This window comes from Panicum virgatum, chromosome 4N, assembly GCF_016808335.1.
Source record: "Panicum virgatum strain AP13 chromosome 4N, P.virgatum_v5, whole genome shotgun sequence".
In the NCBI taxonomy this organism is placed as follows: Eukaryota; Viridiplantae; Streptophyta; class Magnoliopsida; order Poales; family Poaceae; genus Panicum; species Panicum virgatum.
In genome coordinates this window covers 41,149,911-41,212,311 of record NC_053148.1, presented here as the reverse complement: position 1 = coordinate 41,212,311, position 62,401 = coordinate 41,149,911, and the positions used below count along the sequence as shown (strand labels likewise).

General features: G+C 47.6%; 2 protein-coding genes and 2 pseudogenes across 2 annotated transcripts; 2 read left to right on the top strand and 2 right to left on the bottom strand.

Annotated features, from left to right (window-relative positions):
- The first annotated feature begins 11,113 nt into the window (after positions 1-11,113).
- LOC120670373 (receptor-like protein 52) lies at positions 11,114-12,587 on the top strand. Its single transcript, XM_039950457.1, has one exon. It carries the CDS (start codon positions 11,124-11,126, stop codon positions 12,438-12,440), a length of 1,317 nt encoding a protein of 438 aa, XP_039806391.1. The 5' UTR covers positions 11,114-11,123; the 3' UTR covers positions 12,441-12,587.
- Positions 12,588-12,962: 375 nt separating this feature from the next.
- On the bottom strand, positions 12,963-15,293 carry LOC120671476 (annotated as a pseudogene).
- Positions 15,294-16,083: 790 nt separating this feature from the next.
- LOC120671114 lies at positions 16,084-19,566 on the bottom strand (annotated as a pseudogene).
- Positions 19,567-31,641: 12,075 nt separating this feature from the next.
- On the top strand, positions 31,642-38,254 carry LOC120671113 (transcription factor bHLH48-like). The gene is made up of 7 exons (XM_039951357.1): positions 31,642-32,229; positions 32,316-32,453; positions 32,749-32,814; positions 34,274-34,342; positions 34,464-34,538; positions 35,546-35,783; positions 37,755-38,254. The coding sequence occupies exons 1-7, from the start codon at positions 31,825-31,827 to the stop codon at positions 37,796-37,798; spliced, it is 1,035 nt and encodes a 344-aa protein (XP_039807291.1). The 5' UTR covers positions 31,642-31,824; the 3' UTR covers positions 37,799-38,254.
- The last annotated feature ends 24,147 nt before the right edge of the window (positions 38,255-62,401 follow it).

The following is a 62,401-nucleotide window of genomic DNA, read 5'->3' as shown; positions in this document are numbered from 1 at the left end:
AGTTTTTTATATTTTTCCCCAAACTTATTCTTATTGTTTGGCAACTCTTTAAATAGTCATGAGAAAACAAAAAGAAAATTCATCTCCAATAATTCCCTATTTTTACGCTAAAAAGTTCACACGAGAAAAATTCTATCGCCGCCGCCGCGCGGTTTCTCTTCTGCCGCCGCCTGCAGGCAATGACAATGGCAGGACGCTAGGCGCATGAGATGCATGGCATGGCGCAGGGTGCTAGGCCCTAGGTGCAGGGCGCAGGGTGCCAGCCCGGTGCAGGGCCCTAGGTGCAGGGCGTCAGGCCATAAAACATGGCTGCATAATTTTTTCTTTCCAAACTTCACTATTCACCTATCACATCAAATCTTTTAACTCATACACGGAGCATTAAATATAAGTAAATAAAAAACTAATTGTATAATTTTGATGTACACGACGAGACGAATCTTTTGAGCCTAGTTAGATCATGATAGGAGAACAATTACCACAAACAAACGAAAATTGCTACAGTGCCCGATGTGACCATTTTTACCATTATTTTACGGATCTAAACACAGCCACTGTGCTAGGGAGTACTAGAAAACTAATTACAGTGTCAAACAAAACCAGTTTACAAAAACAACTTCAGAACCACTGTGCTAGAAACTCTGAAGAATCTAATGAGTACTTTAACCGCGTGATTAGTGAAAGGAAGGTCTAGCGCATGGCGGCGGGATCAAGGCTCAGCATGGCTGCAGATCCGGTGCAGAGAGGGCGGCCAGGCGCATGCCACCAACAGCGGCACATGATGCGGCAGGGTGCAGTCGCGAACAAAGCGACGACGCGCGCGAAAGAGGGCGGCACAGAACAAAATTCGCCCGTGGGGGCCGATCGGGAGTCACGGAGGAGTGCGTATTTTTATGCACGAAGATGGGCAATATACCAATTGAGCATCTCCAAGAGTTCTCTAAATCAGGTTGGCATCTTCATTTTTTGGCAAATGAACAAAAAAATAGTCTCCAACAATTTGGCAATCAACTTGCATTTTTGGTAACTTGGCAAAATCCTCCCCTTCTGCTGTGACAACCTGCCTTATTATGAGCATGGATTAACCCTAAGAAACTAGGGTTAAAAAGGAGAAAAGGATATGTGAAAAGGAAAAGAAAGAAAATAGAGTAAAGAAAAGTCAAACTGAGTTAAATTTGGTCAAACTTCGACCATATTTGAAAAGTTTGAATGTAAATTCTCTGAAGAGTATCAAACAGCAGATTTGAATGGAGGACACTCACAACTTGAAGGGTGGAATTTGAATTTTATCAAAAAGAGGTTGAATTTGAGGAGTTTCATGATCTGATAATAATGGCTACTTAGCCATGTTCAATAGCTGATATTTTGAAAACTTGATAAGCAAGTCAATCCTTAGTCAGTATGAGAATATAGTACAATGTGTATACTTTGCAATATGACCAAGTTTCAAGTGATTTGAGGATGATAATAATTTATTTGAAGGGCTCAAAGTTGGAAAGAAATGTTGAAACAATCCAACACTAAGAATGTTTTCCAAGTCTGGAATTACAGTGAAAATGGTCAAATTTGGAGCCAAATAAAGTGACATCTCATGTGGTATCTTTGGATGAAAAGTACCAAAATGGAAACTAGGATATCCATTCTTCATAGTGGTACCATTTGTACACATGAAAAATGGTGAGAAGCTATTTAAATTTGAATGCAAAAACTGCCAAATGAAATGACTTTGCTGAAAATTCTGAAACTTGTTTGAAACAGCCATATTCAGAGCGATTTTTGACTATCATAGAGGCAATATTAGAGGAAGTGCCTGAAAGGAAAAATGTAACCTAATGTTAGGGCTACAACTTTTGTTTTGGAGGATTTCAAAGTTTCTTAATGGAATTTGGAGACAAAATAGTTGTAATGTTTAGGTTCAGAAATACTCAGTTTCAATTCAGTGCAAACAGCCAACTTCAGAGCACTTTTTGACCATGCTAGAGGCTGAACCAAGGAAAGTGCATATTGAGAAAAATGTTAAGGAATGTCCACTCTACAAGTTTTATATTGGACGATTTCAAAGTTTATTAGTGAAATTTAGAGAAAAGCGGACTGCAATTATCAGATTCCGAGGTGTGCCCAGCTCGATTCAGTAAATGCAGAGATTGATCATCCTTATCCTGTCGTCGGTGCATCGCCTTCGCTTCGGCGGCAAAATTCAAAGGCTCCACGCGTCGTGCGGGCAATGCCAGCAGCAAACAAACAGGCATGAGGTTGAGGATTCGGAGGCGGTAAGAATTTGAATAAGAACTGCAGCATCTCCTCTAGCGCCCCTCGCTGTTCTTGCCAAAATCCGTCGTCCTCGCTCGCTCCTAGTTCGATTCCTCACATACGCAGCATCATCAGCTTCCCCTTGATCGATTTTGACAGTTCCTAGCCCTTGCCGTCGACCATAGCCGCTGCAGCGCCGCCGCCATCCCCGTTCTGTTCGCCGTCAAGCAGAGGAGCTAGGTCGCCGGTGAGCCCTAGGTTTCCGAGGTTTTGGGTCGTCCTTGAGTTGTCTAAGGGGTGTTGTAGAGGTCATAGAAGGTCTAGAAATCGTGTGTTGGCCGGTTCCTGGCGTATTCTCGCCGGAACGCGCGCGCGCCGCCGTGGGCGGGCGCGGCCGCCGGGGGTCGCCGCGGAGCCCCATGCTCCGGCGCCTCCAGGGCCCAATAGTTGGCTGGGGTAGCTTCTTGGATTCGAGGCGGAGATCCTTGAGCCCTCTCCCGGCGCGGGGGAGCGCCGTCCAGGCCGGCCGGCGATGGCCAGGGCGGGCCGCCGCCGCCGGAGGCGTTCATCGCCGGGGGCGCTGGAAGGAGGGGGGGATGTTGGGGGCCTCAGGAGCGCAGGGGATAGGGGAGCGTGTCGGGCGCCTAGGGCCGGCCGCGCCCTGCCTGTGTGCCGCGCGTGCACAGGCCAGAAGCAGGGGACGACCTGATTGCAAGGGGGGGAAAACAGAAGGAAGGGGGGGTTTTTGCAAGAACTTGATTTGATTTTGTTTTTAATGCTAAAAATTGTAGTCTTATCCAAAAATTATGAAATAATTTTGTTCGATTTCTTAAATTATTCTCTATTTAATAAAAATGTAAAAATCATAGGTTTTAAATAAGGTTTTTATTTATTTATTTAGTCCCTTTATTCTTAAGAGATTTAAATAAATAACTAAATCCTTATTTATTTTTAAAATAAAATTTTGGATAATTATTTAATAATTAATAGGAATAATGAGGAATAATAAATAGGAAATTTAGGTTTGTTTTCTTAAGTAAAATAAATCAAGTAATCTTAATTAAAATTTAAAGACTTGTTAGAGTTAATTAAATTAAAATTAAATTGTGGTAAGAGTTTTTAAGTGTGTGTTAGGTGTTGGATTACAACTTTATAGGGGTGTAAAGTTGTAATTCAATTCTTCTAAATGCTTTGCATTCATGCACTGACACTGCATATCATCACGATCAGAATTCGATCGAAGCCGTCCGAGCCGAGTTCGTCAAGTCGTTGCCCGAAGCTTCAGAAGAGGAGAAAGGAAGTTAATCGGGATAAAGCTCGTGCAAGAACTTCAAGTTGAAGCTTCACCTTCCAAATCCGAGCAAGGCAAGCACCGGAGCATCTGCACCTACTAATTTCCTAACTATTATTATTATTATTATTATTTTATGCTATTGCATGTGAATGCTTAAGTCTAGGAGTTTCTTGAAACCTATTTCACTCATGTTCAACCTCCTTGACTTAAGGACATCTTTGCCACCTTCTTAACTAGATTAGATCAAATCAATGTCTAAAAGAAATCTACACTAAAAGTAACAAAAGGTCTAGATATTACTCGAAGGTTCACTTAATGCAACCATACAATGGCTGATGAGCATGGTGGTCGTTGAGTACAGAGCAGAAGAGGAGTTCTGGTTCTGTCCTCACTTCTAAAGAAAGAAATAAGGATCTATGACATGTTTAACTTTAATCAAGTATTGAATGTACTGATTTGGATGCCGGTTGAATGGGACCTGTAAGCCGATGTAACTTGGTTGACAGCCGCCGCCGCCGGTTCTTCCTCGCGCCAAAACGTGAGTGTGCGGCCAAAAGGCACTGTGTTCGCAGTAAAAAAATGAGGAGTGCGGGTCCTCATGTTGGGCCGAGGGCCCGAGGCCCAGCGTCGCGAATGTGCCCTGTGTTCCATCGTGGGAGGCTGGGAGCCAGCAGCAGAACGAGCCAGCCGCAAGGAACGGGAGCCGCGAGAAATAGGCACCCGGCAGGAGAGCTGCGTGAGCGATCCAGCACGGGAGGCACCGTAGGATCTGAGGTTGACGGCAGATATCAGATGACTGCACAGTGACGTCCCTGCCCCAAAAGTCAGACGATCTGATTCCCACAGGAGGAGCCACACAGGAGGGAAGCACCAAGACCACCGGAAGTGTATGTTGAGTCCACGTACCTCCAGATGTTTTATAAACTCTTATGAAATAAGACATGCATGTTAACCAACCCTACGATTGTGGGACCAACATGTTTGAAACTCTGTAGAACTAGTTTGCACTAAGATTTGTACTTATTGTGTAATAAATCTCATTTTATTTTCTAATATACATTTAATGTCTGTGTGTAATATCTGATGTTCCCAAGTAAAATGATCATGTACATATCTCTGAGACATGGTTGTTGGTGATTGAATCGGATGAAACCCGACGGACTATCGGATTTGTTCCGTTTCAAGAGCGTTGGCTGAATTATCTTTGTAAAAGAGTGATTGGACGTTCTTAAACCGGGATAAATTGGTCGGTTCCGCCACATCCAAGCGCATATATGCACGCGCGGAGCAACTTGCCATCGCATCTTTCTTGCGTCGCCGCGATTCACGGCTCGCTCTCCCGTGCGCGCGAGGAAACACCTGCTGCTCCACTTTGATTGGCCGGCAGATGGGACAGGGAACACCCTGCTGCTCGTTCCCTGCTGCTCGCCGAGCTGATCAGACAGCGACAGCTATCATTGCCTGCCGCATGTACTTTCAGCAATGATTACTTCAATCAAAAAAATTAGGGAAATTGGTGTTTTTACCCTTGCCGAGGAAGCCAATTGTGTTTTTACCCTCCTTTTTGTAACTTTGTGATTTTACCCTCACGTTTCAAAAACGAAGCTTCTATTTGCCCCTACTTTGAGTGTTTTTTAAGTGTACCTCTGTTAAATGAATTTAAAAGGTAATAAATTTTTAAAAAAATCATAAAAATATGTAAGTACCTCTTATTCAACCATCCCAACCCTAGGTAACTATCTAAAACTCTCCTGCTCCTTTGCACCACCTCCACCTCCCTTCTAACCCTAGCAGCTTCTGCGGCCAATGGCAGCAAACTAGCATTCGCAGCGGCCGGTGAGCGCACATAGGGCGGTCTAGTATGCTTATGTAGACAGATTTGCTGAATGTGGTTGGACATAAAGTTTTTCTTTTGCAGTTAAATTGATGCCATTAGCTTTTTCTAATAAAATAGGGGTAAACTAAATCTTCAGTTTAAAAAAGCAGGGGCAAAATCACCAAGTCAAAAAAAATAGGGGCAAAATCACCATTATCACTTAAAATAGGGGTATAAACGCAAAAGCCCCAAAAAATTAACAGATGCACTTGAGGCCTGTTTGGTTTCCTATCATACCTATCGCACACTATTCCCGAGAAAAGAATCTCACATGCATGGAGTACTAAACGAAGTTTATTTGCAAAACTTTTTCACGGATGGATGTAACTTTTCACAACGAATCTAATGATAGTAATTAATCGATGATTGACTACAGTGATGCTACAATAACCATCCTCTAATCGTGCGGTCAAAGGCCTCGTTAGGTTCGTCTCGCGAAGTAACGCAGAGTTGTAGAGTTAGTTTTGTAAATTGCCTTTATTTAGTACCCCTAATTATTGGTCAAAATTTTTGTGTTACTTGTGCTAATCCAAACCAAACAAGGCCTGATTATATATAACAATGCACGAAGTTGCTAATATAAATCTGGCGACGCCGCGGAGATCTAGCGGAGGTGTCACGGAGAGAGGGGTCACAGCCTTTTCTTGGACGCGCGAAGAGAAATGGCGGCAGTTGGGAAAAACGCACAGAAATGGCGGCAGCTGGGAAAAACGCACGGGACCAACAGCCAACTGATTTTTGTGTTTGCGAAGTCAAAATTGCCAAGCTATTGGAGATGGGCATTTTTTTCCCACTTGGCAGAACTTTTAGAGAGTTGGCAAAATGCTATTTTTACCAAGTGAATTATACCAAACACTTGGAGATGCTCAGAAGATAGGAACTTAGGATAGAGTATCATTAGAGAGGGATTTTTTCTTTTTTCCAAAGAAACAAAAATGAGGAAGAAGGATATAGAACTCTTGGAGATGCTCGGGGATACAATGCAAGTGGAGTTATCCGGAAATCTCGAGCTGCAGCTCGCCGGCGTCTAGCCGGTGACATCCAAATAAGTTTTCCTCTCCAGCTAAGAAACGGGCGTCGGTGAAAATATCGGACACCTCCCTGCCTCCGGAAGGGCGCATGACACCTTTTACTCCACATCCTAAAAGACACCCGCCAAGCAATTATATTGATTGATCGTCTCGATGTTGTTGCCGCGAACATTATTTCTACATGTTAACATTTTCTGAGTTACCATTTTTTAAGTAGATGTTGCACAAGACATAATGTACATGTTGTGAGAATTTTGTATCTCGAAATCAGATATCTTAGTCAATTTTCGTATGATTTTGTATGTTGCAAACGGTGACCTTAGTGAGTTCTCAATGTTGGGCGGTAGCAGCGCCGATTGAAATTTGAATGATACCATCCTGAATATGCGTTCGTGTCACAGAAATGTAAAGACAAACTGTGCTCAAAGTAGCATGGTAATTCAAGGTTGCACTCCTTCACCGTCACCGCCGCCACAAGCACCACGAACTCCCACACTTCACGCCACGGCGCCACAATTATTCCAGGATGCGCCCGGCCACCACTGCTCCTACAGCGCTAGACCGTGGTCGCCCAAGAAGGCAGAGATTATCAGGCTATTTACCACCGATCAGCTGGCAGCCTGCTGGCAGTTTCCCACCGATCTGTAGAAAATTGTAGCTGCTCTGGCCGTGTTTGGTTTGGGTTGAAAAAAATTTCGCTAAAACTTTGTCTCTTTATCACTGATTTAGAATATTAAATAAAATCTAATTGCAAAACCACCTCCAGAACTCCTGGTAAATTCGCGAGACCAATCTAATGGGGCCTTTGACCGCACGATTAGAGGATGGTAATGTAGCATTACTGTAGCAAATTATAGATTAATTACCGTCATTAGATTCGTCTCGAAAAGTTACACTCATCCGTGAAAATGTTTCGCAAATAAATTTCGTTTACTACTTCATGCATGCATTTGTCTTTTTATGAAAAAATTTTCGTGCCTCAACCAAACACGGCCCACTCCTGTCAGCTGGCAGCCTAGCACTTCACCGATCTGGAAAAACTTTGCAGTTTTCTCAAAACAAGTATTATAGCAGACTGTAAGCAAACTAAATGCTAGCGTGGAGGAGAGAGAGAGGAGAAGCGGGCTGTAAGGTTACAGCCGACTTCGACACAGTATTCAATAAATCTTGAGAGATAAATATGTGAGCCATATATTAATGATGAAGAACTAAATCACTATACGAGTAGGCTGAAAAGTAAACTACGAAAATCTTTACCGTCAGCAGCTGCCTAAATTATTAACCTTACTCTCATGCCCAAGAAATACAAAACACGTACGATGGCGACCGGAGCATCGGGGCATGGCACGGGATGCCAACGACGCGACACGAGCATGAGAAAGTGATCATGGCCCGTTCTACATTATGACCTCAAATCGACGATCCAAATGTTCACAGAAAATTCTCCAAAAATGGATGAAGACGAAGGATGTAGGTCCGTATAACTCCACGAAATTTCAAACCCAAATGAATTCTGTAGAGGAAGTACTGAAAAAAGAGAAATGTCCGTGGAGACGGACGATATTTGAAATACCATCCACCCGCGCTCTACATTGTAATTAAAATCGATGATCCAAATCTTCACCAAAAATTCCGAAAAAATGTACAGAGGTGGTGAATGTAGGTCCGCATTTCTCCACCAAATTTTGGCCCAAATAAATTTTGTAGAGGAAGGACAAAAACAAGAGAAATTTCCAGAGGGTGGAGGGGCTTCAAAATACCTTCCACCCCTGGTGGTGCCTGCATTCCGGCACCGGCGGGCGCAAACCACACCTGTCACGTGAGCATCTCTGTGAAAAGATGGGGGAAATTGTGCGTGAGGTGGTGGCCGGCGCCGCCACGCCGGAGAAGCTGCTGGTTGGGCAGGGACGCCGCGGCACCGTGACCGAGAGAGCTAGTGCCCCGACGGTGAGGGCGGCTGGCTCTGGCTGCCACCGCAGGCCGCGGCAGGCGTGATGGCGCGAGGCGTTCTGGCGGAGAGGCTGGCATGTTTCGGGAACAGGAAGGCGACGCGCGCCGGCGTACCCGTGGCTGTGGCTCGGTGGTCGGCGGGACACGGTGCCGGATGGGGGTCGCGCAGGCCGTGATGGCGAGGCGAGGCGGGAACCCGGGCGGCAGAAGTCGTCGGACACTCGGACTTGCCTCTTGATTGAATCTTCCGTCTCCTTTCTGAATCTGCGAATGACTGGAGCACTTGGGGCGATCACAGGTCAAGATGAGACTGGGCCGGGTCGACCCATTGGTTCACTGGCCCGATCAATAATAGCAAGATTAATGGGCCATCGGGTTGATCTTAAATGAGAAACAGTCTATTTAGAGTCGAAACATGTTGACCCGATGGGTGTATAGGGTCGATCCTTATTAGAACACCTCCCCCCGCGACCACATCCGTGCGCAGCTAGGCTCCTCCGCTTCGGCACGGAGGCGAGTGAGCAGGCGGCGGCGGGTGCGCCGTCCTCCCCACGGCAGCGGCAACTCGACAGCTCATCATCCCCTCCGACGGATCTTCCCTTCAGTAAGCTTCTCATCTCTCCTTTCTTTCCACTCTCCCCGTGTAGCCATCTCCGGCGTCATAATACGAGATGCTGGCCGGCACGAGGCCCATCCACTTGGCCCACGTCTCAAGTACTGCCTCAGCATGCCAGCTACAGTGATGCTACATTAATCATCCTCTAATCATACGGTCAAAGGTCTCATTAGATTTGTCTCGCGAAGTAGCGCAGAGTTGTGAAGTTAGTTTCGTAAACCATCTTTTTTTAGAGGGTGTTTGGGAGCACTCCACTCCATGTTTTTTAGCTCCACTCCAGAAAAGAATACCCAAACACCTCTACCGGCTCCACTCCACTCTACCAAAAATTGACTCCACTCCACCTTTTTTGTGGAGCTGGTGGAGTTGGGTGAAATTACCCACCATTGCCACTGATTACACAAAAAAATGTTTCAGCCAGGTCTATTTCGGTCAACATCCGTAGTCTTCTCCCATCGCACCCCACTGAGCCACTCCCGCCACCGGCCGGAGCTCCTTGCGCAGCCCGCCAGAGTTCAAAGCCGCGCCGCCGCCGCCCACGGGGCCCCTCCCGCCGCCCTCCAGAGCTCAGGGTCGCACTGCCACCGCCCACAGGGTCCCTCCCGCCGCAGACGAAGCTAGGGGTCGCGCTGCCGCCGCCCACCGGGGCACCTCCCGCCACCCTGCCATCGCCCGAGCTCGCGTCCCCGGCGCAGCCGGCCGTGGAGGTTGCCAGGGATGGCGCCGTGCGGATCCGGGTACGCCTTCCCAAGGCCGATGTCCACCCGCCGCCGCCCGAGCTTGGGGCCGCCTGCTGCAGCCCCTCCGGTCGCCGAGCCCGGGCGCGCAGCCTCCTCCCGCCGGGCTGTGCCGCTAGCGCCTCCTCCGCCGGCCGGGACACGCCGCCTTCGCCCGGATGGTCCCCACCATTCCAAATGGGTTTTGACCCGCAACTACCGATGAGGCCATGAGCAACTAGTACGGTAGTGTTTTAAGAAAGAGATCAGATTTTATTAAAATATAACCTCTTTTACAATTGAGACCTCGGCATAAAGTAACATTACATTGAACCACACTACTAGATCCTTATTCTTCATCTTTTTTGCTGCTTCAGAAAACTCCATTGCTATGGAACTTCATTAGATCCGACCACGAGAATTACAATTTCCACCAACAAAAGACTTCACAATTGTGGAGACCGCAAAAGAGACGCAGAATGCTCAATCACTTTAGAGAGCGAAGGCGCCGAAAGTTAATCAGTACGCGTAGACTCACGATGGAACAGAGACTTCGACTCCTTTGATAAAACGTAACCGTCCCCACCTGCGCTGCCTAACTTCGTGCGGCTATAATCATCTCGCTGTCGCTGCTCGCCCTCACGCCTCAAATTATAGGTGGCCAACCGGGCCGCACGGCACGGGCACGGCCCGAGCACGGCCGGCACGGGCACGCCCGGGCACGGCGGCTCCGCCGTGCCGTGCCGCGCAGTGCCGCCGTGCCGCCATCCCGGCCCAGGCACGACCCGGCGAGGGCGCCGGCGTGCCGTGCCGTGCCGTTAGGCACGCTAGCACGCCAGGCCGGGGGCGGCGGCGGTCTGCGTGGGAGCTGCGGCGGTGGCCGCTGGCCGGGGAGGTGAGGACAGGGGGCGACGGAGGCGGCCGGGTGCGGCGCGAGAGGGAGGCACGGCAGCGGGCCGGCGGCGCGGTGCGAGAGGGAGGCGCGGCGGCTGGCCGGCGGCGCGGTGCTAGAGGGCGAGAGAGAGGGGCGCGGAGAGGAGGATAGAGGCGTCGGGAGGTTGAGGGAGGGAGGCGGCGGCTGAAGGATGACGATGGAGCTGTGGCATGTGGGAATGAAAAATGATTTGATTTTATACCTAGGTTTGCAAATTGGGTCATCTCTGTTAGTGTTATCGGGCCGGCTTCGTGCCGGCCTATTAGTCGTGCCGTGCCCGTGCTAGTGCCGCGGGCTGGACCTGCGGCCCAGGCACTATATAGACCGTGCCTCGTGCCGGCACTGGCACTATGGTGTCGTGCCCGTGCCGTGCTAGTATCGTGCTTTTTCGAATCGTGCCCGTGCTGGCCCATCGGGTCTGGTCCATTTGGCCAACTATACCTCAAATTAAGAATAATGGCGCGACCCAACACCTGCTACCTCCCCGTCATCATCGTCTTATTCCTCCTGCTCGGTTGCAAGTGCAGATCCGATCACTCAGCCGCCGGCGACGGCGAGAAGCTGCTCGCCGCCAAGCACGACTGGGGCAACCCCCGGCAGCTCGTGTCGTGGGACCCCGTTGCCGCCGCCGACCACTGTAGCTGGAAAGGCGTCGTGTGCGCCGGCGGCGTCGGTGTTGTCACCGAGCTTTCTCTACAGGGTCTGAGCCTCACCGGGTCGGTGCCGGCGTCCGTGTGCGAGCTCAAGAACCTCCACCGCCTCGACCTCTCCTACAACAACCTCACCGGCGCCTTCCCTGCCGCCACGCTCTACGCCTGCGCCCAGCTCCGCTTCCTGGACATCTCCTTCAACTCCTTCACCGGGGTGCTCCCGGACCACGTCGACGCCTTGTCTCCGGTGATGGAGCATCTCAACCTCTCGAGCAACAGCTTCGGCGGCGTCGTGCCGGCCGCGGTGGCGCGGCTCCCGGCGCTCAAGTCCCTGTTGCTCGACAACAACCGCTTCACAGGCGCATACCCCGCGGCAGAGATAAGCGAGCTATCCGATCTTGAGGTGCTCACGCTGGCCTTCAACGCGTTTTCGCCTGCGCCCGCGCCGCCGGAGTTTGCCAAGCTGACGAAGCTGACCTATCTCTGGATGGAGAAAATCAACCTCATCGGGGAGATTCCGGAGGCGTACGCCAGCCTCACGGAGCTCACGGTGCTCGCCATGTCGTCGAACAATCTCACCGGTTCAATCCCAGCGTGGGTGTGGCATCTCCGGAAGCTTGAGTTCCTCTACCTGTACGCAAACGCCCTCTCCGGCGAGCTAACGCGCGACGTCACGGCGGTGAACTTGGTTGAGCTCGACGTGTCGACGAATCAGCTCACTGGAGAGATTCCTGAAGCCTTCGGCAAGCTCAGGAACCTGGAGGTGATGTTTCTCTACGAAAATCACTTCACCGGCGCAATTCCGGCGGGCATCGGGCTGCTGCCGCGGCTCGCAGACATCCGAATATTCATCAACTGGTTCTCCGGCGAACTACCAGCAGAGCTCGGAAAGCACTCCCCGCTGCGCGAACTCCAGGTGGCCAACAACAACCTCTCCGGCCCATTGCGGGAGACCCTCTGCGCTAACAGGAAGCTCACTGTTATCGCCGCCTTCAACAACAGCTTCTCTGGCAGCCTTCCGGCAAACCTAGGTAACTGCATCCTGCTGGACTACCTAGCGCTCGATGACAACCAGCTCAGCGGCACATTGCCGGCCGACATAAAGCAAGCTTTCCCGTCTTAAACACTTGTCACTGCGCGGCAACAGGATAACTGGTCCAATACCGTGGTAGATCATCATCATACTGCGGCTTCAATCAACTCATTCGGCTCGACCTTTGGCACAACTCATTCAGTCAACAAGGATCCAGATGTTTCAGCACACTGTCGATTATTATTTTTATATTTTATAAAGAAGAATATAAGCTCATCGGACTCTATCTTGAAATATAAGACATTCTAATATTTTTGTAGAGTCAAAGTTTTTCAAGTTTCATCAAATTTTTAGAAAGAATCATAAAAATTTATGGCACCAAACAGATATATTATAAAAATATATTTAATAAAAAAATATAATGGTACATATTTGATATCATAAGCTTTATTATAAATTTGATCAAACTTGAAAAAATTTTGACTCTCCAAAAAAGTTGAAATGCCTTATATTTCGAAACGAAGGGAGTACATTCCAATAAAAAACCAAAGGGTCAACCAACAAAAACAGAGCTGTAACTTTTTGTAAAAAAAATAAGTTGTACAACGGAGCTGATAATGGCAGTGCTGACTGCTGCCAGCAGGTAGCAAGAAAATTTTACTGTAGCTGTTGCTTGCTGCAGTCACAGGCTGAACTAGGGCTGGCAAAAGAAGCAACAGTTTTTGGGCTGTGGGAGCCATTTTCATTTTCGTGGCCTTAGTTGACCAATGTAGCCCAACATAGGCCCATGGCAACAACCCCACCAGACCACAAAAGCTTGGTACAGACGGAGCTACAACTATATTCCAATGCCAGCTCGACGAACGAACACGACTGCCGCCGTCACTCCTCACCGGCAGCCACCGCCGGCGCGCCCTCATCGGCGGCGAGAGCCGGCATGGGGTCGAACCTGGCCTTGACGGTGCAGAAGAGCGGGTGCTTCCTCGGCAGCGTGAGCCCGGGGCCCTCCTCCATGTCCACGGGCGCGCCACCCACGGGCGCCCACTCGAAGCACTGCACCATGGCGGCAAGCGCCGCCTGCACCACCAGCATGGCCAGCGACGCGCCGGGGCAGATCCGCCGCCCGGACCCGAACGGCAGCAGGTGGAAGTGCTGCCCGCGCACGTCCATCCCGGCGTTCTCCCCCTCCAGGAACCGCTCCGGCCGGAACGCCAGCGGGTCGGGGCCCCAGCTCGCCGGGTCGCGCCCGATCGCCCACACGTTGACGAACACCGTCGCGCCGCCGGGGACGTCGTAGCCGGACACCTTGCAGGGCTCCAGGGAGCGGCGCACCACCAGCGGGCCCGTCGGGTGGAGCCGGAGCGTCTCCTTGGCGACGGCCTGCAGGTAGGGGAGGTTGGGGACACTCGTCGGCGAGCCGGGACGCGCCCACGACGGCGTCCAGCTCCGCCTGCGCGCGCCGGAGGACGGACGGGTTGTTGATCAGCTCCGACAGCGCCCACTCCAGCGTGATCGTCGTCGTGTCCGTGCCGGCAGCGAAGATGTCCTGCAGAAAAAAATGGTGCAGGTAATACATGGTTAAAACTTAAAAGTGTCATCAAATGATGATCTACCTGCTTTCCACTTGGAAATGAACTTGATAGCCAAACTTTTTTACATGGAGTGAAACGATGTTCAAATTTGATAAAATTTACCAAAATTGTAGCCAGATATATAGTAACCTCTATTTTTTAAAAAAAAAAGATACAAAAAGAACCTTTTTTCTACTTCTAGAAATAGCTAGTTCTCTGATGTTAGCGTAGAGTCGTTGGATACTTGGATACATTGTTCCCATCAATCACATGGAAGGAACTATTTTTCTTGGTTTTTCACTTGACCCGATGCTTGATTGGATCTACGCAGCAGTCTGACATTTACGAAATATATACTCCTATATCGTTGCACTAAATAATAATAATAATACTATCACTATCAGTAGAACAATACAAGAAGAAGGAATTAAAAATAATCGCCATGGCCGTACCAGCATGAACGCCTTGATGTTATCCCTGGTGAGCCGCATCTCGGCGGCTTCGTCCTCGTGCATGTCGAAGAGCATGTCCAGCACGTCCCTGGCGCCCTCTCTCTCGCCGCCGCCGCCGCCTCTCGGCGTCCCTCGCCGTCAGGACTCAGGATCCGCTCCATCATGGCGTCGAACTTGCGGTGCACGGCGTCGACGCGCTTCCCGAGGCCCTGCACGTCCCAATGCTTGAACACGACGATGTAGTCCTGCAGGTTGAACGTGCCGGTGAGCTCGGCGGTCTCGGCGACCACGGCGCGCATCTCCTCCGTGTCGACGTCGTCCCCGGTCCACCGCCGGCTCATCACCATCCGGGAGACGACGTCGCCCGTGAGGCCCATGAGCGCGGCGTCCACGTCGACGGCGGCGCCGGCGCCGGCCGCCGCGCTCCGCGCCAGCGCCGCCACGAGGCGGGCCACCTCCTCGCTGCGGACGTGGCGGAGGCGGTCCAGGGTGCGCCCGGCCAGGAGCTCGTGCACGCACGCGCGCTTCATGAAGCGCCAGTAGGGCCCGTACGCCGAGAAGGAGAAGTCCTGCCCGCCGTACGTCAGGCGGTGCACCGCCGCCGGCTTGGGGCGGTCCAGGAACGCGGCCTCGTGGGTCTTGAGCACCTCGCGGGCGGCGTCCGGGGAGCAGGCGGCGACGGCGGGCACGGAGCCCAGCCGGAGGTAGAGGAGCGGGCCGTGGCGCGCCGCCAGGCGGTGCAGCGCCTGGTGCGGGAGCGGGGCGAGGAGGTGGAGGTGGCCCAGGAAGGGCAGCGCCAGCGGGCTCGGCGGGAGGCGGAGGCCGCTGCCGCGGCGGAGCAGCGCGTAGAGGACGGCGGTGAGGCCGGCGAGGAGGAGGAGGGCGGGGGCGAGGAGGTCTCGTGCGGCGGCCACTTCCATGGTGGCTGGCTGGCTGGCTGCTCTGCTTCGGAGTTGACCGGTGATCAGCTCTGCGCTCTGCGCTTGTGCGGCGTCGCTGCTCTGCTCGCATGGGTTTTTATATATACGCATATATGCTAGTGAGATATTGGTTGGGTAGGGTAGCATTTTGGAGACAGGCCGGTGATTACATTACACTAGAAATGGCCGCGGCGTTGCCGCGTGGGGCCAGTGGACGGGTCGGTGTTGCACATTTGTTGTTTCGCTGGCATAAATATATCTATCGCATAGTGTAGTTGGGGGTTTGGAGTCTATTGCTGTTTATATACTTGTCTTTCAGGTGGACTAAAACTTTTTTTCTAAAAATTAAAGAACAGACGCTATGGTTATGGATCACCAACAAATCCAAGTAAACATTTTAGTTTCTTCCTATATTTAGTTTTCGAGTAAGATTAGTGTATTAGTGCTCATTAGTTTCATACAGGTCGTAGGCCAAGCCAAAATCTTGTGCTATGTACAGTATTTGGGTATTAGCATTAGTATTTTTTTAAAAAAAATTGCATCAGTATCACTAGTTAGGGACAAGTGTGCCACTGTGCCTCCTCCTTAATATTGGGCCGTCCTTTTATGTCTGTAAACCACACATGGTGGTCACAAAAAATTACGAAATGAAAATGACACGACTTAGGTTTGTACTTAAACACACAGCCAGTGACTACTTCGAAAACGCTGCAAAGCATAGATATTAAACAAATTCGCGTGCTCTACATAAACATCGTCAATCCAAATATGAACAGAAACTACCAGTGGATAACGCAAAGGGCAGGACGAAATTAAGTTAGCTTAACCAGGCTGAGATTGTATTCAGCACACATGGTCATCCACTCATTCCTGCACCAATCTACACCGCCTCTCTGAGTTTACAGGCTACGATGAGCACCCTCCATAATTCTGGGATATCAGTCATCCAGCAAGTCCAAACTTGCAAAGGTTACAGTGCGCAGCTGCATTACAGGAAATCAACAACACGCTATGTTTGTTTAACCATCTCAAAAGACCGGAGTGGCTCAATGATTAAGCAGCATATGTAATTTCCCCGCCTATTTCACTGCCTGAACCACCATCTCTGGATCGCAGAAATGGGTGTCTGGAGGAATGGGCAATAGCGGTGGATGTATGGATTTACAATCCTCCCTATTTTCGCCCAGGCGCTCTGGTGATAACTGGATGTCACTGGAGCATGGTACATCAGCTTCAACACCTGCACATTATACAACCATGTGGAAGACACCAGTAAGTGATGCAATAAAAAATGCAGCGGGTGCTGACTGTTGATATAAGTAGCTTAGAAAGGAGCAGCAATGCACCTGAAAGCTGATAGCTAAATAATAACCTACTTGCTATTGCCAACCAGATGGTAACCAGTTGTTGATGGACAAAAAGCAGGGCAGAAGATATATATATTGAATTTCTTGGATTAGAATGATACAGAAAACAATGTAAATCACTACATATGGCCTAAGGTACACAGAGGTTAGGAATTATTACATGCAGTGAAACAGCACAGGTGACATCGTACTAATCCCTCAGCTATCCAGTGCATGGAAATAAGAGATGAAATGCAAAAAGGGAAGGCTGAATGTTTGGAGGATAACTCACCTGCCAGTACATGAACGTCTGAATTATGCTACGGTGCCACCTGCAACATTAAAAAAAAGTACAAGTCAAAATCTGCAATTATTCAGACAAAATTAAAATTTCAGAATTATCTGGATAACTGAATAAACGTACGAGAACAATGATATGATCAGGAGAAAGCCCAAGGCGATTTCAGCATTTGAACTAAGGAGGCTCAGTGTAGTATTGTTTGTCTCTACCCAAAGACAAGGTTCTTCCAAGTATCTCCTGAAAAAGAAATCAATACAGCATTGAGAAATGGACACTGGGTACCGGTTGCGACTTGTGAGGATACAGAAACAAACTTCACAGCTAGTGGAGCATGCAGTTACCTGTAGAAAGAGGATCGAGCGAAATTACGCCTTAGGAATCTGGCTACATGATCAAGTGCCCAGCAGAGCACAGGTAGTGCAGCAACTGTTACAAATATAAAATTATAAGCAGAAGCATAAAGAAACAAAAAGGAGATATCAGGGTCACGAACTTGCAAGAGAAAAAGTGCATCTTACTCTTTAAGTGCAATTGAGATGTGAAGAGCATAGAAGAGAACATTAAATGGATAAAATCCTTAACCAAGCCTGAATTGCTGGCATGTTCCATGCTCTTGGTTTCTTTACACAAAAAGGAACATCTGATCAAAGTCCCTCCAGGTAAAAAAAATATTCATTCTTCAGATAGGCAGGCACTTACCCCATAAGTACTGTATAGAGAATATCCCGAGGATAATATTGTTCCCAATAATGAAAGTTTGCAAGTTCTGTCAGCAAGGTGTTTTGGAAGAATTGGAAGCATTCCAAGACCAGCAACTACAAGTACCTGAAAATAAAAATTTGATCACGCCCAAGTATATGGCACGTGCAAGGTTAATGTCCAAAAAAGAGTAGCAGGACCAAGATACCAAAAATAAATAAAAACGTGACAGGTTGATGGCTCAGAGATTGATGCCATGTCCACAAGGATTACTGAAATAGGCGAAATTATAGAATCAAACAGAACAATGGAACATCTTCTACGGTTCTACCAGCAGGTCTTTTAGGCATACATAAAAATCCGTTACCAAAAAGGAAAGGTGGCTTATTGCTTACCCAGGCATTGATGGAGAAATGTATAGTCCGTGCATCAAACCGTAAAGGGTTGACAGCACTATCCGTTTGTGTTGGCGGTGGCCGCGGTGGTGCTGACCTCGAAGTAGATCCTGCACTTGAAATGGACTCAGCTAACAGATAGATGTGAATGATGGATCCTATGGTCAGTAAAAAGCTCAAAAAGTACATGCTTTACCTGAGTTACGAGCCCTGAGATTCTCATTGGATGGCGATGATGAAGACCTTACATCTGGCCTGTTCTGTTGAGTGGAACCGGTGAATGACATTGGCTCAACCACCAGATCACGGTCCTGTGAAAATAAAAGAAGAAATAAAATGCATGAACCACTGTATTGATTCATTCTTTAGTGTCACACAAGTGGTAATATTAACTAAAATGATAAGCAAACACAATGGCAAGAATTTGTTTTCTCATTTTGTTAGCTTTATGTACAAACAAGCTTCTTCTATGGCTCTGCCTGCATGGTTGTATAAGAATATCCTGATTGAACTCATAGATGGCTTGTATATACAGCATAAACTAAGAAAGTAAGAATGGACATGTTGCACATCCGTCATCAGGAATAAAAAAACTTGAAGGAGATGAAGTTCAAGTTTCAAAATGCTTGCTAGACTGTCTGTAACAGGACGAACAAATTACTGGAAACCTAGTTGTGGCACCAAGTTCATTGCACATCATAGCTTACTATCAAGTGGAAATAACATCCAGGGTTCGAAGCAAGGAATGCATCGAAACGAACATGTGGCCTTCAAGGAAGGACATCCTACATTAAGCAATCAGGTCGCAACGGGCATCCCATCTGCAATACTGCCGTCGCCAGTGAAGCAAGCAGCGTGCCGCGGCAGATCCTAGTTCCTAGTACCGAACAAGCTCCATTCAACAAGCTTAAACAACCTCAGCATATGTACCCAGAACGACCGCGCTTCCGTACGGAAAGCGCGTCAGATCCTACTAGTACCCAACGCGGACGGACGGACGGCTAGAGGAACAGCGGCAGCAGGGGAAGGAATTGAGGAATCGAAGCTAGGAGAGGAGAGCCGTGGGCAAGGGCGATGGCAGCAGGCAGCAGGCAGCAGCTATCGAGTGGGTCGGTGGGTACTCACGATGTATCGATGGTAGAACTTGCACTTGTAGTGATCGATGACGTCGGGGCGGGAGGCGAGGTTCGGCGGCACGAGGATGTTGGACCAGTAGCCGGACCAGCGCGCGTCACCCTCGTAGTCGTACGCCGCCGCCGCCGCCCGCTTCTGCGCCTGCTCCGCGTCCGCCCCGGACCCCGCCATCGCCGGGGCTGGAGCGCCTGGGGTTGGGGTTTTCGCCCACAATCCTGCCTGCGCTGGGGTCGTCGTGGCCGCTGGCGCGCTCCCACAAGTGCCGGGCTGCCGGGACGGCCGTGAACACCGCGCTCGCGGCGCCCGCACCCCAGGCCGCCGCACCCCTGCCCGCGCCCGGAGGACAAGGGGGAGGCGGCGGAGAGGCCGGAGTCGCCCACGAGCGGGTTCGGGACTATCTGGTTGATAGCTTAACGGGTGAGTGGCCCGCTATGACCCGATCGGACGGCACATATTGTGTCTTGGCTGGATTCGACGGCTCGAAGGTTAGCGGGTGACGTGGCCCGATCCACTGCCCGTCTTTTGGTGCGTGAATCGTATTGTAAGATGCCGACAGCAGAATCAGATGCCTTGACCTCTTCTTCACCCGGAGGCCGGAGCCCAACAAACACACGGCAGACACAAGGGATGAGGACCCTGTTGCAGTTGGCATGTGGGATCGATCAATTCCTGTAAGAAACTTGCGCCGTGTTTAGTTTCGTTGTAAAAAAAATTTCAAAGAAATCTTACTAATTTGAAGTACTAAATGAAATCTATTTATAATTTTTTTTACATAGATGGATTGTAAATCGCGAGACGAATCTAATGATGCTAATTAATCCATGATTAATCAATAATTAGTGGATGGTTACTGTAGCATTACTGTTGCAAATCATGAATTAAGTAGGCTCATTAGATTCGTTTCGCGATTTACAGCACATCTATGCAAAAAATTTTGTAAATAGACTTCATTTAATACTCTATACATGTGTCGAAACATTCGATGTGACTTTTTTTTGCATTTACCGGGGTCCGATCGCCTCGGTATTGCTTTCACACGCCCTCCTAGATTCCATGCAGCTCGAATATGTGGAGCTCCACGCTTACAGGTAGGATAAACTATAGCCGGGGTTTCTGAACCAGAAGTAGGTTGCTTCTTCTTACGTGGGACGGTCGTAATGAAAATCAGCTTATTCCGGTGCGCTGTTTTTGGAGCAATATATAGTTGATGTTTGCAAATCTTGTATGAAGAGCACCGATGGAGATGGCTGCTAGTACGCAGGATAAGGGAATCGAATGTGGCGGTCGCATGACTTGCGGGAAATCGGTCCATTTCTAAATATCTTGCGCTATGTTCTATCTCGATTTGTCTCCTTACATCATCATAGATAAATTTCTACTCCCTCATTTCAAAATTTAAGTCGTTTTGATTTTCCTAGATTCATAAATTTTACTATATATACATCACGAAAGAAGTATTCCCTAAGCACTGGCGGAGCGTGACCAAATAATCAGAGGGGGCCCGTCTGTGTTAATTGAGTTCCTAAGCTAATGAATAGTGTCAAATTACTGTTTAATTAGTGTAGATTTTGCATAGCAGGGGGGGCATGGCCCTCTATGGCCATAACGACGCTCCGCCACTGTCCCTAAGGAGTAAATATGTGAAAGGCCGGGCGGCCGGTTGGCTAGCCCGGTCCGGTAGCGTCGTGCTCTCAGCAGGTTTTGAGTTCGAATCTCATCAGAAGCGAATTTCAGGCTGCTAAGAGAAAAAAAACCCTCGTTGTGCTCGTCGGAAGGTTTGGCCCTCACGGGCATGGGTCAGGGTTCGGGGAGTTTCTCTATCCAGTTAAACCGGTTAGGCTTCCTCTTAATGAAAAACGGTGGGGCCGTTTCACACCCGGGTAGAGTTTTTTTTTAAGGAGTAGGGGGGGGTTGAGTATAGTAGTATTACTATGACTCAAGGACTGGAACTTGCACCGGGGACTCGGTTTTTGTCAGTAGTTCATATGCTAATATCTTGACCGGGTGATTTCAACCATCGCGTCGTAATCTCTACGGAGTATCTTGTTTCTCCGAGTGAGAGGCCGGCCGGCACGGCAGGCGGGAGGTGTAAAATAACATGCATCCGAAAGGTACTTACCTGGACTACATGCTTGTTTTCTTTCCATCGTTCCATGGGAAAACCTCATGTGTGTTGGAGGAAGGCACACCATGGATGGATGAGATCCACTTGCGTCGCCGCGCCCTCGCAGGTGGAGCGGCCGAGGGCTCCGATCCATCGCTAGCTTCTCGCCTGCTTCAGCCTTCAAGGGCTATCGATTGATTCCCATGCCGCATTTTTTAAAAAACAAAGAAATTTTATTGATTTCAAGAAGGATGCATCAAGCTAATACATTATCTTCAAAATTTTTGAGCCCCTGCCCAAAGTTGACACACCCTACACAAGTTTGACAAAAATCCTGATACACTAATGATTGTCGATACTAAGACTAGACCACCATCCATGTGCTCGGGCAAAAAAAATTCATTGGCCATCTATGCAAAAAAAAAGAGAGATGCCGCTGCAGGAATATCCTGTGAAGTATGCCGCTGAAAGATAGCCCATGTACAGAGCCAGTATGTAGTCGAGAAAATAACTTGCAAAAAAGAAGATTGCTTGTTATAAAAAATCACTGTGTTTCTGCAAAGCCAAACAGATCAACACAAAGTTGTCACACCCACAAAGACTAGTGGTTTTAAATTTTTTGGTAATCCATTTAGCCAACTCCCAAATAGTTTGGTTATGCCTCAAGCGGCATAGATTGAAGCCCATACCATTCGTGTGAATCGGCAGTCAAAAAACAGATACTGTATCGTTTCATTTTCACAATAAAAACAACATTTTCATTTTTCACAATAAAAACAACATTTTCATGACAGAAGCAGCACCGTTGATTTTTTGCCAGTTTTATTTAGCTAGATTATCTTTTGTAAGAATGGCACCTCATCTAAGATACCACACAAAAAAATTATCTTGAGTTTGAGTGGGGTTTCGAGTTCCTATGCCGCATGGATGCTTGCATTCGACTGGATCGATGGCGTGGCGTGCATCGCGTGGGAATCCTTATGACTTATGAGCAATGGATGGATCATAAATAACTATAAACGGGATTAAAGAATGGATCTTTCCGTTTGAGTTGGAGATCTGCATCGTCCTTGCTAGATCCTATCCCATTTTCAAACGGGGCTGGCTTGAAAAGGGGGACAATGTGTGGAGATGGATTTGTGATAGATGTGAGTATGTGACCACGCATTAGATAGATCATCATGTGGCTAGTCTTGTCACACATTTGAGTTTTACACTTGGACTTTGTTTAGTTGCGCCCGTAAATTTTTTGAAATGGAATCTTTGCATATTTAAAATATTAAATATAGACTAATTATAAAACTAATTACAGAACTCGTCTGTAAACTACGAGACGAATCTAATAAGTCTAATTAATATATCACTAGAGCATGTGCACTGTAGCAATTACTATGGCAATTTAGTGTTTAATCATAGTCTAATTAGACTCATTAGATTCGTCTCGCAATTTATAAGCAAACTATGCAATTTGTTTTTTATTTCATCTAGATTTAATACTTTATGCATGTAATATTCTCTTTCGATGTGATAGATTTGGAATTTGGAATTTTGCAATTAAACAAGAGCTTGTTTTGGCCAATTCCTGGCTAGTCTTGTCAGTATGGATCGTTTTTTTTGTTGGTCTAAAATACCAGAGTTCAATCATCATGTGGCTATGGATTGCTGAGAGTATATTTAGGCCATGTTTAGTTCGAACGCAAAAAAATTTTGCGATGAAATCTTACTAATTTAAAGTACTAAATGAAGTCTATTTATAAAACTTTTTGCACAGATGGCTTGTAAATCGTGAGACGAATCTAATGATGATAATTAATTCATGATTAATCAATAATTTGCGGATGGTTACTGCAGCATCATTGTTGTAAAATATGGATTAAGTAGGCTCATTAGATTCGTCTCGCGATTTACAGTCCATCCATGCAAAAAATTTTGTAAATAGACTTCATTTGGTACTCCATGTATGTGTCGAAATATTTGATGTGATGTTTTTTTTGTGTTTACAGGTTTATAGGGTGGAAACTAAATATGGCCTTATTTCGGGGGCTCCTATTCATCTACCGGAAGATGTGGATGTACCTATCACACAGCCCACCACGGCCCATAATTGCTCAGCAGTCAACATCATCGCTCAGCCAACAACGCAAGGTCTGTATTGGCATGCATCATACATACACAGGTCCACAACAGTCAACAAAACACAACGTGCCATAGTCAGCTTATGTCGATGGTCAGATATACTTTTTATCTTTTCTTTTAATCTATATTAGTATTTTGTTTGTTCCTAAAATAGTATAGCCAACATTTATTTAAACTCAGTTCAACAATTTCAATAAACTGATTCAACATTTTATGTGAAAATGTTGAAATAGTAAATAGAAAATGTTGAATTAGTGCGTTCAAAATGTTGATTGTTAAAAAAGATAAAATATATTGATATTGGATCTTATTTTGTTGCATAAAATCTAAGTAACATCATGGTTCAAACGTAATCTAAAACGCATTTATGATTTGAAAGAAATATAAGATCAAAGTCTCACGGCGAAAAAAAATCAATCGAGTACCCCTCCCACATCAGCCATCCCCGACTCTGACATCTGTCCCCAAGCCAGCCATGCGCTGAGCGGCTGTCCACGAGCTCTCATCTTATCCCTTCTTTTTTCTCTGCACGAATCTCAAACACTGGAAGATGACTAACAAATAATCTTCTAGAAGATATATAGGAACCGGCTCTTATTTCTCCCATCCACATGCAATGCAACCATGGAGTTTGGGCCTGCAGCCGGCGGCCGGCGGATGCAACAGCTCTCGACTGTCGTAGCCCAGGAAGCTGTTCAGGAGCGCGTACGCCACCTGCGGATTCGGCCCAGCAGACAACTCGAGGCCGCGCGAGCTCCGAAGATCCTGGCGACTGACCACACGAGCAGGTCCACGTGGACGTGGCCGCCGCATCACCCACTAGGCCACTAGCCCACTACCCCTCCGAGCGTGCACGCCTGCAAGGGGATCGATCGGGGGCGCCCGCGCCGCGCCGCCTCGCCGTACTTTTTTCAATTTAGCTTTTTTTCGAAATATTTTCACATTTAGGTTTTTTTCAAACGATTTACATTTCTGGACCCTAGAACGTGGCGCCTAGGTAACACAGCTCAGCGCCACAGGTCGTGGCGCCGAGGTGCCGGCACCGCTCCAGCGTGGAACCTAGCGTGGCGCCCACGTGGCGGGGGCTCAGCGCCACATATTTTGGCACCGACCTACAATATACACCCCTAGCCCGCTTTCTGGCCCCCTCGTCCGCTCGTTGCGCCGCAATCCCGCCCTCTGCGCCGCCGCCGTCGGCTGCCGTCGCCGCCATCTCGGCCGTCCGCCGTCGCCGTCACCGTCCGCGCCGCCGTCCCCGCCCCGTCCGTAACCCCCCCCCTGTCCGCCCGCTGCGGCGCCGCCGCCGCCGCCGACCCCGTCACCTGGTCGCGGAGCGGGACCGAGGCGCTCGGCCCTGCGGCCGCCTCGTGGGGCGGGCGCGACGCTAGGGGCAGGTTGGGGGCGATCCGGCGGCGTCCGCGGTGCCCTGCCCGGCCAGGCCCTGTCGTCCACCCTCCCGGCGACCCTCAACGGAAATTTTGTTTACTTAATTTCGATTATTTATGATTTTGTAGACAATGTTAGTTAGGAAATTAAAGTTAGCAATATAGAAAATTTAGTACGTACAATATTGAAACTTTAGTTAGTGCAATATAGTTAGGAATATAGAAATTTTAGTTAGTACATTATAGGTAGCATTTTAGAATATTTAATTAGCACTATAATTAGGAAGTTAGCAATTTAGCTATGAAGTTATAGAATGTAGTTAGAACTATATTTTTTGGATTACGTACCGGTAATATTTTTTGTGTTGTGTGTATACAATCTAGATGGAGAATGTAGTCACCTTGTACCATGGAGGAAGTGTGAAGTTAGATCGGTTTAGCAATGTCGATTTTATTGGAATGGAAATGGTCCCTTTGATATTTGATTCGCGGCCGACATTTAGTGAGCTGACTGCAAGAGTTCGAGATGAGCTTGAATGGAATTCACATGAGGAAGCAGTCCCAATTGGAGGGGTTTTTCAGTATGGTAAAATGGGTCAAGTTTACTATAGGCAGCTGCTAAAAATTGCGTCAGAGGTTCAATGGGAGAAGTTTGTCAAGGCGGTTAAAAATAATGAAATTCCAGGATTGGATGTGGTTGTCCGGAAGATGAAAACCGATCCACGTCCTCTTGTATGCTCTCCCCCTCGCAATTGGAGTTCACCGTGTCGTGAGATTTTCCCAGCACAAGACATTCCTGCACCTTATGACCCTCCACCAATCGTAGACCATGGAACACATATGCTAGGTGGTTGCAAGAGTATGCTGTGAAACGTAAGAGGCCGTTCAAGGTTACTCACTCATATGTTGAGCGGCAGTACACAGTTGTTTGTGAGAAGAATGATTGCAATTGGAGGGTATGTGCTCGGAAGCAAAAAGGCCACCGGAAAGTTCAAGATCACCAAAGTTGTAGGGGAACACACATGTTTAGAGAAAGAATTGCATACGAGGCATCGACAGTTGACCTCTACCCTTATAGCTAGCAGGCTGATAGCAATACTGACATTGACCTACAGCGACTAGCACGTAGGCTACGTCGTGCTGCCGCTCGTTGTGGCTGTAGGTCTATGACTGGGACAGACGCCATCGACACGGCGATACGACACCAGTGCTGGCCACGGTTCTTCTTCGCGCCAAGGTGCACAGTCGGGTGCACACATCGTCGCTGTCTACACGGTCTACTTTCTCGGTGAGCGGTAGCGACGATGCAGAGGACCAGGCCGAGGAGATTGGACTGTCCCAGATGCCGGACACTCCTTCCATGTAGACATCACAGCCTCGAGCACGTAGGCGATGCCGTGCTCCTGATCAGTACACTCCAGGCATCCTAGTTGCATAATACACGTTACAACAATTACAACCTAAACCCTAAGTTCCTAAATTTCAAAAATACTCGTACAATACACCAAATGAAAACGCACAAATTTAGGAGGTGAGAGAGAATACCTTGCTCTTGACGATCTACAGATGAAATCAAAGTTTTCACAGTCAAATACGACGAATCCGAGGGTTGGGCGAGTTCAGGGGGAGAGAAAACCCGAGAAGGAAGGAAGAACAATGCAGGCACACTCGGGAAAGAGAAGAGGGCGCGGGGTAAAAGAAGCACAATCGGTGCCAAGATCCATGGCGCCATGACCTGTGGCGCTGAGCTCGGCGCCAAGATCTGTGACGCCGAGGTCCATGCCACGTCACGCCAGCGTGGATGCTTAGGGGGATCGGTGCCGACACCTCGGCGCCACGGGCTGTGGCGCCGAGATGTGTTACCTCGGTGCCACGATCCCTGGCGCCCAGTTCGAGAGTCCAGAAACATAAATCGTTTCAAAAAGACCTAAATGTGAAAATATTTCGAAAAAGAGGTAGATTGCAAAAGGTACAGCCGCCTCGCCCCGGCCGTGGATGGCCACGCGGCGCTCGATCCCTCACGGGCATGTCCGCAGCTCCGACACGCCCGTTCCTCTCGCTCGCCCCCTTCCACCACGTGCTGTCGTCTCCAGGTGACGCGCCACCCACCGTCCCGGGACGCCGGAGCTCTCGGCGCTGCGGGCTCGTGACGGGCGGCGGCGGCGGACGAGGACGGACGTTTGCCGGCTCACCTCCGCAGCAGCAGCGGATCGCGTCGAGACTCCCGAAGAAGAGCTTGTTTGGCAAAGCTGTATCTCATTTAAAAATAACGCTTCGGTTTCTCTAGCGGAATGACTTTTCTGGTGGAGTTAAAGTTGTTTAAAAAATATTTCGCAAAATAATTCCATCGTATTTCAATAAATGGATTGAAGATGACGAACCGATTATAGCTACGTTTTGTCCACCACCACCGTGAAAGCTGTTTTGAGCTTCACCACCAGCTTCTTACATGAAGCCACTTCAAAACCACCTTTTTAGCAGGACTTTGGCTGGAGCGGCTTTGAAGCTGCTTTTTTTTACTTGTGATCGTAACATTGACGGTTCGGTTCCGTTACATAAGTTTTCTACTCGACTTTCGATCATCATCGAACTTGGAGGTGACAATGAGCTCTACATTTTTCGTTCAAAAATAACAAGTGATCCTATGATTTAGAATTTGTCCAAAAAAAAAACAAGTGGTTTTACCTTTTTACCCTATTTGATAGGTGCATGTACCATGAACAACTAATTAGTGTTAGATATGACTAATAAACAGAGTAAATGTTAGGAGTCGCTCTGCTCTAAAAAAGAAATATTATGTGTCACACGTGTAACTGGTAATCAAATCATCATATAAGGTGGAATGATTTTTTTTGTTGCGGAATCTTTTTTTGTGTTCTGGAACAATTGAAAAATTGTTCCAAACAAAAAATATTATTCCAACAATAAATTTGATTGGATCACATGTAAATCGGTTTTATTGGGCTGCTTTTAAGCCCAAAATACGAAATCTAGACCGTAACTTGAGTTATCTCGAACACGACCCATAGATAGAGGCTAAGAGCATCTCCAGCAGTCCCTCTATTAGACCCCCTACTCTAAATTTAGAGGTTGGAGTCTAAAAAACTGACTCCAACAGGCCTTCTACTCAAGCCCCTAAAATGAAAAGGCCTCCAAATCTCTCCCTTCACCCCTTAGACCTGAGCGGTCTCTAAAGAGGCCTCCATCCGTGGGTCCCATCCAAATGCCTCTCTCTCTCTCCTAGGTGTGTGCTCCGGCCGCCCCTCCTGCCGGCGATGTGCGGGGTCGAGCTCCGACTAGCCCTGCTTCCAAATTCTGCTAGAGGCCGAGCTCTGGCTGCCCTTCGCGCACCAAGCTCCAGCTCCGTCCACCCCTCCCACCAGCGCTGCGCGAGCTTGAGATCTGGCCGCCCTCCCGTCACCGTCTTGCGCCTCGCGAGCTTGAGATCCGGCCGCCCTCCCGCCGGCGCTGCGCGCCTCACGAGCCGGCCGCCCCTCCCACAGGCTCCGCGCGAACCGGCCACTCCTCCCGCAGCGCCGCGCAAGCCCAAGCTTCGGCAACCCCTTCCTGCCCCGTCCTCCGTGCGCCAAGCCCGAGCTCCGGCCGAACTCTGGCTGCCCTCCATGCGTCGATGTGCCAGGCTCGAGCTCCGATCAGGGTTTACAAACCCGGTGGGAACCGGTCCGGTTTGGGCCGGTACCAAACCGGCCCAAATTCAAAATTCAAATTTGAATTAAAAAAAATCCCCAAAATATTCCTAAAAATACTTCAAGGTGCGACGAATCTAATGGTGCCAAATTTTCTAAAAAATTCGTTCGTTTAACATACTTTTCGGGCATTTAAAGTTAAATAAAAAAAGAAAAGGAAAAAAATGAGACGGCCCATTAAGACCCACTTGGTAAACCGGTCAAACCGGCCGGTATACCGTTCCAAACCGGTTACACATGCGATTTTAAATTTGGATTTGAATTCAAACCGGTCAAACCGGCCGGTAAACCGGTCTAACCGGCCAGTATACTGGTACGAACCGGTTGAACTGAGTTTTTTGAATTCAAATTTGAATTTGACCGGTTTCTACCGGTTTCCGGCCAAACCGGTCCGATATACCGGTACCGGACCCTGTTTGACCGGACCGGTCGGTTAATTAAACCATGGCTCCGACTGCCCCTCTCGTGCGATGCTTAGGCAATCGTGGTGCCCAGCTCCAGTGGGGAAGAGGAAGAAAAAAAAGGAGACATGACAATGACAAGTGGGCTCCACATGTTAGGAGGAAGTAGGGGCTGATATATACAGGCTCTTGCTGGAGTTAGAGGAAAAATTCAAGTCCTCAAAATATAGGAAGAGCCCCTACTTAACAAGTAGATAGTCTAGTTTGGAGAGTAGTGACTGAGATGCTCTTAACAAGATCATTTTACCTTACTACTAATCTATCATAAATTTTCTAGAATAATTTATTTTTTTAACAGATGAAGCAAGCGGTAAACTTACCATAGACCACTCCCATCTCGTTCAGTCCACCTTGCAGCAGGACACTCCAAGGTACAACGATAAAGGCTGTGTTTAGTTCCCAGTTTTGGAGTGCCAAAATACGCTGTAGCACACTGTAGCACTTTCATTTGTATTTGGTAATTATTGTCTAACCATTGATTAATTAGGCTCAAAACATTCGTCTCGCAAATTAGAATTAAACTGTACAATTAGTTTTTTGATTTTATCTATATTTAGTACTCCATACATACATGTACCACAAGTTTGATGTAATGGAATTTTTTTTTAATTTTGGACTTCGAAGGCAACTAAACACAGCCAAAGTTAAGCGTGCCCAAAAATATATTACCGACTATTTGTTTTGCTTGCGCAACTCGTACTACAAAAAGAATCTTCCATGTATGGAGTACTAAAAAAATTTATTTGCAAAACTTTTTCACAGATGGGTGCAACTTTTCGCGATGAATTTAATGACGTTAATTATTCATGATTGGCTAATTGTGCGGTCAAAATCCTCATTAGAAGTAGCACAGGGGTTGTGGAGTTAGATTTGTATACTACTTTTATTTAATATCTTTAATTAATGATTAAAATAAATTATATTATTCAGTGCTAGAAAAACCAAACGGGATCCAAATTCTTTCTCTGGTAGCCAGCGGAGGAAAAAAATCAGACCTTCCCTTAAAAAAAATCAGACCTAAAAGACCTGTCGAGGTCAGCCCCACACGGACGGTCACACCTCTGCCGTCATAAACCGGGCTTCTGACCGGCCCGGCCCGGCCCGCTTGATGAGCCTGGAGGAGGAGCTTGCAGCTTTACCACGCGGTCCGGTCCGGTCCACCACCACGCCCAGTGGCCCACTGCCGAAAATGGTAAAAGTCAACACCAGCAAAGTTTCACCGTCACGAGAACCGAGCTGACCTCGGGGGGCTAGCGGTGGCAGTGGCCACGCTGCCGGCGCGGGTTCGATTCCAGGAATCGCACCCGCGTCTCTCACGGGGGTGTGTCTTCTAGGGTTGGGCGTTCGGTTCTAACCGAACCGGTTCGGTTTCAAAAAAAAAATAGGAATTGATCGGTTTTTTTCAGATAAAGGAATTGATAAATTTCGATTTCGGTTCTTTCGGTTCGGTTCCGGTTCTAACCGAAAGAACCGAATGTTCACAGAATAAAAAAAATTGGATGGAGCCGCCGGCCGCCGCGGACTCGCGGCGCTGGCGAGCCTGCGCACGCGCTGGCCGCGCGCCTGGTGGGGCCTGGGGTGGCCTCCGCAGCCACGCACACGCGGATCCGCGCGCTCCGGGAAGAGGAGGTCGACGGAGGAGGTGCGCCGTCCTCTGCCTCCTCCACCGCGAGCACTGCTGCCGTGAGCTCCTCCGCGGGCGGCGCGCCGGCGTCGACAGCGGCCGGTGGGGTGGATGGAGCGGGCGCGGAGCGGCGGCGGCTAGTGCTGGCCGAGGCGTGCGCGCCCACGGCTGCGCGCTGCCCTGCGCCCCTGCCGCCGCCTGGAGGAAGGGAGGGAGACGGCCAGACGGCGGGGCAGGGCGCCGCCGGCTGCCGCACCGGGAGGGAGACGGGGCCGGGGCGGGGGCGCCGCCACGCCAGGAGGGAGGGAGGGAGACGGGGGCGGCGACCTGGCGAGTGGGAGTGGCCAGGCTAGCTAGGGTTGATGACTTGATGGGTTGAATGTATAATAGGCCGGTTCCTCGGTTAACCGGCTTGAGAACCGAACCGAACCGAACCGAGTATTTCGGTTCCAGAGAACTTGGAACCGATTAGGAACCGAACTTCTCGGTTTCGGTTGGTTCGGCTCCGGTTCTCGATTAGGAACCGAACTTCTCGGTTTCGGTTGGTTCGGCTCCGGTTCTCGATTTTCTCGGTTTGGTTCTCGATTTTTGGTGCCCAGGGCGAGTGTCTTCAATAAATTTTAATGCCTCTCACGTATGGAGTCATAAAAAGAGTACGATGCGCCCATCGTCTACTGAGTCTTAGAGGTTTCCGGTGATTCCTAAAAGGACGCGATTTAGACCTATGTGTAGTTGTAGATTTGTTTGTACACGGGTGGTGTGTGTGGTGTGCGTGTGTAGAGTAGGTGTGCGTGTGTATGAGGAGATACTTCACCCAAATGAGAGGCTATAAAAAAAAGTTTCACCGTCAGTGTCCTCCCCCACTCCCCACGCGACGACTCTTCCCACTAGCCTATGAGCGTAGCAGCCGGACGAGCCAGAGCCACTGACTTGTAGGCCCCAGTGCAGTGAGGGTAGCAGCCTACGGGCGGGGCGGGCCCACGCGGTAAAAAGGAGGCCGCAGTAACAAAAACCAACCAGCCCCCCTCCGTCCTCTCCCAGTCATCCCCACCCCTCTCTGTCTGCGGCTCTGCCCGGCTGCACCCCCTCCGCCTTCCTTCCTGACCCGAGAGGGAAGCCGGGCAGCAGCAGCAGCTCACCGCCGGCACACCCCCATATATATATACACACCGCCACCGCCACCGCTTCCCCCCCCTCCCCGCCTCCGCCTCCCTCGTCCCGAACGCCTCCGCCACGCCAATGCGCCGCCCCTCGCCGCCGCCGCCGGAGCTCCCCGCCGCCGGGGCCGAGATCCAGGCGGCGCTGATCCCCGCCGTCGCGGGGCAAGCCTCCTCCTCCCCGTCCGCCGCCGCCGGTGCAGGAAGAGGAGGAGGAGGAGGCGGGGGCTCCTTCACGGCGCTGCTGGGCCTCCCCACCTCCCAGGCCATGGAGCTGCTCCTCCCCCGAGCCGCGGCGCCCTATCCCGCCCCCGCCCCGGCGCCCACCTTCCCCTCCGACCCGCACCTCGTGGACCGCGCCGCGCGCTCCTCCGCGTTCGCGTCCCCGCCCCCGTCCTCCCCTTCCCCGACCCCGCCCCCGGCGCCTCCCGCCGCCGCCACTAACGCCGGCAAGCGCAAGGCCGACCCCGCCGACCGCGCCTCCAAGGTAGGATACTGGCACACCACGCGGCTGCATTTCGACATGCTCCTCGCCGGAGCTTACTTCCGGTTGCTCTGGTGGCTGCCGCGCAGGGGAAGGCCGCGAGGAAGGGGAAGACGGCGGAGGAGAAGCCCGCGGCCGGCGGCGACGGCGAGGACGAGAAGCCGGCGTACGTGCACGTGCGGGCCAGGCGGGGCCAGGCCACCGACAGCCACAGCCTCGCCGAGCGGGTGAGTCCTCCCCTTCGCCGCCGCCGCCGCTAATCGCGCGCCCCCTCGCCGCGCCTGGCCTAACTAAGCCAACCTCGAGGGATTAGATTCGTGGCTCGTGGGGGTTTATGCCAATGATTGGGTGATTAGGACGCGGTGACGTCGCCGCTCGCCCCTTTCGGGGGGGGGGGGGGGGGGGGGGGTTCGCTTTCGCCGCTAATCACTTGATTATTCGTTCACCCCGGTTATTCCCCAGTTTCATCGAAAAGTTGCTCACCTTTTCTCCTTTTTTAAATCGAATGAAAATCCCATCCAGGCGAGACGCGAGAAGATCAATGCGAGGATGGAGCTGCTCAAGGAGCTGGTCCCCGGCTGCAGCAAGGTCTGTGCCTGCCCTCCCTGCATTTTCTCCCCATTTACTACTCCCTTCCCCTTCATATTCATCTATTTATTTCTTTGCCTCTCCATTTCGCACCCCCAGTGTTCAGTACAGAGATGGAAGCCTAACCGTGTCGCGTAGTCTCGTACTCTCGTGTAAAAATTTCGGTTCCTCTACGCGCCAAGTACACTCTTTCTCCTGCTTTCGGTGGTCTTTTTTACTGCTTTTGAGAGGCCACCTCCAAATGGTCCTCCCCCATTCTGCTCGGTCGGTCCCGTGCTTCTGCACCTTTGCAAGGGCACTTCGATCCAAAACGCAAGAGACCCCTCTTCGGTGCGCGGCATAGTCCGTCTTCTTGCCTCAGTCCGTGCAAAAGCTTGCGGGAGGGTATCTTCAATGCAAGGAGTTCCAAAACGTGGCGATGCCGGATTATTCTGGCACCGTGCGGGCGACACGTCCATATGGGTGTGTTGCACGCCGGCCTGGGGGTGGGACGTGGGAGGGAATGGCTCGGTTTCCGTGTGGATGATAAAGGGGAGAGGCACCTTGATCTGGCGTACCTAACCGGGGCCTTGGCTGTGGTTGTCTGGGCAGAATGTGGCAGCAAGCTTTAAAAAGGCGCCGGGGCCGGGGCCGGCTAGCTTAATTGAGGGGACGTCGCCGTGACAACGCCATGAGGCCTCCATCCTCCAATCCTTATGGAATGTTGCTATCCTTTTCGCGCTGGCAGTAATGTGATTGATTATGGGTCGGCATCTTTGGTTGTGGGGATCTGGAGGCAAGGCTGCCTGTGACTGAGTGAGGAGGTGCCTGGATGGATGGATAGGCTGCCACTGGGGAGGGATGGGGGATTGGATGCTTGGATGGTTTTCGTTGGTGCGTGCAGTTTATGGTTAGTGGTTGGTGTTTGCAATTGCTGCTGGGTGGTTTGACCATTAGTTTCATCCCAAGGACAGCAGCTTTTGCCTGCGCTCTGGAGATGTCAATCAATATGGGAGATTGGTGGTCAATTCCCTGTGAAGTTTCGTGTTGCCTTCAACAAATGTGCATGGCTGGCCAATGTGGACTGGTAGTGGTGGGGGTACAACATAGTGTAGGCCCGAAACTTCTTCCAACGACTGTTTGCTCTCTAAACGCTGAAACATTTAGCTTGACTGGATCGGAGAACGCAACATCCAATAGTAACCATCGTTATGAATGAAGTCATGAACAATAATTCTAGAGGCAAGCTTGTCACTGCTTGTTCATGCATGAAGTGGTCTTCTGAATGAAGCTACTAGCCATGCTACCTTATTTACTCAAATGTCATTTGAAAGGGTTTCAATTTTCCAAAAGTTAAAGCAAACTTTGGGATGTTTGCCATATGGTTTTGCGTTCTTTTTAATCACATAATATTCATTGGAACAACTGGGGGAAGGGATACCTTGATTAACGTTGTTGTTTGCTCTTTGGGCCCTGTCAGGTATCAGGAACAGCACTGGTGCTGGATGAGATCATTAATCATGTTCAGTCTCTCCAAAGGCAAGTTGAGGTAACTGTTGATATCCTTGTATAACCTGTAAATTTGAAACACCCATTTCTGTTTTAGCCAACATAACAAGCAGTTTCTTTCTCCTAATCTCATTACTGTTTGGTGATTGTGGTTGGTCCAGTACTTGTCAATGAGGCTCGCAGCTGTAAACCCAAGGGTCGACTTTGGTGGGCTAGACAACTTTATGACCACAGAGGTACTTATGCAGCCATCCCTTTTTTTATCTGCTTTCCACAAGTTGGGCCCGCATAGATTTACATAAACAATTCTTTGGCAAGCAAAGGTTTTTTCCTGGAGTACTGGACGGGCGGACCTGACTAATGAAAAACTATATAAGCTCGCTTTTGGAAATTTTCCTATCTGGATTTTTGGCTTCTGTGGAATCGCTTTTCTTGCATTTAACTGCTTGTTTTTCCTTATTTCATACTGTCACAATCAATACTAGGATACCTCATGCATACTCCAATACTCATAAATATGTTGCTGTTCTTTCTTGTTCTAGCCTAATTGGGAAGGACTATTTTTTACAACAAGCCTAGTTGTTGTGAGCAACCAAACTACTGTAACATCTATAGGTGCCATGTAGTCAGTTAGTTATACATGCAAGAACAATTCATGAGGTTGCCATTTCTCAGTGCTGAGTACTGCCAATGGGAAGTGTGTAGAAATATTGTTGTCACATTTGTGTCTATCTTGACACAGCCTGTTGGTTTACCTTATCCCTGGGGGTCCAAACTTTAGGTTTGCCTTTAGAGAGAAAATCTTGTCTGCTTGTAACTGGACGGCTGAACCTAGGTCGATTGTGGATGCCCTGTAATTAATACATTCATATCAAGGTATCATTTTGAACATATCCTATTAATAATGATCTAAGGCTTGCCCGATAAATGGATGCTTAGAGTATCTTGGCTGACTCGCATGCTACTTATGTTACATATTCAGAAAAGCCTTGAGCAGGTTCGTATATGCACGCTCTCTGAATTTTAAGCATTTCTGATATAGCAAATTCTACAGAAGCAATCATATACCCACCAAACTAAATCGATACCTTGTACGTTTCGAAATTCGCTATTTTCCTGCTGGAAAACATAGCTCAATCCCTTATATGTTTCAAAGCTCATTATTTTCCTGCTGGAAAACATAGTACTTGTTCCAGTTGAATTTTTTGAACCATTAATTGTATTCTTACTGTTACATTTACAGTGTGGAAGAATGGCAGGCCTGAACTGCAAGAACGGAATCGACTTGGAGCAGGTCACCTGGCCAGAAATGGGCGTTCATGGAGCAAGACATCTGATGCAACTTCAGCAGCAGCTCTGGCATGGTGATTTAGCGCATCAACACCAAGCAGTGTCGCAGTGGGAAAAGCGAGGGGATGGAAATCCTCCCGTCTTTAGCAGCTCCAGCCCTTCTCTCTTCGGCTACGATCTAACAAGCTCTGGTAAAATTTCATGCAATCCTATAACCCCTTTCTGACTGAATTTAGTTGTTTGTCATCTACTTCAAGTATCTCAGCATTGCTTGGACCACAACTTTTTGTCTTTTTGCCGATAATGTTTAGTAAACGTACAGATAGGTAAATATATAAAATGTGCGTTATAGCTCAAAGTCTGCGATGAATAGTTTCTACCAGGGAAAATTACTGAAGTACCAAGCCATCTTACAGTCATGATCAAACTTGAATACGCTAGCATTGCTGTTGCATTGGCCCAGATTGCAAATAGTGTTAGTATTATTGAAGAAACACAGGTGAAGCAAAAGACATGCAAAAGCATGTGTTGCTACAGTTCCAAGTGACCACCTATTTTGCACGAACCAATAACCATAGATGCCACATAGAAACTCCTCTGTTTGCTTCTGGATTTGAATGTAACAGAGGTGTCTAATTTGAATTGTGGCGCCCCTTTTGGGTGAGAAAACTTCTCTGTAGCTTGAGCTATTTGACATTAGCTATTTTTGATATTAGAAGAAAGCATCTGAGCCCATAACTTTGCTAGAAAGGTCAGATTAGAGTGTGCATCTTGATATTGTCCCCTTTTATTTTGTTTGTTCAATCATTATAGCCATAATCGCCACTATTTCGGGTGATAAAGCTAAGGGGTCCATCTGTGTGTTGGTCTGGTGGATCTGTTCTCTCTGGCACTGGCGGGCCCAATCGGTTGGTGTGGATGGCCCGAATCAATAAATGAATGTCCAGAACCAGAAACCATATCGCCCCCCATCGTTCTACTTGGGCTTGGCTGCATAAGGCCTGTAGATGCAGATCTGGTCCCTTGGGCCCTTCTGACCACTCGTACAACTGTGAACAGACCCACTGTTTCTGTAAGTTGTCCACGACTTGTCTGGGTCTCTGGCGTCCAATTTGACACCAAATGTTGGAGCTAGCCAGCTGGAAACTACTCCAGCCTGAATGCCACTATCTGCAGCATGGGGCTGTGTTTTTTCTTCTGCTATTATATACATTGAATTTAACAAGCAAATGCATGCACTCGGGTATTCGTTTTATCCTGACATCGACCAGATTATGCACCAAGACAAGATCTGCCAACTCTTACATTTTTTTTAAGAAGTCTAAATCTATGTTTGTATTATAAATATCTCATGTAGCTGGATGAGTGTGGTATTCTACTGCCCTTATAGCTAATGAGACGTAGGGGCTGGATAAACGGATAGGTATTGTAGTCTGTAGAGGAATAAATTGTTTGCTGGAGTGTTGAGTCCGGGCTGGCCTAAGTGGTCATTTCTATAGCTTAGCAAACATGCGTGGTATCTAGAACCGTAGATACTAGATCATGCAGTGCAAGATAAACCAGCAGCAAGAATCTGGCTTAATTAGAACGCTGCTACAGCTTTCGTTGAGCAAATGAAAGAAATCAAAGAGAAGGCGTACCAGCCCCAGCGAACTGCCGTTCGGATCTGGGTAACTGATCTGCGGCCCTGGATCCAAGCAGAGCGCTCTGAGGAGAGACAGGGGGCTATTGGAGGTACAGGCCTAATCATGCAAAGGGTTCAGGAATCATTAAACCCCTTGGGGACCCCTTCTGACTAGTAGATGATATATCTGTACTGCATTACGGCTGGCAGAATCTGTTTTTGCCCAGAAATTATTGACAGCTTCTTGTGTACCAGTGCCTGCTCAGCGCTGAGTGGCATACAGCAAGCACTGTCCGGTGCTCCGGCCGGCATCTTTATCGCACGGCCCCCTGCGCAGCTCTGGAGTCTGGACACGCAGATCTCTTTCTTCGTGGGCTCACATTGAATGGCCTTTAGTTGTTTTCCAACTTTTCTCTGAAATTTCGATCTGATGTTTTGGACCAGTTTGGACTTACGACCTGCTGTCTAGAGGTTGAAAGTTTTGGAATCCTTAGTCCTCACACTGAGTTTGATCTCCATTTTCATGGGTTTTCTGCAGGAGCACAGCAACCCCCGGCGAGCAAGCTGAAGACGGAGCTGTGAGCGAGGGTGGTAGATAGCATGTCAGGAGAGCAAGCTGAACATATGCGGTAGGCAGCGGCTGCGACTGAATTTCAGTTGATCAAGCTACACACTAGCTGTGAGTGTATGAAGACAGGCTGTGGATGGCGATGTCGAGGGCAGCGAAATCAACGTTTTGAGAAAAAGGGGTGTACATATAGAGATAGAGATACTATTGGTACGAAGCTAAAAAACGAGGAAGGATCACGGATGAACGAGGATACCAGCTTTCCTGCTGCTATCATTGTAGAGATGGGGAGCGATACTCTGGTCTATTGCTGAATGCTGATTAATTCTTGGTGTATTTCTTGACTATAAATGCCTCATCTTAAAGTTATAATGAGCAGCATTATTTGATGAACAACAAACATTATGGGCCCTGTTCCCTTCTTGGTTGCATTTGTACAAGCAATGCAAAAGTTTGTCAACCTTTTTTTATATAGTGTACACATAGATGTATACAATTTGACTGGGTAAATGAGAAGTTTGTACATCGGCACGTGTGTTTTAGGCCGAGTCAATCGTCAAGGACCAGAGACCGATGCGGTAAGCACGTGTAAATCAGATGGCCAAAAAAGACGTGTAACAGCTACCCATCAGTATGTATTTGTCACTCCAGGCAAAATAAAGTTGGGAATAACTAATGATAGATTAGCATCAATTGTATGGAAGTCTTCAAAATTGATACAAAATATAGATCCATTCAAGCTACAGAATCTATCTCAAATATTGCTGGCAGACACTCAGACGCTGAAAAGAGAATTGAGTACCAATTGCCCATACATCTCTACTTAGTCACAATCTCAGAAAATTAGCTTTAGCTTGTTGATATGCTGAGATATCCCATGCTCTACACTCAGAAAAATAAGGCATCATTAAATCAATATCAGAATCAGAAGGCAGATTTAACATGGTGTATTGCATACTGTGAATCTGTAACTGCTCAATCGCAGAACGTTCAAAAACTGCTCAATCGCAGACACTAACCTGGATAACTTCTCTGATGCTAACCTGTAAATTTAACAAGAGTAAATTTCATCGGCGGTCCTCGAACTTGTTCCGCGTTCTCATCCCGGTCCCGGTACTCGCAAAATGTGCATTCAGCACCCTAAATTGCTCTATTGTATCACTGCTGGTCCAAACGGCCTCCCTGAGCCGAGCACCTCTCTCGCTCATCCCCTCCCTTCCGCCGCCGGCCATCCTCGATCCACGCGCCCATAAAGCTCGTGCCCCTGCCTCCTCGGGTCCCTGCTGCCGCTCGTCCGCATGCCTACGCTCTGCTGCCGCCTGCTCCTTTTTGCGCAGTGCCGCCGCCGCAAAAGCCCACCGGAGCTGCAGGGAGCCCGCCGCCGTCGTTTCCTCCTCGACGGCTCAATCCACCACCACCACGAGCTTCCCCACGTCAAGGTGAACTGATTCCACCACTCCCCGTCACTCGTCGGCCACCGAAGTACTACCGCCTCGCTTGGAATCGAGACGCCGGCACGCCGCCGCCACTGGTCCCGCTCTTCAGCTGAATTCCGGCCACCTCCGCACCACATCCTCACCAAGTTGTCGGCCATGGTGGGGTTGTTCTCCTCGGAGTTGAGATACCCGTGGATGATGGGCTGCCTGCTCCCGTGCGGCTTCCTTTGCTGTCCTTGCGTGCTCTGGGCGTCCTCGGCGGCATGGACCCCGCATGGTGCGACCCTCGCTGGGGCTACGCCTATGGCTACGGCGTCGGGTCGGCGGCGCAGGTGCCGTCGGTGAGGCGGCAACCGCAGCATCAGCTGCGACAGGACGCGGCGGCCGGGGCAACCGGCTGCGAGGCCTGCGATGACCGGCCGCAGCATCAGATGGTGTTGCTGCAGGAGCGAAACAGCTACTGGCGACGATGACTACGCTGAGGCAGAGGCGGAGGGGAGCGCGTGCGGCTCCATGGTCACAACCTCAGCGTGGGGAAACACGATGCAGGAGCTCGAATCCATCACCGCTGCATCGCTGCCGTCTCTTCCCATGGCGAGCGCGACGAGCAACAACAACTCCGTGCCCATATCAAGGTCGCCGGCGAACTCTGTCTCGTCGTCCACAGCATCCGCCATAGCCGACGGCGACCGCGCTACGGCCGCTGCTCACCTCGCGGTCATGAAGATGGCCGCGAACCCGCCCGGCGACGCGGAGCAGAGGCTGGTGGCCGCTGCGCACCTGCTCCTGCCATGCTTGCGCTGTGGCCGATCTGAGGCCGCCAGCACCTTCTTCCCGAGCGCTGAGTCATCGTCCGGGAGCACGAGGACGGCATAGTGGGAAGAGGCGTCGGAGACGAGGACGGCAGCGCGCGAGGAGACGAAGCGGGCTAGGTGCCGCGGGGCATGGCGAGACCACCAGCATCGCGCTGCAGCTGGCACTCCCGGAGTTCGTGCAGGAGGCGCAGGAATGCGGTGACGCGAAGTAGGCGAGGAAGTCGCTCCACTTGAGTTGCTGCCCGCGGTTAGCAGCCGGCGACGCGGGTGCGCAAGCGTCCGCGTCCGCGTCCACGCGCGCGATGACGGCCTGCTGCTGCTTCTGCAGGGGCGGCTGCTGCAGAATGCCGGCGGCCACCGTGAATTAGCGAGCGGACATGCACAGGGGCCGTTTGGACCGGCAGTGATACAATAGAGCAAGTTTAGGGTGCTGAATACGCGTTTTGCAAGTACCGGGACCGGGATGAGAACGCGGAACAAGTTCGAGGACCGCATGTGAAATTTACTTAAAAGTGGAGCATGAACTCTATAACCTCTCGTATTCTTTTGCAGATTAAAATTTTTGAAAGACACCCATGCTAACCTCTTTGCCTTGACGATGGCTTGATGAGCAAACCAAGAGCATGAACTAGAGACGATGTTCAATTTCACTTAAAAGTAAAAAAAGCTCTTCCTTACATGGGAAAAAGAAAACAAGCAAGGTACGATTTTATCAAACCCCTGGTGTTGTCTCTCACTACCAGAAAACTAGTCATTCGTCCATGAGTGTTAGTAAATGTCACACTTAGGATTGGTACTGAATAGCCTCGGAGGTGGATTTAGTACCAGTTCTAAATTTTGACGCCCTCTAATACCATTTAGTACTGGGTCATAACACCACCCGGTACTAAAAGTCACATTTTAGTACTGGTTGGTATTTAAGCCCGGTACAAAATAGGCCTCCACAGCCTTCAAAAGAAAAGCATCTCACATCTAGTTACATATGACGCATAGGTGGGATGACAAGGAAGCTATATGCAAGACTAGAGGTTGTGAGTTTGAATCCTCACAATCCCATTCATTTTTTCTTTTCTGGGTGGCATGGGTAGCGATTTAGTACCGGTTGCTGCGGCCGGTACTAACAACTCCATGCAACCGGTACTAAAGCTAATATTTCTAGCTGTGTCTAGTCTAACAGGAAAGAACGCAAGCAATTCATGTTTACAATTCCCATAATTCTAAGTTGTCCAGTGTATCTCACTGTGGATAAACATTGCTTATTCTATTGTCTAGTCTAACAGGAATAAAGCACGCAAGCAATTCATCATGTTTACAGTAAATAATAGGGCAAGACTAACAAATAAGTGGCACATAGTCATACTGAATGGGGACAACACAAGGAAATTTTCATTCCAAAGTCATACCGAGTTGTTTCTCACATGCAAATTCGTTAAAGATTTATTATTCAGAGGATGCATCATGATCGATGAAACATTTCAGGGCGTGTTCCGATGAAATGCAAAAAAATTTTGCGTTGGAATCTTGCTAATTTGAAGTACTAAATGAAGTTTATTTACAAATTTTTTTGCACAGATGGGTTGTAAATCGCGAGATGAATCTAATGAGACTAATTAATCCATGATTAATCCATAATTAGCAGATAGTTACTGTAGCATCACTGTTGCAAATCATGAATTAAGTAGGCTCGTTAGATTCGTCTCGCGATTTACAGCCCATCCATACAAAAAATTTTGTAAATAGATTTCATTTAGTACTTCATGTACGTATCCAAACATTTGATATAATGTTTTTTTTTTGTGTTTACGGGGTTTAGGGTTGTAATATAAACATAGCCTCAGAACACAGTGTTGAATGGCACCATCACTACCATTTGACGTGTACCGTCTCGATTTGTGAGTGATCATTTGGAGGTCCACTTTCTCATTGCCACCACTGCCACTACTATCCACACCAGTCAAGACAGCGCAATACCGGTCGCATGGTTCATTGAGAATCCTAGTGTGGAAGATCCTGCGATGCAGAACCTGCCAGAGCCCAGGCTGACAAGCTGAGGATCCTGCGAAACCCGCCATTCTCCAGGCATTAGTTGGAAATATGTGTTTATAGAGACCAGATTTTAATTTGAGCTAAAATAAAAATAGCGACGCCACTGTTATCTCAAATAGGATTGAAAACCGACAGAGCAAAACGAAACGAAACATACTCATGTTAAATTCGATTACTCTTACCAAGCAGCGCTCTGTCCTCGTGAAGAGACGATGCAATGCAGATTGTAGCAGTGCAGAACGTAGTCGATCGGCCTCGAGCAGCCGCGCAGTTGCGCTGCCCAGAAACCTTATTGACGTCCCTCGTGCAGGCTTTACGACGCCAAGGGTTCGGAGATACCGCTCACCCTTCTCCTCAGTGCACGCCAAGGGAAAGGCCGGTGAAATCCAGCAGCTCGATGACACAGCACAGCAAGAGGTGGAAAATGGCAGGGAAAATTGGAGAGCCATTTCGGAATATTTTCAGTCCACTAATATAAGCGCCGCTGCCCTCAAGGAGCCGTTATCACTTTGATGATGCCCATAAAAGACATTAAAACTCATTCAGGATGGTCATGACAATTTATTGTGTATTAAGGAATTAACTAGCCATTAATTAGCACATAATCAATGCACAACGGTAACCGGTCATTAATTAGCGTCTAATCAATGCACAATGGTTCAAATGTGAGAGACATAATTCAAATGTGAGAGACATAAGTGGTAAACTATTGTCTGAATTACAGCTACACAACCGCACGTCGCAAGTCACAAGACACGTGGATAAACACGCGGATACGCGCGCGCGTGTGTTGGTGTGTGTTTAGCAAAGCCTCACACACCCCATCTCTTGGCTGCTCCATTCAACACATGGGAAGTGCTTTAATATTTAAATTGGTGTCCACTTACTTATACTAACAGTATAGGACTATACTAATCAGCCACATATTGTTTTGGAATTCTTCTGAATGATCATAAATGGACCAAATTCTAACAAGGTTAACTTCCTTCCACTTCCAGGTGCCAGCAAGCTGCGGTTGGAGTCCATGTCTGGGAGGTCAGCAGCAGCCAACGTTTTCTGGTCCTTGGCAGAGAGGCCAAACCAGAGTCCCAGCTCTGCTCAGGTAAGTACTTAGGCCGTGTTTAGATCTTTACATCTAAAATATAATTTTTTCATAAATCATTTGCATAGTGTACTAAATATAGTCGAAAAATAAATCGCATTATAAAAATGGACTGTAAAAAGACCACAAGTTTGCATTTTTACTGCCTCTGCGACAAGTAACAAGCGATCCATCATTACACCACACAAGAGCAGACCAGACCAGTCTCTCCCAGAATTAACCGGCATTAGTCAAACAAACTACGCTCACACAAAAAAAAACACCTCGAAATGGAACAGAGAATGCAATCCACGAACCACACTCTGCGACAAGACACTCTGCGATAAGTACCAAAGGGTGTTCTGTAGGATCTAAACATACTTAGAACTTAGAACTTAAACTCATAGGATCTACATCTACTCAAGTAAGCACAATCTTTAAAAAATACATAAGAGAGTTAGATCTAGACCAGCGAGAAGCGGCATCGGATTCGTCGTGGATGCGCTGGCCATCTCGGTTAGCGTAGTCGTCGGCGCAGTAGTGCTCGCCGGAGTCGACGTGGTCGTACTCGCTGGAGTCATACTCGCTGGAGTCGTGGAAGTCCGCGGCGGGTACCGGTGTCCTTCCGGCCTCTAGCGACACTGTCCCCTCTGCGAAGGGAGGACGAAGGCGGCGCGGCGGTGATCTTCAGGTAACTCCAGCGCCGCCATAGATCGGGCGGCTGTAGGGGTTAGGGTTTGACCTTAGACTAGGTTTTCACTACTGTCAAAAGTGCCGGCCCCCACCCCTATTTTATATGGCGCTGGGTGACCTGGGGTCACAACCATGGGCTGGTTGGGCCCCCGATCAGGGCGCTTAACCGGCTTCTTTTGGATTTGTTCTCCTTTCCCGTTTCTTTTTCTTATCGGCATTTTCTGGCCACCAAAAATTCCAACAAGTTCGACTAAAGCCGCGCAAGCTTCTCTCTTCTCTAGCTAACAACCAGCATAGAGTTAACTAGGTCGCCAGGGTTGAATGACCCGGCTTACTAATAAAGCTGCTCACTGATAAACTGTGACATTCACCACAATTCAACATGCATTACATCATCTGGGATGAACAAGGTGTGACAGATAGGTATTTGATGCTGTCCACGCTACTTGATGCTGAAAGATCTCCAAGTCCTCTTTGCATACCCATTTATTGCCCTATGTATCGACTAACCCACTCTCCTGGCAATCCCTCTCCCCAATACCAAAAAATTGATGTTTTGGTGATGAATGTGCTCCAACAGATTACCAATCCGACCCCATTACCTATAAGTTTTTGGTAATTACCAAAACACACCTCTCTCTCACCTAAATGAAGGGGATTTCCCCTCTACCCTATTATTGGTGATTGGATTTTGCTAATCTGCTGCAGCAACCATTACCTAAAAAACAAAAGTAGCTATTGGTAATGGGAAGAGAGAATAATTAAGGTATGAGGTATGAGTAATCTGTTGGAGATGCTCTAATGGTATAGTTGGCATCTGACTCCCTGCATGCACAACAGGATACATGCAACATTACGTTAGAGAATTAGTGAGCACAAGCATTGTGTGCAAACTACAAATTAGAGATACCCAATATCTTATTTTAGTTCAGATCTTGTGCATGTGAGCTCTCAGATCGAAATTAAAGATATGTAAGCAATAAGCTGAGACAAACAACTATCAATCAATTTTGAAGATCAAACCAGCATACTAATTCTATCCGTCTAGGTGAACAGGTATGCATAATGCTACTACTATGCAAAATTCTCACTTTTGAAGATTAAACCAGCAAAGACCGGTGATGGAACCATTTGAATACAACTCAAATGCAGCAGATTAAGATAGATGCTATCTTTGAAAATTAATCAAGGTCAATTAGAAACAACAAAAATGCTCTATAGCCATCCTCCTGACAGCAGCACCTCAGTCTTTCACTTTCATGTTGAACAATTAATTAAACATTCAACGAACTGGTCTAGCCTAACAACTAGCAAAATTTGTACGGGCAATCTAACAGCTAGTAAGTTGGAAGAAAGAACCTAACAACTGAATGCAGTATGGGCAAACCTGCATTATCAAGCTTTGATTGATAATGCTCTCAACCTGTATTTGAGAACAATCATTGATAGAATGACAGACATTATATGCAAGCTATGCACATAATTAGTGACCACAAGCTTGACAAGTGCTCTATTAGTAGAATTGACAAGTGCTAGTTGCAGACATGAGGCAACTGATTTTCAGTATAAACAAATTACAGAAAAGTTAACTAACAGCTACAAGGTTTCTCTCATGTTCAAAACAGGACAGCAGAGAAGCAACTCTGCTGCATAACAGATTCAAGAAGAAAATACATGTTAGCTTTTATTCTAACTGACCCTCATCATCGGCTCATCGCTGATATCACCTTCTGCTATCTTGAAATTTGTATGGCCTGAAATAAGATGAAGAGGTGCACATTTATTAAAAACAATCTTGAAAGCATGTTATTAAAAATAATTAACAAAAGGTTACCTTCTGCTCTCAACCAGGCCTGGAGGCAAATTAATGCTTCTACATTCTTGCTTGTCAATCGTTTTCTATATTCGCTAATAACTCTCCCACTAGTAGAGAATGCAGACTCAGAAGCTATTGTTGATGCAGGCGCTGCAAATAGATCCCTTGCCATTCCCGAAAGTACAGGGTATTTAGCAGAGTGCATCCTTCACCATTGTAGAATGTCCAAATCCTTTTGCCGAGGAAAAAGATCATCTTGCAAATATACTTCAAGCTCATTTTTCATCGCGCTCTTTTTTTTTTTGTGTTGTAAGGTGATGTTCCTAGTCTGCCCAGGGGTCATCTTCATCAATGATCTCATCATTGGATTGTGGCTGATAGTTGTTGTTTGAATCTGGTGTTTGTGATGAATATGCAGAAAATAAATCCACCAATGTTGACTTCACTTTTGCAGTATATGCGGGACCTTTGTTGCCAAATCCTGCCTCCAAGCAAAAGGCTACAAAACTGAACTAGAATCTAGGATCTAGGACAACAGGCACACATATCTGCAACAAGGATAAATCCCAATACTTCAAAAACTTCTCTTACATTTTAACCAAGGTTCTAAATAGCCGGCTATAGCCACAGCTATAGCCTGCCACAGCCTTTGGAAGAGGAGAAAACTAGGATATCCATCTCTTAGCTCTAAAAGGCTAAATCCGCTAATAGCTAGCTATATCCCGCTATAGCCACTAAATTATGGGTTATTCAGTCAATTAAACCATATATTAGTCTTTATTTATTGTTAGTTTAGTATTGAACTTCATCATTTACAAAATTTAGTATTTCATCAACGATGTAACGAGGGAATGAAGCCCAAGATATACTTCAGTGTATGGAATTTTCTTAATTTCATGTTTATATGCAAAATTACCAATAGATTTATGCATGGTGTTAAAATAGAAATGCATAATTGTGCGAAGCTTCTAGAAGATTAGAGAGTATGCATGAAACATGGTTACCATGCTTCATGGTGAAATATGGAATACTGTAGAAATTAGATATTTGTATGGTTAGATAAGCATGAGAAAAATTCTTGAATTAGATATTTTGTAAATAATTATGTAAAAGTTAGATACATGGCAAAACCATATGAGCCATGGAGTCCTATAAATTGGGGTGCTCCCCTCCCCCTCTTGCCATACCATGATAAAATGTCTCAAGTATAAGATGACAAGGTTGCCATGTAGTGTAGTGTCATGGTATGGTAGCGACATAAAGAGTGCAAGAGCCTTGTATTGTACTAAGTTAGGTGAATAAAGAGTTGAGTTACCATATAGAGTTGGTCTCTCGTATTAGTGTCTATGTGAAGGTGTTGGGGGCGCCGATTTCTCAACACATGGTATTTACAGAACCGCTAAATGGGTTAGCTAGGCTATAGCCCGCTATAGCCTTTCTTAGGCTCTACAAACACCAACTGCTAAATACCTTAGCCCGCTATTTCAAACACTGATTTTAACTGCCATTGCTGCAATAGAATGATCTGCATTTGAAGCTTCCTTTTATGTCTTTTCTTTTACTGTCTAGAGAACATGAAAATATAGGTGGGCAGTGTTATGTGGGGAAAGCAATATGTGCGGCGTGCAAAGAAAGTGGCAGGTTAGGCCACATGTATCTTAGGCTATTTGGCAAGTTAGATTTAATTCAGATCGGTTAGCAAGTTTGGTTAGTAGATCGGTTTGTTAGGATTGAGTCCTTGGCTTGTACGAGAGGAAACCGAGCCGGACATATATATATCTTGTTATGTACTTCCGTAAAAGGCTAAGCAATGAAGTTATCTTTCTCCTCCATCTAATCTACAAGCGTGGAGCAAGGGGGACTTGATCCCTCTCCTCTACTGTCAATTACCCTAGCCACTACATTGGTATCAGATCCTGAGCCATGGCTGAAGGTGCCGACAAAGAGGCGGCAGATGCCACGGCAGCCGTGGCTGCCGCTGAGCAGGAACACCCTGAGCTCATGTCTGCGCTCCTCAAGAAGCTCGACGTTCTCGCCAAGCTTGAAGATCGACTCGATCGCATCGAGTCCACATAGAAGCAGATGATCCTCCACGCCCATGGTCCGGACATCCTTCAGCAACTCAAAGGACCACTCGGCCACACTCGCTTCCACAAGTTGGATTTCCCGACGTTCGACGGCACCAGCGATCCCCTACCCTTCCTCAATCGCTGCGAACACTACTTCCGCGAGCAGCACACCCTTGAGGAAGAACAAGTCTGGCTGGCGGCCTTGCATATCCATGGCGCAGCCCAGCAGTGGTACATGCGCCTCGAGCAGGATGAGGGCATTCCATCCTGGCGGAGCTTCTCCACCCTCCTAGACATGCGTTTTGGTCCGCCACTCCGATCTAATCTGCTTGGCAAATTGGCAGCCTACCACCGCTCCAGCACTGTCGCCGACAGCCAGGATCGTTTCCTTGCGCTCCTCACCCACGCCGGACCCCTCACGGAAGCTCTGCAGATCCAGCTTTTCACGGCCGGGTTAGGCGAACCCCTCAGCATCGGCGTGCAGCTCCAGGGGCCTCAGTCCCTAGAAGTGGCCATGAGCCTAGCACGCGCCTACGAGCGTCGCGGGCAGGTCACAGCGCCACCCCCACACACTGGACGTGCCGCCGTTCCACCATCGCGCGGTCTTCTTCCAGGGCCATCGACACCAGCGCCCCCCTCACAGGCTTTGGCTTCAGCACCGCCCCTGGCGTTACCTGCACCTCCGCCCCCGGACTGTTACAGTGGCCGGACGCACTATGTGCCGCCTCTCGCCGGCCGAAATCGAGGAACGCCGCCACAATGGCCAGTGCTTCAATTGTGATGAGAAGTACGTTCGCGGACACAACCGGGTCTGCGCTCATCTCTTCACCATGGAAGTCGCCGATCATGAAGACGATGAACCCGCAGCCAATGACGACGACACTGAGCCGACGCCGCTGATATCCCTCCATGCCATCGCGGGTGTCCGAACCAGTGACACCATGCAAGTCATCGTCCAGCTGGGCCATACCACGGTGACCGCCTTGCTCGACTCCGGCTCCACTCACAATTTCGTGTCGGAAGCAGCAGCAAGGCGAACCGGCTTGTGCTTCATTCCACGAACCGATCTGGCCGTCACAGTCACCAACGGCGATCGCGTTTGCTGCCCGGGAGTTTTCCGTGATGCTGCATTCTCCAACGACAGCGAGCCGTTCCGCACCGACATTTACAATCTGCCGTTGGGCGGCCATTACATGGTCCTCGGGACAGATTGGTTGGCCACCTTGGGGCTGATTCTCTGGGATTTCGGGAGCCACACCATGTCCCTCTGGCGTTCCAACAGGCGTGTCCATTGGCGAGGCGTGCCCGGCCCAGGCGGCGCCCAACTTCATGCTATGCACGCGCGCGACCTGCTCGATATTCTCCTGGACGAGTTTGCTGATGTTTTCGCTATTCCAGCGGGCTCCCTCCACTGCTCTCTAGAGATCACTCCATCCACCATCTACCGGGTACAGCTGCCGTGGCCGTGCAGCCCTATCGATACCCGCAGTTGCAGAAGGAAGAATTGGAGCGTCAATGCCGCGCAATGGAAGCTCAGGGCCTCATTCATCGCAGCTCCTCGCTGTTTTCAGCACCGGTTCTCCTCATCATGAAGCCCGATGGCACTTGGTGCCTTTGTGTTGATTACAGAGCCCTCAACGAGCGCACACTGAAGGACAAGTTCCCCATCCCGGTTGTAGAGGAACTTCTGGACGAGCTGCACGGCGCCTGGTTCTTTGCCAAGCTCGATCTCCGTTCTAGGTATTATCAAGTGTGCATGAATCCAGAGGACATTGCCAAGACAGCCTTCAGAACGTATGACGACCTATACGAGTTCCTCGTCATGCCGTTCGGCCTCACCAACGTGCTGGCTACATTCCAGGCTTTGATGAATGATGTTCAGCAGCCATTCCTCAGACAGTTCGTGCTGGTCTTCTTCGACAACATCTTGATCTACAGCGCGATGTGGGTGGAACACATGAGCCACATACGTGCAGTCCTCACCGTCCTGCGCGAGCACCAGCTATTCTTGAAGCGTTCCAAATGTTTTTTTGTTGAGACGTCCATGGCATACTTGGGACATGTGGTCTCAGGAGAAGGCATCGCGATGGACACCAGCAAAGTTCAGGCGATCTTGGACTGGCCGATGCCGGCATCAGTACGGGCCCTTCGCGGGTTTCTTGGCTTGGTCGGATACTATTGGCGCTTCATCAAGGACTTCAGCTCCATTGCAGCGCCCCTTACTGCGTTGCTCAAGAAGGACGCGTTTCGCTAGTCTCCAGAGCCGGACGTGGCCTTCAAGGCGCTGCAGCAAGCCCTGATGACGGCGCCAATTCTGACCCTCCTCGACTTCTCCAAGCATTTTGTCGTCGAGTGCGACACTTCTGGCTCCGGCATCGGCGCGGTGCTTCATCAGGACAGCGGTGCGATCGCCTTCTTCAGCCACGCCTTGCCCCCTCGCCACCGCAGCCTCGCTGCATATGAGCGCGAGCTCATTGGCTAGCCCAGGCTATGCGCCACTGGTGCCTGTACTTGTGGGGCTGCGCGTTCATCGTCCGCACCGACCATCAACCGTTGAAGTTCATCCTCGACCAGTGGCTGGACACAATCCCTCAACACCACTGGGTGAGCAAACTCTTGGGTTTTGATTTTGCAGTGGAGTACAAACCAGGATGGGTGAACATTGTGGCAGATGCCCTCTCTCACCGCGACGCAGACACGGCTTCGGTGCACGCCCTGTCCGCACCGTCTTTCGACCTCCTATCGGCGTTCCGTGATGCGGCCACGACAGACGACGCCTTGAGCAAGCTGTGGGAATGCATGAACAACGCCGAATTGGGGGAACCGTGGCACAACGTGGATGGGCTGGTCACCTTTCACAACCGCCTGTACGTGCCCGCCACATTTCCCCTGCTGCCGTCCATCCTCGCCGCGGCGCATGATGACAACCATGAAGGCGTCCAGCGCACCCTATACCGTCTCCGCCGCGACTTCCATGTGGCGAACGCCCGCGCCGCTGTTCAAGACTTCATTCGCGCCTGCATCGTCTACCAGCGGAACAAGGTTGAACACCTTCATCCGGCCGGCCTCCTGCAGCCGCTCCCTGTTCCATCAGCGGTCTGGCAGGACATCAGCATGGACTTCGTCGAGGCTCTTCCCAAGGTCAGCGGCAAGTCGGTCATTCTCACCGTGGTGGACCGCTTCTCCAAGTACGCCTACTTCATTCCCCTTGGCCATCCGTATACAGCAGAATCGGTGGCACGCGTGTTCTTCGCCGAAGTGGTGCGTCTTCATGGCATTCCAGCGTCCATTGTCTTGGATCACGACCTGATGTTCACATAGGCGTTCTGGAAGGTGCTCTTCTTGGCGTTTGGCTCTAAGCTTCTCATGAGCTCGGCCTTTCACCCCCAAACAGACGGCCAGACGGAGGTGGTGAACAAGGCGATTGGCATGTACCCCAGATGCATGACAGGCGATCGTCCTTGGCAGTGGGTTTGTTGGCTACCTTGGGCCGAGTACATCTACAATGCGGCTTTTCACACCATCCTCAAGGATACACCGTTCCGGGTGGTGTATGGCCGGGATCCCCCATGCTTGCGCTCTTATGATCTTGGTGAGATCAGGGTTGCAGCCGTCGCTCAGAACATGGCCGAACGGGATTCATTCATTGAAGACATCTGTCTGCGCCTAGAACAAGCTCAGGCGGTCACCAAGGCCACGTATGACCGCTCTCACCGCCCGCTTTCATTTGATGTTGGAGACTGGGTTTGGCTTCGTCTACATCACCGGCCGCATGGTTCTTTAGCGGACTCTGTCAAGGGCAAGCTGCACCAATGTTTCTTTGGTCCCTATCAGATCACTGAGAAGATCAACGAGGTGGCATTTTGTCTCGCCTTGCCCCCTAGAACCCGTCTACACAATGCCTTCCATGTCGGTCTCCTGAAGAAATTTGTGGGCACTCCTCCTGTGGTTCCACCGTCCCTTCCTCCTACGCACAACGGTGCTATTGTTGCAGTCCCAGCTAAGGCGGTCAAGGCGCGTCTCTACCGTGGTGCGCATCAAATTTTGGTGCAGTGGGAAGGCCTTCCTCCTTCAGCGGCATCCTGGGAAGATCTTCCAGCATTTCAAGAACGTTACCCTTCCTTCCAGCTTGAGGACAAGCCGTTGCTCGAGGGGGGGGGGGGTGATGTTATGTGGGGAAAGCAATATGTGCGGCGTGCAAAGAAAGTGGCATGTTAGGCCACATGTATCTTAGGCTATTTGTCAAGTTAGATTTAATTCAGATCGATTAGCAAGTTTGGTTAGTAAATCGGTTTGTTAGGATTGAGTCCTTGGCTTGTACGAGAGGAAACTGAGTCGGACATATATATCTGGTTATGTACTTCCGTAAAAGGCTAAGCAATGAAGATCTCTTTCTCCTCCATCTAATCTACAAGCGTGGGGCATCCCTCTCCTCTACTGTCAATTACCCTAGCCACTACAGGCAGTTGGGTATAATGAACCTGAAATCACATTTGTGGCATCATAGAAAGGCTTGAATATTTTGCAGAGGAGATATGCCATTTTCCATTCATCAGCAGAAGGTATGTCTATGTAACTGAGATCTTGTGTGTCCAAAGCTTTAAAAGCTCTCGTATACTGCACTGATCACTCAAACATAAGGAAAGTTGAATTCCAATGGGCTGGAATATTAAGGGGTGACCTTTTGTTACATGATATACCAACTTCTACAATTATCTCCTCAAATCTCTGCTTACGTGCTTGAGAACTCCGAATATACTTAACACTCTCTTGTGAGGTTCAAAACATGGGCTCAGCAACGCATGTGAAGCATACCTCCATTTCCAAGAAGCAAGTGTCTCTCCGAAAGATTTGTCTTCAAAACCAACCATCTTGTTTTATTCTTTGCATTGTCCAAAGTAATAATAAAATCTTTATGTGCCAAATAGCGATCCGTTAAAAAACTTTAGTAATGCATCGAACTTTGTAAGACCATCATGAGGTGAAGTGACAAGATTGAAACTAGTTATTCTGTTTTGCGGTTTCCAATCCTTGCTAATAAAGTGATAAGTAACACAAAGGTAGCTAAGGTTTTGTTTCGAAGTCCGTAGATCAAATGTAAAGCAAACCCTTGAATCTGAGCCCCTAATACTCTGACTAAGTGCTAACATGCGACTCTCATATGACCTTATAACATCCTCTATGGCCGTAGTTTTGGAAACTATGGTAAACCATGGGTTTAAAGTAGCAATGAATCTCTGAAATGGTGCATGCTCAACTAAACTAAAAGGCAACTCCTACAATACTACAAAATTAACCATTGCTTGTCGTGACACTTCCTGGTCAAACTTCTAGTTTTTCAATGCAAGTGCATCGGGGGACAAAGCATCTGTCCTCAAATTCTCAACCATTTGATTCATTCTAAGTCGCTCCTTGCACACTTCCAAGTGCATGCGACAGACGCTTCTACCATTCTCTCGGTTAGCAGCAAAAATATCCAAGCAATGAAGGTATTTAGCTTGTACAATTAAGTTTCCTTGACAAATTGGCTCAAAATCTTTCCAAACAGCATATCTAAGTTTGTGCTTTCTAGGTGCATCTACACCAAAAGTATGCAGGTACTAATCAGGACAACATAAAGCTATCATGCTCAGAAAAGTAACACATATGAAATTATAGATTGAGCTAACATATTAACTTAAAACAATGAGGCTGGTACATATGGTGAAGTCAAATCTAACCTTGTCCAATTCTCGGTGACATTAGCCGCCTCTTCAGTAATGGTGACATCACAATTTGACTTATTATTGGGGACCTCCATCTCAACAATGACCGTATTCTTGCCACGCTCCTTGATGCTGCAGTTCAAGGATCCCGTAGTCCTGCTTGCGTACCTATTTGTTGGTCTATTTCTTGACTAACCTGCTCTCTTGGCACAACCTCATACCTATTATTCATATCTAGTGAATACTTTAGTAATGAAGTTGTGAAATGAAAAACCAACTCTGCCATTGATTAATCATCAGTGTACTGCAAAGGAGTTATAACTTACTAACAACAGCTACCTCTAACTGAATGTAACTTACTGACCCTAAAAAAAAGATAGACACTGTCTAACTGAATTACGAACACATGAGCAGGGATTAGTACCATCACTTATACTTCTTCGTGAGATCCAGTTTGTTGAGGAGTGCCAGCTAGTCGACCTGCCGACTCCAATTCATCAAACAGAGGCCCTTGGTCAGAATCCTCCTCCTCCCCTTGCCCCTCCACCACACCACAGGAGTGCCACCCCAGTTGCCTCCATCTGCCATCTCCATCTGGTACAAAATGGCGATAGCATTGTTAGTTGCTTCCACACAATTCTGCACTTTCTTTTTCCAGCCATGGTGTTGTTCCTACCACCCAATGTGATAATGTATCGTTTCGCTATCGAATAGATCAACAAAATGAGGTGCATTTCACAAACCTAAACACAATGCTTGTCTGCTGTGTGAGGTACTGAGGTGAGCATGGGGGGAAGAAGAGTGCATGTTTGATATGGATTCCTCAGATTCCAGTGAGGAGGGGTGGAGTGCTGGCGAGGAGGGGCGTAGACGATCTCTACGGTGCGGCCTGCGCTGAGGGAGCGACGACCAGGGGGCGGAGGTGACATGCTGATGTTTAGCGGTTGCCGCCGCACCGCCGCGTCAGTGCTGCCGCGTCCTTGTGCTGCGGCTTCGTCTTGCACCCGAGGGAGGTGAAGCGGATGATTCCGAGGAGAAGATGCTGGTGAGGAGGAGCATTTGCGGCGGAGCAGAGCGGAGGCATCGATGGTGGTGGTGGCCATTGTGGCTAGGTAGGGTAAAATGAAGGCGTCTCCGCGCTTCTGTCGATGGACCATAGCGAAGCGTTGCTTTGGGGGTCTTGCGGGTTACTCGTTTTTGTCCGCGGGCTTAGGAAGAGTAGCAAATATTGGGCCACCTGAGTTTTGCAGCTGGGCCGCATTGGCCACAAAAGCAATTTTGTGGGGCGGCTTTGCGGGCTCGTTTAAGAGCCTACCCTGCCTGCAAACTAAGCAGGGAGAGCGGAAGAGACCAAACCAGAGTTTCAGATCTGGTACGTACTCAACCTCGCCAGAGAAATGCTGCCTCCACCTCCCCACTTCACGTCGTGCCATGAGTCCTCAATCTTGTCAAGGTCATTTAGGGTCACAGATAGCCACTTCTCCTAACTTTCCTGGTATCATCCTTTGCGATCGATCCAGCAGGCGCACAGAAATAGCCTGCAACTACGTTGCAGTAAGTGAGATGGCATCACTTAAACATTGAAAGATAACAATGGTAAAGGGTGAAAAAAGGAGAAAACTAGCTGAGGAGCGTAGTAGTCCTCGGAGAGACGACATCACTTAAACATGCAAAGTCCTGACCATTTGGAGGGCACATACCATCACGAGTCAAGGTATGATGGCTAGGATTTAAGTGAGCCACACATCACCATTCACCATGGAATTCACCATTTACATGACAATGAGATATGAATATGGGACCCACAGATTAGGTCTAAACGTAACATCTACCCCTACGAAAGAAGTTCAGGAATGGAGGCAGAATAGTTCAGTCCCATCAAAGTCTTCTTGACAATCTTCAACGATTCACAAAACATCAAGAGAAGATGGTAAAGTTCTGATTGATCGGACATCCCCATTCACTAAGGAAATTTGCCATACATGAATTGTAATTATGTAAACCTACTACTCGGTTGGAAAGTTTTGGGTTTCAGACAAATCTTGGGGGATTGTGCCACAAAAATTCAGCACCAACGAATAATCTTCTTACCATCTAGCATACTTTAGCCACGTCAGACAACTTCTCAGTCTTCTCTGCATTGCACATACTTCAATACCCATCAAACAATCTTCTCTGCAGGAACAGAATCCACCACATCCTTCTCAAACTTCTCTCCAGGGATATTAAAATCCAAGATTAAATTTACTGGTACTGCAAAATTGTTGACAATAAATATAGCTAGGATCAATAAGAGAAACACACTGAACAAATTGCAAAACCATTAACAAAGAGTTGGTAAGTTGGGGAAAAGAAATGAGTGGTACCATCATATATCTGAGGAATGGGAAACCTTCTCTCAATGGAAACCTGTTCCCACATAGAAAACCTATGGAAGGCTTCGTTCGCAACAAATAGAAACACAAGCATCATGTAGCGCAACAAAGCAACAACATCCTGCCAAGTGTCGGGATCTATAGCCAGAGTGTTGCCATGAGAGAGGTCGACAATAGGCATATCAATCTGGGGCTCAACTGTATGTGTTATTGAATGCATATGCACATCGAAGATAATGCCTTCAAGCAAATTGCTTTTCATACTTACTAGAAGAATATTGCTGGGTAATCCTTTCTTACTTTTCTTAAGAAACTTCTTGTACAGTTTCTTCTCCTTTTTGGACAGAGCACTAAGCTCAGTTCCAGTGACAAGAAAGTTAGCAATAGCCCATTATCGGAGGAAATCATGACAAGAACAGATCATGTGTGCTTCTACGTCTATAGTCCTATGAACATGTTGCATAATATCTATGGCCTTTGAATGCAATCCTCTAGTAGAAAGATGCTTCCTTACCACTCTTTGCATTTCCAGAAATAATGTGGCCTGTAATTCATGAGACATTAATTCAGGATTAAAGATGGTGATTTCCTTGTGTGGAGGTAGAGATGCATCAGCGACATTCATCAACTCAAGAAGGCCTTTAGGGGGCAATGGATCAAGTGTTATATTCCTCAACAAGCACATCTTTCAAAAAAAGAGCTAAAGCATGAGTTGGTGACAATATCGACAAGACCTGTTGATGAATCTCAAATGTTAGAAGGCAAACTTTCTCAACAAGATGCAACTGATTAAGGCAGAGAATGCCAAACCATCCAAGATCCCAATATTTTCATTCCTGAATGGATTCAATAGAGACATTTTTTGTAAGTGGCAGAGATGGGGTAAGATATAACCAGACCTAATCCAGATGCGTTCTTATTCAGATGTCATATACGGCTTCTTAACATTAACACGAGCTATCAATCGATCAGATGGAACCTTGAACCTTGGTAAATACAGGCTCACCCCTGAGAAATTCAGCTAGTGTTTAATAGTTCAATATGAAATTATTTAATTCCATATGATCCCGTACCAGTGTTTAAAATAGCAAACTAAGACATTTAGCATTTGGTGTTTGTAGAAGCTAAGAAAGGCAATAGCGGGCTATAGCCCAGCTAACCCATTTGACGGTTGAGACCAACTCAACTCTTTATTCACCATTTAGTACAACACACTTATGCACTCTTTATGTGGCTAGCTTACCATGACACTGCAACCTTGCCATCTCCTACTTGAGACCTCTTATGCTATGGTAGGTGAGGACAATACCCTATTTATAGGACTCCATAGCTCATATGATTTTTCCATGTGTCCATCTTCTGCACACTTCTTTACAAATATCTAACTCTAGAATTTCTTCGTACTTATCTAATCATACAAATATCTAATTTCTAGGGTATTCCATATTTTATCAAGAAGCATGGTGACCATGATTCATGCATGCTCTCTAATCTTCTAGGAGTTTCTCACAATTATACATTTCTACTTCAACATCACGCATAAATCTCTGAGTAATTCTACATATAAATATGAAATCAAGAAAATTTCATATACTGAAGTACGTCTTGGGCTTCATTCGCTAGTTACATCGTTGACAAAATACTAAATTTTTGTAAATGACAAAGTTCAATACTAAACTAACAATAAATAAAGACTAATTATATGATTTAGCTGGCTAAATAACCCTTAATTTAGCGGGATATAACCAGCTATCAACAGACTTAGTCTTTAAGAGCTAAGAGACGGATGTCCTAGCTTTCTCCTCTCCCAAAGGCTATAGCAGGCTATAGCGGTAGCTATAGCCGGCTATTCAGAACCTTATCCCCTATAATATATATAGGAAAAAATTTGTATTAGAAGATCACATTTATGAACTCCACTATATATAAAAACAACAAGTATCGCTTTTTGGAAGTATACAAATAAACCAGCATCATAGTTACAAACTGCACTAAACCTAAGAGCCATACGGAACATGAACCCATCGCTATTCCAGTAATGCACAAAAGTAACCACCCAAAAACTAAGTAAATATCAACAATACATAGCACAACATCATATTTATAATATAGTCCAATAATGCATAAAAGCAACCACCGTAAAACTAAGTTAACACCAACCATACATACCAAAGAATCGTATTTGTAATAATCTATGTCAAATACAGAAAAGCAGCAAGCATCATATTTAAGACCTAGACCAAAATTAAGAATAAACCAGAATTATATTTATGAACTGTAAAAAAACCAAGTGAACATCAACCACACAGAGCATGCATCTATTTCCCTAATCCAGAAACAAATAGCAAATGTAACCTCCACTTTCAATTTGTGAAGCACATGTTCTATCACTGTCAAAGAAACCAAGAGAAATGTTCCTCCACTATTCGAAGTCACCATATTGGTCGACAAACAAGTTATGCATAACCTTATTCATAATTGTATTAGTTTTCACAAAAATTGCCATGTGGTTCAAATTACTAAATGAATTTAGGAGTCTTCGGAAACTCATCTCTAACTAGCAAAAATGAGTTGGCCTCATCATAATTTGTTGTATTATGTTCAGTAGAACCACAATAGCCACATGGAATTTTTCTGGTGGTTTTAGACCTAGCGGATTCTTTATTCTCTTTGAGCTTGGTCGTCCTTGCCTTTTCGTAATAGTTTGATCCTTAACTCCTAAGTCAGCACATGACGAAAAATAGAAAGTACAATCAAAACAAACAACAAACTCTCAAATTTCTTCAAAGTACAGTCGAATTGTTTTTTTAAGGATACCTGATTGGAGAGCAGGAGTTGTGTAAACAGTGCCTGTAGCAACAGTGCTTGCTTTTTTCTTCGAGGTCTTACTGCCACACTAACCTCCACGAGACATGGTTTGATTCTGCACAACTTTGCCTTGCATTTGTGAAGCAGAACTTGATACCCCTCCATTTCCTTGTACATTAAGCTCAGCTTGCATCGCAGCTACATGCTTCAAAACAATGTTGTGAATTTCATCCTCAACCATGAAAGGTCTTGCAATCTTGGCAAAGTTAATGCAAATTGTATGGTCATGAACAGCATGCCTTCCCTGGGTTGAAATATGTGTGGCTTGCAGTGGCTCACCAGGAACTTCCACATTCTCAGCATCATCCACCTTCTCAGCTGACCACCTAAGCAAAATGTAATGACCTGGCACCTCACGGACATCAGGTGCATCAAACACCTTTAGAACATGACAACAGAGAACCCCGTCCCTTTGAAACTTGCAACAATCACAGCCATACAAACCATCCGCGATGTTTGATGTCGCCCTGAATGTTCTTTTCCCCATGTAAGTGATTGGGACAATGCCTATATGGAACAACATCAATTATGTTGTCACCTTCAACACGAACAATATAGTAACTTCAACTCAGCTGCAACTCATCTTGGAACACATTGAACAACTTCCTTGTGTACATTCTTTTCATTTGTCTTTCCATGGGGTGGCCCGTCAAATAGTGCTGAACCTTGATTGTTGTATTAGCCTCATGCATTGTCTGCTTGCTAAAAATCCTGTCTTTTATTTTCTTGTATTGGTGAACAAAGTTCAATATTGAATTCATTGGGTTCACATAGCGCTTTAGAATAGCATTGAACCCTTCACTTCACGCAGTTGTTTGCAAGAAGAGAAAGAAGTTATTCATGAAGTAAGCTGGAACCCAGCATTTTCTCATTTCATATAAATACTGGAATCTTTCATCTTCATTGATCTCATGTTTATCCAGCATGGCCTGCCATTTGGATTAAAACTCTACAATTGAGAAGCTGTTGTCAACACAATCATTGAAATCGTCAGCTAAGCCCGCTTTACCATCTAAGAAAGCCCCCAATCTCTTCTGAGCATTCTCCATGATGTGCAACCTACAGTTCCTATGGATTGCCAAGTCCCGATCTGTGATAATATTAGCAGGATCCTTGTTATCCATAGCCTTCTTAAAATCAGTAAACAACCACACAAAATCTTCTATCTTTTCATTCCTCATGAAGCCACAACCAAGTTGTATAGTTATACCATTTCTATCAATACCTATCAAAGTTTTTTTCTCGAATACGCAGGAGAGCTGCGTATCATTGTACTAAGAAGAGAGTGATCCAATTTCAAGTCCAGCTCACCACGTTGGATCAGAGTGATGAGAGGAGAATAAGTTTTTCCTAGAGATGATTGTTACATAAAAGCAAAAGAAAGGACCTGAGCAGGCATCAAAGGATCACACTAAAACACACCTAGGTAGTATTTTTCAGCCACAGATCATTAAGACCTTTAGCTCCTCCTACTACACACAAATGAGATTCATCTTTGAAGGCCTGTAGAGCAGTCGGGATGCTTGGAGCAGATCCATCAAACACACATGCATTCCTGTGTTTCTAGAGGATCCATGCACCAAGAATGACAAGAGAGTTGAAGCCCTTTCTGTGTTGCTTTTGTACTTTCCTTGCTGATTTCGTCCACCAATCTGCAAAGGATAGAGTTCGGCGAGTAGGCACCAAACTAGTTAGGTTCAAAGGCTGCAAGATGTGGAACCATAGTTGCCGGGCGAAGACACAAGAGGTGTGCAGATGTTGGGCGGTTTCATCCTCTTAGTCGCAAAGGGGGCAGTGAACTGGGTGCGGAAGTCCCCTTCTTTGTAATCGATCAGCTGTCCAACAACGATTGCGGATAGCAACCCACAAAAAGATCTTGCATATGTTAGGAGCCCAAGCCTTCCACAATCTTTTCCAAGGCTCAAACTGCACGGCTCCGACAAAGAAAGCTCTGTAGGCTGATCTTGAAGAAAAAAAACCTGACCTTTCAAACTTCCATAGATGTATGCCATCTGAATTTTTGAGATGAAACTCTGAAAGCGCGTCCCAAAGCTCGAGATATTCCATGAGGCCATGCCAAGTCAAAGCAGCCCTTATGTCAGAAACCCAAGTATGGTCTATCAGAGCTTCGGCCACTGTTCGTTTTTTTCGTACCCGAAGTGGAACTGTCTTGAGAACATTTGGTGCTAGATCCACTAGGATTTTGCCAAATAGCCATCTGTCCGACCAAACTAAAGTGTTCTTCCCATCTCCCACAGTAGTAAACTGAAATAGCAAACAAAGCAGAGGTGTTTGAGTATACTGGTAGCTCCAGTCCAGCCCACGGGCGATCACGTTTCGTTTTTTTCAAACCAAAGCCAGCGCATTTGAAGCACCCAGCCTATGACCTCCAAATTGTGAATACCTAGTCCTCCGAGATCAGAAGGCCTCATGACCTTTTCCCAAGCTACTAAACAGCAGCCACCATTCACTTCCTTCCATCCTTTCCAGAGAAAATCTCTCCTAATTTTGTCTATGGCACGGATAAATCATTTGGGGACTTTGAGCGCTATCAAAAGGTAGATGGGGATGGCCGTGAGAACAAAACGGACCAGCACTGCACGACCAGCAAGGTTCATGAGTGAGGCCTTCCATCCAGGGAGCATACCTATCAAAGTTGCACAACAGAAATAAAATAAGTTGCTACAAAAAGTTAAACACAAGTTGCTACAGAATAACACATAAATTGATATAAGGGGGGAAACGAACTTTGCACAAAATACTAATTAGATTTTCTTTACCTATGAAAGGAGCACAAGGCATATTATAAATATTAGTCAAGTAAGTTGTGTCAAAAGATAAACAATCACCATAGAGCTCATATGATTTCCTCGCTACACCATTGACCTAAAATAGATTCTCAACCCTATCAAATTCATCAACAGTATAACTGTAAATGAAATCAGGATCTTCCTTCTTCAGCTCCTCAAAGTGATCAAGGGTTGCCTTCATGTCCTTCCCTTGATACTCAGCACGGTACTGCACTCACAAATTTTTAGCATCACCTTCAGTGTATGGACATTTTTCAATACCACCATAAAGCTCAGCCATTATTTGGTAAGTATGTGTCGTGGTTATGCAACACCCATGAAGAAACTTTATGAACTCTTTCTCTTCAGCAGGTATCTCTCTATGGGAGTTCATGTACTTTGTAAGAGAGAACTTCTTCACACACTCATGATTGTGCTCACGCTCAATGTGGACAACCTCCCATTGAGACGGGGTTGTTTTCCTCACAATCGTGCATGCATGGCAGCGAATCCTATCAACATAATCTCTGCGCCTTTGCCTCACCATCTTCTCCTCAGTTATTGGCCCATCCTCATCAAGTTTTTTCTTCTTATTGACACCAGCTTTTTGGCACACAAAAATAACTTTCCTCTTGTCATTGCCTTTTTTGGATTCACGGGAGGTGTCAATTCTGATGGAAAAACCAGCATGTCGGGCATATAGTAATCCCTAGCACCTTGCGGGGTGCTAAATGGCATGCCAACGTAGGGCTCTTGTGGTGTTGACAAACCTCAACCCCATCCTCTACATCATCTGCAACCGTTTGAGTTGTTGGCAACAGGATCATCTTGTGACATATTGATCAAGCAAACAACAACAACATCATCTTGCATCTCATCTAGGAAATTAACATCTATCAGTTCAATATTAAGATCAGACCCATC

Coding starts and splice junctions, on each gene's coding strand:
- LOC120670373 (XM_039950457.1), top strand. CDS start 11,124: ATGGCGCGACCCAACACCTGCTACCTCCCCGTCATCATCGTCTTATTC.
- LOC120671113 (XM_039951357.1), top strand. CDS start 31,825: ATGCGCCGCCCCTCGCCGCCGCCGCCGGAGCTCCCCGCCGCCGGGGCC. Junction 32,815..34,273: donor TGGTCCCCGGCTGCAGCAAG/GTCTGTGCCTGC, acceptor GGGCCCTGTCAG/GTATCAGGAACAGCACTGGT. Junction 34,343..34,463: donor CTCTCCAAAGGCAAGTTGAG/GTAACTGTTGAT, acceptor TGGTTGGTCCAG/TACTTGTCAATGAGGCTCGC.